The 72,089-nt window shown below is 37.9% G+C and overlaps 4 protein-coding genes across 4 annotated transcripts; 1 reads left to right on the top strand and 3 right to left on the bottom strand.

Moving 5' to 3' along the window:
• Nucleotides 1-3,878: 3,878 nt before the first annotated feature.
• On the bottom strand, nt 3,879-22,057 carry WBP11 (WW domain binding protein 11). Its single transcript, XM_007967743.3, has 12 exons — nt 21,864-22,057; nt 19,870-19,978; nt 19,304-19,335; nt 18,178-18,271; nt 15,141-15,337; nt 13,354-13,487; nt 12,925-13,124; nt 12,134-12,325; nt 8,940-9,041; nt 8,225-8,518; nt 6,348-6,530; nt 3,879-4,901 (listed from the first exon to the last, which is right to left on the bottom strand). Exons 2-12 carry the CDS (start codon nt 19,931-19,933, stop codon nt 4,468-4,470), a joined length of 1,926 nt encoding a protein of 641 aa, XP_007965934.1. The 5' UTR covers nt 19,934-19,978; nt 21,864-22,057; the 3' UTR covers nt 3,879-4,467.
• Nucleotides 22,058-24,171: 2,114 nt separating this feature from the next.
• SMCO3 (single-pass membrane protein with coiled-coil domains 3) lies at nt 24,172-32,097 on the bottom strand. Its single transcript, XM_007967752.3, has 2 exons — nt 31,997-32,097; nt 24,172-25,211 (listed from the first exon to the last, which is right to left on the bottom strand). Exon 2 carries the CDS (start codon nt 25,193-25,195, stop codon nt 24,518-24,520), a length of 678 nt encoding a protein of 225 aa, XP_007965943.1. The 5' UTR covers nt 25,196-25,211; nt 31,997-32,097; the 3' UTR covers nt 24,172-24,517.
• An 8,597-nt stretch (nt 32,098-40,694) lies between these two features.
• C11H12orf60 (chromosome 11 C12orf60 homolog) lies at nt 40,695-44,877 on the top strand. Its single transcript, XM_007967749.3, has one exon. The coding sequence runs from the start codon at nt 41,015-41,017 to the stop codon at nt 41,747-41,749; it is 735 nt and encodes a 244-aa protein (XP_007965940.2). The 5' UTR covers nt 40,695-41,014; the 3' UTR covers nt 41,750-44,877.
• A 104-nt stretch (nt 44,878-44,981) lies between these two features.
• On the bottom strand, nt 44,982-59,348 carry ART4 (ADP-ribosyltransferase 4 (inactive) (Dombrock blood group)). The gene is made up of 3 exons (XM_007967753.3): nt 58,360-59,348; nt 55,837-56,548; nt 44,982-45,131 (listed from the first exon to the last, which is right to left on the bottom strand). Exons 1-3 carry the CDS (start codon nt 58,546-58,548, stop codon nt 45,040-45,042), a joined length of 993 nt encoding a protein of 330 aa, XP_007965944.3. The 5' UTR covers nt 58,549-59,348; the 3' UTR covers nt 44,982-45,039.
• Nucleotides 59,349-72,089: the final 12,741 nt, after the last annotated feature.

Here is a 72,089-nt window from a genome sequence, read left to right on the forward strand (position 1 = left end):
GATCCCTGTTCCAGTCTATCTGTGGAAACAAAAATGCAAACTACGAAGCTCCCCAAACCACAAAGCATCTATTGAAATAACTGATGTTGTTCTGCTAGCTTTTTATGGAGAAAAACTAGCAGAACAACATCAGTTATTTCAAATAGATACTTTTTAAGGTTAACCCTGAAGTTTTAAAACGATCTGTCTTAAAATTATTTTGTCAAATACAAGGTGTTTTTTTTTTTTTTTTTTTTTTTCCCCATGAATACATATTTTATAAATGAACTTTGAGGGTACAAGTGTGGATTTAAAAATACCTCCTCCTTTGGTCTGGGTTATTATGCAGTAAGAACAGTCTTAGGGGGAGATGTTGAATTTGTACTTGGCCTGGGTTTTACTTCCCTTTTCAATCAAGAAAGCCATCAAACATTCTTTGAAGGTAAGGTTTTCTTTGCAGTGAGTTGCTGAAGCCCTTTTTCGCTTTTACAAAGAAGTTCAGCCTTCATAAAAATAATATGGCTTTTTCATTTGTGGGTGGTATGTTTTATAAAATCAGACAGGATTTCAGAGATGTATGTTTCCCCCTCTTCCTGCCTAAACTTTGGCTGTCATCTTCCTTTTTTCTTTGCCTCACTCCCCATTTTATTGGGATCAATCAAGATTGCTGGGTATAGACAGTAATAATGAACAGTCCAGTTCATTCTGTCTTCCTTGGACTATAAATTTTTCTAGAGATTCTATGGCTAGAAACGCTATTCTTTCTTCACAAAATACTGTTACAAAAGCCATTATTTTACATTTCTTACAGCATTTTTAGAGTGTTAATTCTGCATATATTTATCTCCTACAAAAGTGGTGTAACTCTTACTAAAAATGGACTTATCGTGGTATTTTACAATTTTAAAAAACAGCTTATTTTTAAGCTTAATATGCCTGGAGGGGAAATACTCTGTGACTGGAATAACATGTCAAGGAAAAATGTGTTTGGGGACCCATGGTCTTCTCTTGCAGACTTTCGATTTTAAAAAACATACTTTCTCTATTTGGTTGCAGCACCATTAGACCCACAGTGTATATTTAATATTTCTAAACTTACAGAGAAAATATTCAATTAAAAAAAAACTTTAAAACAGTTAACTTACAAAATTATAAACGTAAAATGACTATGTCTTCACTGGCACATGGCATATATAGCTGATTTTCTCCCCAAATTGTTGTTAAAAAAAGATGCTTTAAAAATTTAGCATTAGTAAGTATTGTACTCAAGGTTTGAGACAGATAAAGACAATGAAGTTTATTCCCTGAATTTCCCTAAGGTCCATGAGGGTAGGGACCTTACTTGATTTAGCTCACCACTGTATTCCCAGCACCTAGCTCAGTTGTTGGACAGTAACTGTCTATAGAATAAGTAAACTTCATACTCTCATGTCCCCAAATCCTCAAGTATGTCATTCCATCAATTACCCCATCATTCTCCACCCTCTCCCTATTGGCTATCGCCCCTCAGCAAAACGTCTGCCAATTAAAATCCCTCCGTTCACCCAGAGCATAGCCACCTGCCTTCTGTCCTCTTTCCTTCATAAACTACAAGGCTTTCTTAGAGAAAAAAGTTGGGAGACAGTTCTTTTGGCTTCACAGAAGTTCTAGTTCCGACTTTTGCCAAAAGCTCTTATTTCTAAAAATGTAAAAATATGTTTTCCAGCAACTCATTAGTACCTTCCTGGATCTAGGATCTGTATATGAAGAAAGTATGTGTAGCTCTGCTTGATGACAGCTTTGAGCCCCAGTAGTTCTGAAATAACGCTGGTCTTCCAAACTGGCTGAGGAACATTTTCAGATGTTAGACCTGGTGTAGTTTGAGTTAGGGATAAAACTGTTCAGTTCTATAGGCGTAGTGACTGTCCCATCTTCTCGGCCTGAAGAATTACCTGAATGCAATAAAAATGATTTTTAAAATACTTATAACCCTCCCCAGCTATACATGAGGTATTTTACCAAAGAGCACAAATGAGAATATAGAAAATGATAACTGAAACAGAATTTTGGATAGCATCTGGGCTGCATGCTGATTCCATGACATGGCAGAGTATTATTGTGGTGATCCTTAATTTAAAGGGGCAATTGCTGTCCCTAAAGTGACACTTTGCTAAGGAAATAGTAACAAGTCTATCTATATACATGATTAAAGATTTTTATCATTTACATTTCATAGCTGTGATCTAACCATTTTTATGAAAATATTATGTAAATTATGATCAAAACAAGTGTACCCAGAATCAGAACTAATTAATTCCCCTTTCCTGTGGATGCAGCTGATGTATTGTGTCACATCTTACCACTGATTTTCAGAAAATTATACTAGCAATATTAGGAAATGCCTTTATGATCAACTGTCAACAGCTTTCTTACATTAACATGAATCAGACATCTCCGAGTCAAGGCTGAGATGGCAACATCACTTGAGGTTAGGAGACCAGACTGGGCAACATAGCAAGACCTCGTCTCTAAAAAATAAATTAGCTGGTTGTGGTGGCACATATCTGTAGTTCCAACTACTTGGGAGGCTGAGGCCAGAGGATCACTTGAACCCAGGAGTTTGAGGCTACAGTGAGCTATGATCACATCACTGCACTGCAGCCTGGGCAACAGAGCAGGCACTTGTCTCTAAGGAAAAATGATAAAAAAAAATCGCTCCCAGAAAGAATATATGTTTCAAGTAAGATTATTAAAAATATTTCAGATCAAGTATTAGGGAGCAATTCTGTTTATGCTGAAACTATAACTACAATATTGATACCATATGGTTTGATCCTTGATATCCATAAGGTTATCAAGGACAGTGTCAAGGATTGATAACATAAGGTTCAATCCTTACATCTAAACAATCAGACTCAATTCACCTGCTGACCTATATTAATATTACACTAAAAAACCAACCCAAAACGGTCTATTCAGTGCTTTGGCAGGATTTGCTTTAATATTAAAGAATAAATCAGTATCTTCCAAGCAAAGTCAAAACAAACAAAAGATCTTAAATAAAAGTCTAAAAATCCATCAAATAAATCAACTCTAAGAAAATAAATGCCTTGTTGTATTATTGCACTACATTTTAGGTTATCACCAATTTTTGATAGTATGGGATTTACATGAAAGGCATTTGAGATACTGTGGAAAGTAACGTATGACTAAACAATGCACACACTGTGTGTATGTGTTTATGAAATACACACTTTGGATCACTGGATAAATCACGAGTCCTTTTTAAGTTTCAATACTCTCTAGTGTAAAATGGGGAAAATACCCAGAAAAGTCATCTATTAGGGTTACTTGGTAGATCAGTTAGTCATGAAATTAACATTAAACTTAATAGACTAAGAGTTAGTCAACATTGGTACATGAGTTTACATTAAAGCACTTTGTAAAGAAAATGGTATAAATGCAAATTAATGTTATATATATTAAAATATGAATAATATAAAAGCACACAAAACCCATCAATTCAGAAAGGAAAAAAAGCTAACCTTTTCTGATTCTTTAATAGCTTAAAAATGGTTTAAAATGACTTTTGCCATTCAACTCGTATCAGTTCATGAAGCTCTAGAATAAGTAACCACTGAAGGTAAGCTATCTTTTAAACAATAAAAGCCAAACTATACTATTCCTAACACCTTTCAGTTTCTCTAAAGCCAGTATGACAACCTCACAGGAAAATAATTACTCCTCTTTTTTATCCCTTAAAATTTAAAACGTAATTTCTACCATGTTTTCAGTAAGATTCTCATTCTGTACCAGAAAGGCAGTTCCTTGAAAACCCAGGTTTTAAATACTTAACCTTTTTTTTTCTGTCCATAAACTAGGTATTATGTTTACACATTATCAGTAACACAGAGTCAGTATCTTGGTGTAGAACATTTATTTATTTTTCCCACGAATCACTGAAAGTTTAGGTCAGTGGGAAATAATTTTAATCAAATAATTGTACATTTTCTTCCCACATATCCTGCCTTGTATTAGGAAATGACATTGTGATCCATTTCATTACAAGTAAAATATTACAAAATATTTACAGGAAAATATTAAAAATAACTCAAACACAAAAGGCAAGATGAAATAAACTGTTTTTTTCAAAAATTTCTACTCCAGTGCCCACAGCACACAAGAGAGTCAAAACAAATAAGCAACTAAGATCCCCCTGTGATCACAAATTTCCAAAGAACTGGAGGAGGGGAAGAAACAGGATGAAAATGGTGGTGTGAAAGGGAATGGATGCTAGCAGCACTGCTTCAATAACTGATCTATTCTGGATGAAATACCCTCTTTTATGTGCAGTAAATTCTGAACAAGGCTAAATTTTAGGATATTCCTTGAAATGAAATTAGAAAATACCCTGACAATGGAAGCAGCTCTTTCATCTAAGTTTAATAAGAGCTTCTTTCTCCATGGGCCACTGTTGTGAACAGAAGCCTGTTCTGGCATCAAAAGCTGTCACAGTAGCCCTTCCATCTCTTTCATGAAAGCCTCATAGACATCATCCTTAGTTTGTACTGAGACAGGAACAGAAGGACCAGATTTGGGTGCTGCTTTGGCAAGAGGCACAGCAGAATCATCCTCTGACTTTCTCTGGGGAGCAGCAGTAGCCCCTTTATTCTCCCGACGTACTCTCAGTGCAGTGGGCACAAATCGAGTAATCTCTGCCTTGGGATTAGTGATCTGTGGCTTGGCACTGATGGTTGCTGTGGCTTTCTTCTCAATGGTGGCTGCACTCGTATCATCCGCCTTGGGTCGCTGAATCAAGTTGGGTGGGGCACTTAAAACCCCAGGGTTCGGCAAGGGAGCTGGTGGGAAAAGCCCAGGGGGGGCAGGTCCAAGGGGAGGCACCAAAGGTGGGCGCATCATGCCAGGACGAGGTGGAGGAATACCTAAATGAATAAAATAGGCAGGATGAATACTGTAAGAACTAATACAATTTAACTACTATTAAGGACATTTAAATATTGGTTACCAATTTTTAAAAAAATGGATAACAACTTACAGAAAATAAGCTGCACTCATACTGGTTGCAATTTGAAACTCAGGAATATTTTATTATAAAACAGTATTTACCTTCAGCCTATATTCCTGCACTTACAGTAATATGTTCTCTTCTCTAAATAATGTTCTACTTTAAAATATAAAGTGACATCAACTGGTTTCAAATTACTATCTCAAATCTCACATCCCAAGATTCTATTCCAGCTGCATAGTGCAGATATTAGTAAGGACAAGGTCAGGAGACCAATGCCCATGCATTATATTTCCATTACCATTTCCCCTGCACAAAAAGGTAACAATGTGCAAGAAATAAAATTTTAACCCTAGTCATTAAATACACATGTAGGTCAAGCATGGTGGCTCACATTTGTAATCCCAGCACTTTGGGAGGCCAAGGCGTGTGGATCATTTAAGGTCAGGAGCTCAAGACCAGCCTGACCAACATGATGAAACCGTGTCTCTACTAAAAATACAAAATTAGCTGGGCGTGATTGTGCACGCCTATAATCCCAGCTACTTGGGAGGCTGAGGCAGGAGAATTGCTTGAACCCAGGAGGCGGAGGTTGCAGTGAGCTGAGATCGCACCATTGCACTCCAGCCTGGGCAACAAGAGCGAAACTCCGTCTCAAAGGAAAAAAAGTGCACATGGAGTAAGAGAATGCAACTAATCACAATCTGTCATCATTACTGGAAAAGAACTCATGTCCTATGGACAGTCAGACATACACAATATTCATATACCAAGAACTGCAGATTTCAGTTCTTCAAATGCTACTTTTAAAGTACCATATTTTATCAAATCTAAGATCCTATTGATTACATAAACTCATAATTATTCTGTGTACCACTAAGACAGAGAGAAAGAAAAAAAAAGCCCCAGATGGGGCACTTAAAAGCAGATCTTCACATGAAAGTGGGACATTTCAGTGTTGTAAACTAGAAATATACCTGCCACATAAAACAAGCCCACAAGAAAATCTGCATGTCTAACCTTGACACTAGGTAGAGGAAAGGAAAAAAAACACTCTCTGTAATTTTAAACTTTAAGTTGGTACTCATGCGGATGCATGGAACGGCTTCATAACTACAACTAAAACCAAAAAATTATCAAATAGAGAATTTCATCCCATGTTCTCTGGCTAGAAGTCCCTCAAGTGAACCAAGTGCAAATACCCACTGGAAGAACTCTACTTCAAACCAGGTCAACAACTTAAAAACCACCACCGACTGTAAGATTATCTCAGATTTCAGAATACTGAAAAGTGACCATATATCTTAGAGCAAATTAAATAAACAGTAGGCAAAGTTTTTATTATAGAAATTGAAAGCGTCACCTGGAGGTGCAGGGGGAGGTAGCCTTGGTGGGGGTCCCCGAGGAGGGGGACCAGGAGGCAGACCTGGAGGTGGACCTGGGGGAGGGCCAGGGGGTCGGCCTGGTGGTGGTCCTGGAGGTAAAAGTCGGGGTAAGGGCCCTCGGAGTCCTGGCATTCCAGGTGGTCTCAGGAATGGAGGAGCTCCTGAAAAGGGAGAAATGATAAATTAATGTCACACAAATACACATTAAGTAATAATTATGGCTTAAAAGTAACTCAAATATGGTTTGACTTTAACCTGAAATCAGATTAACTTCAAAAACTTAATGAAACATACATGGAAACAGAATTCACTCAATAAATATCTCAGTACAGCCGGGCATAGTACAGCCACCTCACGCCTGTAATCCCAGCATTTTGGGAGGCTGAGGCGGGTGGATCACGAGGTCATGAGTTTAAGACCAGCCTGGCCAAGATGGTGAAACCCTGTCTCTACTAAAAATACAAAAAAATTAGCTGGGCATGGTGGCGGGCACCTATAATCCCTGCTACTCGGGAGGCTGAGGCAGAAGGATTGCTTGAACCCGGGAGGCGGAGGTTGCAGTGAGCCGAGATCACACCACCGCACTCCAGCATGGGCGATAGAGTGAGACTGTCTAAAAAAAAAATATCTGAGCACCAGAAAAATGGTACTGGATTTGTTGTGGATCTTTTCACTTTATTTCCCAACACTGACAAAAAGCATACTCAATCACAGCTCTGCAATGCTGGAAATATAAAAAGGTGATAAGAATTCTTAAATGGTTCCAGTATAAACTGAAAATGGAATATAAAACACAATGCTTTGTCCCTACAAAGGACATGAACTCATCCCTTTTTATGGCTGCATAGTATTCCATGGTGTATATGTGCCACATTTTCTTAATACAGTCTATCACTGATGAACATCTGGGTTGGTTTCAAGTCTTTGCTATTGTGAATAGTGCCGCAATAAACATACGTGTGCATATGTCTTTACAGCAGCATGATTTAGGGGGGAGGGACAGCATTAGGAGAAATACCTAATATAAATGAGGAGTTGATGGGTGCAGCACACCAACATGGCACATGTATACATATGTAACAAACCTGCATGTTATGCACATGTACCCTAGAACTTAAAATATAATGATAAAAAAAAGGCAAGCAAAAAAACCCCAGAAAAAAACAAAACCCAATGCTTTAAGGACCCCTTGAAACTCATGAATATATAGATAAAGACCACTAAGAATGACATAAAATATGTAACTTTCCTTTGCACCAATCGGAAAATGATTAGCTTAACTGAAGAAAACTTAGTAGGCTGACAATAGGATGAAGGACTAAAATCACAAAGAGCCGAAAAGTTCTCTGTTGTTTCATTTTACAATCTTTTTATACTTTCGAGCTGAACACTTAATAAACAGAGTAATCACCTTTGCCTCTAAAAAAGAACTACAACTAAAAAACTATGCAGATTATACTGACATTCAACATTCTTAACCTAAGAACACAAGACAGTATTAACTGTGTCTTACTCCCACCTGCTGCCAATTTAGAGCTAGGTCAACCTATCATATTAAAAAGCAATACTAAAGAAAGCCTCCATTACATGTTCAAGTTTCTGTCTGTTGTAATCAGAAAAACTTTGAAAACAAGAGTGCTTTGGAGAAAAACAGGTGGCTGTCAGTAGAACTATGAGTTGCAAACAATGGTTTAGGAATAAACAAGCTTTACTTGTCCTTTGAGAATCTTTCACATCTTAGAGAATCCCATTAGGAGGAAACAAAAAAACATGAACGCTAATAACACATACTGTTTTTTGGAATGACTTCACTCTAACCCCATTTAAACTTTAGTCACATGATGTAAGTGTCTACCTGGAGGCGGACCAGGAGGGAGGCCTGTAGGTGGCCCAGGAGGCCGTAATGGTGGAGCAGGTGGTGGTCCAAGAGGTGGTGGTCCTGGCATGGGAGGTGCTTGTATCTGAGAAGGAGGAACAGACTGCGGCGGAGCCTGCTGTTGTGAAGAAGCAGTGGATGCGCCATCAGAATGGGATTCCTCTTTATGCTGTTTTTGTGATTGCTTTTCTGCTTCAGAGTCATCAGAATCATCTTCATCATCGTCCTCTGAAAATTCCTCTACTTCCCGTCCCTCCTCAGGGATTTCTTGACCTGAAAGAAATTTTAAACTCAGTAAATGGAGTTGATTCACTTTTTTACAGTTTGGAGAACAGCAATGACTGAATACACATGGTTAATACATGTGTTCTTAAAATTAAAAACCAAATAGTCTTCTTCAATAAAATACTTAGATGTGAAAGAAATACTATTCTATACTCATCTGTATTAGTGTAGCATAGTGGAATAAACTCAGGCTTTAAAACAAGACAGACCAATATTTAAATGCCAGCCCAACCATTTACTTGCTATGTAACTTTAGGCAGCCTATATAATGGTTCCAAATCCTATTTTTGTAAAACAAGGACTTACTACTTACTTGAAGGTTGCTGAGATACTAAATGGAAAAATGTATGTAAAGCAATTAGCGTGAGGATACACCAAAAGGTGATTCACTATTTTTTCCCTGCCTTACCTGCCATACGAAGCATCATGGCTTGAAGAGGAGTCAGTTCCTTCATGTTCTTCTTTTTCTTCCTTGATTTTCCAGGCATATCTGCAAACCGTACACTCAGACCTAAGGGGTCAAAGGAGGGAGTGGAGTAGATTGGGATCAACAAAATTCAGTAAATGTTTACTATGTAACAGTATGAAGTACTAGATATGACTGCTACCCACTACTTGGCAGAGGTGCAGGATGAGACAGCTATATTAATGATATGAACACCCAGATAAAAATAATGTTCTAGAAAATATAAATTATTAAAGTTGGTCAAAGAGGTGATAAGCCCAGAATATACAAAACTTAAATGGTAGTTGAAGATCTACTCCTTAAAGGCTACAAATAATTTTAGGAGGAAATTCAGCCAAACATTAAGTTACAGAAATTTCCTGATAAAGAGCATAGGAAAAGATGAAATGTTACCCAACTCATGAAGTTAGCTTAAACCTGATACCAAAACTCATCTATTGGCCAACATAAAATATAAGCAAGTTATACATGTTTATAGCAGCACAATTTGCAATTGCAAAAATATGAAACCAATCTAAATGTCATCAACCAACCAATGGTTAAAGAAAATGTGGTATATATCCACCATGGAATACTACTCAGTCATAAAATGGAACAAAATAATGGCCTTTATAGCAACTTGGATGGAGTTGGAGGCCATTACTCTAAGTGAAGTAACTCAGGAATGAAAAACCAAATACTGTATGCTCTCACTTATAAGTGGGAGCTAAGATACAATGATGCAAAAGCATAAGAATGATACCATGGACTTTGGGGACTCAGTGGGGAAGGGTGGGAGGGGAGTGAGGGAAAGAAGACTACAAACTGGGTACAGTGTATATACTACTTGGGTGAGGGATGCATCAAAATCTCAGAAATCACCATTAAAGAACTTATCCATGTAACCAAACACAACCTGTTCCCCCAAAACTATCAAAATTAAAATTTACAAAAAGGAAAAAAATATATAAGCAAGTTGAATCCAAGTGTTCTAAAAGCCAGCAATGTAGTTCACAACAATAAAGAACTTACAAAGAACAAAAAAAAAGTTACATCCCAACAGATATATAAAAAATACTTATGATTAAAAAAAAAAAACTCTTAGCAAGCTAAGAATAGAAAGAACTTTTTTTTTTTTTTTTGAGACGGAGTTTTGCTCTTGTTGCCCAGGCTTGTGTGATCTCAGCTCACCGCAAACTCTGCCTCCCAGGTTCAAGCGATTATCCTGCCTCAGCCTCCCGAGTAGCTGGGATTACAGGCACGTGCACCCACGTCCCGCTAATTTTGTATTTTCAGTAGAGACGGGGTTTCTCCATGTTGGTCAGGCTGTCTCGAACTTCTGACCTCAGGTGATCCACCCACCTCAGCCTCCCAAAGTGCTGGGATTACAGGCATGAGCCACCGTGCCCGGCCTAAAAAGAACTTCTTAACTGACTAAGGCTATCCACTGGACGCTGGATAGGAGTATTTTTAGTTAGTAAACATTTTAGGAGGAGAATAGTTCCATGTGAACAGGACTTTAGTTTTGTTTACCCTGTATCCTTAGTGCCTAGAAAAAATGCCGTGTGTATAGTAAAAACTCAATAAATATTAGCTGAGTGAGTATCAACTCAGAGTTGGGATGGCCATTTTCAGAACATGTGTATTGATGAGAATATATAAGAAAAATGTGGTTGGGTGCTGTGGCTCATGCCTCTATTCCCAGCACTTTGGGAGGCCGAGGCGGGCAGATCACCTGTGGTCAGGAGTTCGAAACCAGCCTGGTCAACATGGTCAAACCCCGTCTCTACTAAAAATACAAAAATTAGCCGTGCATGGTGGTGGGTGCCTGTATAATCCCAGCTACCTGGGAGACTGAGGCAGGAGAATCGCTTGACCCCCGCAAGATGAGGTTGCAGTGAGTTGATATTGTGCTACTGCACTCCAACCTGGGTGACAAGAGTGAGATCGTCTCAAAAAAAAAGATAAAAGAAAAAAGAAAAAAAAAAATCTGTCGGCAGAATAAAAGGAAAAGAAGGCAAGAGACCACATAGACCCAGAAAAAAGTGGAGCTGCCGTGGCTCTAATGGCTTTCTACTTTCCAGTACTAGTTCCTACCTAACAGTCCTCTATAATAATCTTTCATTACCAGCTCTATTATTTTTAACTAGCTTTTTTTGTGTTTGCAGCCACAATTCTTAAGACACAGCAGGAGAAAAATTTGTCATTATATTAACATTAGTATTACATAATATTATATAAATATGCTGTTGTAGGCTACAAAAACAATCCCAAAAGAAGCTCCAAAACTGCTGAGGTTTGATAGAAGTGACGTGCATTTTGCACTGTCAGTACCTATTAACGATGCTTAAAATTTTCTTGACAAATGTCCTATTTGAATTTTTTTTTTTTTGACACGGAGTCTCACTCTGTTGCCCAGGTTGGAGTGTAGTGGCACGATCTCGGTTTACTGCAAGCTCCATCTCCTGGGTTCAAGCCATTCTCCTGCCTCAGCCTCCCAAGTAGCTGGGACTACAGGTGCCCGCCACCACGCCTGGCTAATTTTTTGTATTTTTAGTACAGACGGGGTTTCACCCTGTTAGCCAGGATGGTCTCAATCGCCTGACCTCGTGATCTGTCTGCTGCGGCCTCCCAAAGTGCTGGGATTACAGGCGTGAGCCACTGCGCCCAGCCTGAATTTTTTAATAATAAACATACACATTATAGATAAAATATGTTTCATGATTCCACTCTTGAGTGTACCTGGGTTATAAATATTATCCTGGTTCATGTAAGATACTATAAAAGGGCTTCAAAGGTAGATATTTAAACAGACTTATAAAATACAACATCAATGTTTTTCTTAATATGGCTAATCTCCTTTCCTATAACATACCCATAAAAATACATGTTTATGCTGTTGAATAGTTATACCTTTTACCCCGAAGTGAACTTTTGCATAGACATTTTTATTACACACACTTTGTTTTTCCTCATAAACATCCACTGAGTACTTACTGTGTCAAAAACTTTCAAAATTTTAGTATATAAAGATGAATATAGCTATGATCCCTACTTCCAAAGATTTCAGAGTACTCTCACAGATTCACTGATAAATTAGGACCTTCGGCTTGTCTTCTCTTTATTGATCGATACCATGAATCTTCATCTGCACATACCTGACTTCTTTTCTTCATTGTTGTCTCTCTCACCATCATCACGGTGCACAAATTCATCCCCGTCACTTTCTCCATCTGATTTGTCGGTGTCACTGTCATCAGTACTGTCATCATGCTTATCTTGATCCATGTCCTCAGGATAGCCATCATCTTCACTGGTGCTAGAAATATCATCATCATGACCTCGCTGGGCTGAAAAGTGGGAAAGGAACATGGAGAAGTAATATGATTGGACCCTCCATGACATGGTACCCAGAAATACAGAAAATTATCCTATTTAACTCACATTGTAACAACTTAATGCTTATAAAAAAACATTCCTATATAAAGCTATTCATACAGTCTAACAATATTTTCATTTGCCAATAATTTTAAACACTTCTTTTTGGTAATTTAAGATTTTTTTTAAAAGAGGTTCTACTTTGAAAACCCGTTTCCTCCTTTAGCAACAATCATGCCTGTATACACACACAGTCAGTGAATGTATACAACAATGCTCTAGTCTGATGACAATAAAGCTAAAAGGGAACCAGATATACAAGTCTTAAGGGATTAGTAGCAAGAGTGACATCTCCAAGGAAAGCCTGACTTAAAACACAATAAACATGTCTATACTTATGTATGATGCTTTTACTTGAGTAGATCCTATGATTTATCCAACTGTATGTATATTAGTACATACATGGTATCCTCTCATTTACGTCCTAAGTTCTGAGGGTGGTGAACAATATGTTAAACAGGCCTAACACAAAAAATGATAGTTATAACAGCAAAGAACAGTCACTTCTCACCAAGTTCAGGACTATATAACATGTCTTCATCTCGCCTACGAGGGGGAAGATCTAGGGCAAAACCCACTTTACGGCCATACATCTGCACGACTTGAGGAGGAGGTGGACCAGGGGGAGGGCCAGGAGGTTTTCTGCCAGGGGGCAAACGTGGAACACCATGTCCAAGAAGAGGAAGGATAGAAACTGCCCGAGTTGGAGGTCTGTTAACAAAAAAACAAAAACAAAAAAATCCCCACAGTAATCACTTAACAGTAATGAGATATTTATTTTCTCTTCTAAACAATTTTCAAGGGATTTATTTTACATTTAATCAAATGTCACACTGTTTACATCCACATTGTCTTTATTTCCCCCTGCATTAATTTTGGCACTGGACAGGCAATTTGTGTCTTTACTAAATGCTCTCTGATTGTGACACTGCTTCCTTACCCATAGGCCGAGGTTTTCTTTAGTATAGAGGGTGGCTGGGCACCAGGAAGTGGAATGTCCTGGATCAAAATGTTGGAAGGAGCATGTGGCATATCCGGCAAAGGAATACTCTCCACCTCCACATGCTGAGCATTCTGAAAGAGAGCCATTCAATAGTATGATAAAAAAGTCATCCACTAACTAAACACTAAAAATGACAAGTCAGCTGTTTCGTAACTTGGACACGCTTTCCAACTAACATAAATATCACTAAAAACCCCCACAAAAATAATCTCACATCAATACTTAACAGATTGTCAAAGAATTGAAAGAAATCTTCCCTTTTAAAAATGCTAAAACCCAGCAGCTTTTTTCTCCTCTTATCAGGTAATTCTTTTTGGATATGATTCGAAATAGCTGTTGTTTAGAGAAACCCAACTGTTACAAGTATCTAGCATCAGACCTACCCTATTTAATATGCAGGGTGACAGAAAAATACATGTCGGGCTGGGCGTGGTGGCTCACGCCTGTAATCCCAGCACTTTGGGAGGCTGAGGCAGGTGGAGCACGAGGACAGGAGTTTGAGCCCAGCCTGGCCAAGATGGTGAAACCCCGTCTCTACTAAAAATACAAAAATTAGCCAGTTGTGGTGGCGTGCGCCTGTAGTCCCAGCTACTCAGGAGGCTGAGGGAGGAGAATTGTTTGAACCTGGGAGGCAGAAGTTGCAGTGAGCCTGGGCAACACAGTGAGACTCGGTCTCAAAAACAAAAAACAAACAAACAAAAATAAAAATAATACATGTCAACTAACAAATAGTATATATCCAGTGGTGGAGGTTGGGTTCATTAGCTTGCCTATGTTGAATTTCTGTTGTGTATTAGCTTAACTAAGCAAGTTAACTTGTGCCTTCATCTGTAAAATGGGAGACATATTACCTCCTTTACAGAAATTATAGCATTTGATTTTTTCCCATCTTTATTTTGAGGTAAACAAAATGTACAAATTCAGTAAGTTCTGACAAATGCATATACCTCATAATCCTTCCCAATCCATCTCTAATATCATCCCCAAAGGCAACCACGGCTAAATCTTTTTTTTCCTGCACAGATTAGCTGTGACTATTCTAGAATTTCATAAAAATGAAATCATAACAATGAAATAAACTTAGCATGTTTTTGAGATTTATTCATAATTTTTCTTTTTTTATTCCATGCTGTTTTGAGTATTAGATTATTCCTTTTATTGCTGAATAGTATCTGATTGTATAAATATGCTACAGTTTAATTATCCATTATCCTATCAGTGAACACAGAGGCTGATCCTAGTTTTTGAATTAATTTCTTCTGTTTAAATAAAAAGGATTAGATTTGCTGGTTCACACGGTAGGTATATGTTTAGTTTTAGAAGAAACTGCTATGAGGAAGAGGTTCAACATGACTAATTCTTCCATTAACTTTTTAAATCTAAGTACAGGTTGAGCATCCCTAATCTGAAAATCTGAAATGCTCCAAGATCCTAAACTTTTTGACTCCCACATGATGCCATGGTGGAAAAATCCACACCTGACCTAATGTGATGGGTCGTAGTTTTGTTTCATGCACAGAATTTATAACATTATCTTCAGGCTATGTTAATTTCATGCTTAGACTAGGGTGCCATCCCCCAAATATATACAAATATATGCAAAAACAAAACAAAATAAAAAACAACACTAAATCCGAAACACTTCTGGTCCCAAGCACTTTGCATAAGGGATACTCAATCTGTGTAATATTTTAGTTTATCTCTAAAAAGAAAACCTTGATTACCTTGACAGCATCAAAATATTGGCTAAGTTGAGCCCTCTTCTGTTCATATTCTACTTCTAGCTTTCTCAATTCTTTGTAAATATCTGGATTCTCTTTTTCATAGAGTCGTAGAATACGTTCGAAGGTTTCACGCAGTTTTTTACGCTTGTCTTTCAGTACTTTCTCATTTAATTGTGGCTGTTGCACTGGGTTAAACTCTAAGAGAAAAAGTAGATTATGGAATTAAATATAAGAGGCCACTTCAATTAGGTATCAATAGGTTACATAATAAAAACCTCCATATATGCTAAAATTTTTTTAAGAGATCTAGATACCCAGACATACTCTTTTCAATTTTATTCAAGGAACTACAATATTTATTAAAATCCCCACCCTTTTTAGATGGCCACTAATTTTACCTTTCTCAGAAATGCCACCTAATTGATTTTCATCTTCATTGTAATAAAAATCAATTTTCACTGCTCTGTGCTGAAAACCTGGTGAAGATTCTGTCAGATTTGTGTTTACATACGATATTAGTCCTGTCAAATTTTGAGATCTATTAGCTGGGCGTGGTGGTGCATACCTGTAGTCCCAGCTATTTGGGAGGCTGAGGCAGAAGAATCGCTTGCATCTGGGAGGCGGAGGTTGCAGTGAGCCGAGATCGCACCACTGCACTCCAGCCTGGGCAACAAGAGCAAAACCTCGTCTCAAAAAAAAAATTTTTTTTTGAGATCTTAGGCATTTTACTTGAACTCTCAAGTAAAATTTTTTGCTTCCTCATCTAAAAAATGGAGACATTAACCACTTTGTAATAAAGCTATGATGATACAATGGGGATTACGAATAAAATATCTGGTGGTGTCTGACTCACCACTTAACTATAATCTTTATAACAGATCTGTATTCCTGGCCTAGCTACCATACGATCCTTTTTCTCCCCAACTAATCATGTGTCAACATGGGGCTTAACTGCAAGTCCTCTATCCCAAGAATAAGACCTCCAGGCCTGTCTGGTCAATCATATCTCCCATCTTCCTTTTTAGTGAATGACTCAGAGATCAATGAGCACATGATCCAAACTAGGGCCAGAACCTTCCCTGAGATTTTAAATGTAGATGTGAGAGACAGAAACTCTCAAGATTTTCTTTCTGGATGTGTTATGTAGAGATAAAACAAATCTAGAGCTGCCTGTGGCCTTGTCTCCCAATCATCACTAATTACACACATATATTCCACCTTCCATCCCAAGGAGAAGTTCATCAGTAGTAAGCTGAATGAGGCTAACAGAGATCAGACTAGACAGATGGACAGTACTGATGATGAGATTGGATTTTGAGGTTAGTTTCAGGGATTTCTCTTTTTTTATGTTCAGACTTCTTAATTAAGAGAGCCAATGCATGCTTTTTCCTGCCTTAACTAGTCTGTATTGAGTTTTATAAATTGTAACTAGACTCCTGATGAATAGTATTCTCTTCACCCCTTTCCTTTTTCTTAAAAGAATAACAAATTTATCTTCTTCCTTAAATCCTATTAACTATTATTAATCTTGGTAATTTATTCAAATCTAGAGGGTGTATTCTTACACTATACTATTCCTAGTGTGATTAGTAAAAGCATTGAATGCCTGAGCTTTAATCTCAGCTTTGCCACTACATAGCAGTGTGATCTTGAGAAAGCTATGTAATCTTTCTGTGCCTGAGTTTCCTTACCTGTAAAATAGGGACAGTGCAACTACTCTAAAAAATTGTGAGGATTAGAAAACTAGTGGGAAAAAACTGGTGCACAGGTGTGTAGCAAGATAACTACTCAAGAAACCTCAGTTATTACTATTAGCTCCTTTTAAAACAACACATAACATTTGGGGTCATTTAATGAAGGATTCTCTGATTCCCCAAGGAAAGTAATTATCCCTGCTGATATTTAGACCAGATGCAAGAAGTGAAATCAGTTACAGCTGAACTGGGAAAGATCTGGGATACTGAAGCCTGACCCAGAACTCTTACACAGGCTAGCTGCACAGATTCTTCCACATTATTTCAGAAACCTTGTAATAGCATAATGCCATGACTGAATTTTTTCTTGTACTGCATTTAATGTATCATTGAGGAGTTTCATTGCATCTCTTTTACTTACTACTCTGTTTTTGGGCAAACCATGGAACTTGTACTCTGTTTTTGGGCAAACCATGGAACTTGTAACGATCACTTTAAAATGCTATTTTACAAAAGTGGCAAAGGGTAGAAGACAAAGTGGCAAAAACTTGACAGGTGAAAAGCACATGGAAGTTAACTAGACTGTTTTATTTTCTGCATGTCTGAAAACTTCTATTAAAAAAAACAAAATATTCTACATGTTCTAGTATTAAACAGAAAGGATATTTGTGGGTTAGGATAAAATTTCCAGTGGCAACATCAACGATTTTCAAACTTAGATGCAAAAAAAGATAACATGCAGCTATTTCATGTGATTCCAGTTATAACAAAGCAGCGATACTTACAAGGCATATGAAGAGTGAATAAAATTATTCTATAAAATGTGAAAAAGGCAGAGAATCCTGGTATAGTATTTTATATATTTGGTTTTAGGTATTTGATGATTTTTTTTCTATATCCTTACTAAACAGTCAAGTATCTTTTTGGATCTTCTGACTGGAAAAATTGGAAACTGCCTTATATTGACAGGGGTCTAATACATAGATTTACATGGTAGTTGCCAACATTAAATAAAAGACGACAAACAAAAAACCCAAGGTTATTTCATAAACCAGATTTAAGTCTTCTCCTGAAAAGCAAGCTGGCCAAACTGCTTCTGTTATCTCATAATAACAATTAGCCGAAAGCCAAATAATCACTTCTCTCTTATTCTGGTATATGGGGTCTCCAGTTTGCAACAGCCCTCTAGCACTCCATTTTGTCTCCCCCGAAACTAACATTAAATCCAAGCATCAAATGTCCTCATGCTGTTCTGTTTTACTTATGCCTATGCTGCTTCACTTATTACCTGCCTGCCTCTGTATGTGTCAGACTGTTATAGCTGCCTGTTTGTAAATTCTTACCCATTTCATCTAGTTTCTCCATGTCTCGGATTATCTGTTTTGGATCCTTCATCTTTAAAACTGCAGCTCGAACCATCATGCGCTGTTTTTTGTTCTTAGAAAAACAAAAGAAGGCCAGATGTCAAGACGTCAGGCACTCATGAGTTTTACTTCAACTTGCTTTAAGAATCTGAACAAAATAACTTCTTGGCTTCTGATCACTTGTTTCGACCACCAGAAACAGCTATGTAATTTTTTGCCTTAAAAACGTTTACACTTGTCAAAAAGATAAAGAATTGCTATTTTTAAGATGTGTTTTCTTAGTAAAGTATTTCTTTGAGCTCTGTGAGGTCTTTAGCAGTTACTTAAACACACACGCTTTAAATTTCTTTTTTTAAACCTCTTATGTTCTTGAAGACCTTGGGTGATTGTTCCTGCCCCTTGTTCTAAAACCTCTGCTAGCTGAAGTCCAAAGTTTGTTGTTGTTTTTTTTTTTTCCCCAAAAAAAAAAAAAAAGGAAAGGTTGAAGCTAAATTCTAAAATTAAAGAATATTTTAAAATTTTGCAGAATCCTAAACATGAAAACACAACTGAACATTATTTAAAATCTGTGTTGCTTCAATGTATTAAAGCACAATACTATAAAGCAAATCCTTTCTTATTCTGTTGAAGTACTTTGCCACAAATTCAACAGCTAAGAGGAAAATGCTAATCAGGAAAAGAAAGGTAATATATTTATAAATATTATAAGCCAATATATATATTTAAGCTAATGTAATATACATAATAGTTAATCAGGAAAATGGATAAAGTGATCTAGCATCATGTTTATTTCCATCCTCATTGGTAGATTTTAAAAGTTATGTTTTAATAAATAACAAAAAAGAATTATTTTCCAAAGTATTTTTTAACTCACTGGAAAAGTAATCAAAAATGGCATTATAACTTGTAGTGAGCTTCTCTGCAAAGTTACTTCAGTTCCTAAATATAGTAAAGTTTGGCTTAGTATATCTTACAGTTTTTATAAAAAGCATAAAGCATCTTTTCTAGAAAATATTAGAAATGTTATTCTGAAACCTACTAATCCCAAACCACAAGATGTGCCAAATAGTACTTAAAGTTTTATCAGATGCCTCTGAAATCATACCTTCTTTAATTCTCTCTTCCGGGCTTCCTTTCCTTTAAAAGGAGAGAGGGAGATATAATAAAATTTTTGAATCTTGAACATTAGCATTTCCTCCAATTTCATACAGGTAATTCTTTATTGTGGGAAGTTACAGTATGCACTGTAAAACAGCAGCATCTTTGGCCTCTATCCACTACATGCCAAGAGCATCCCTCTAATTATGACAACCAAAAATGTCAAGACATTTTTGTTTAATGTTTCATAAAAAACAAATGAATCTGGAAGAAAAAGATAACATAAAATGCGAAACAAGGGCTCGCAAAACTAATTTGCTCAAAATTTCAAATACAAAAAGAAAACTTTCAGCCAATTCTACTTTGCAAATCAATCAAATTTGAAAACTAAAATATGGGCACTAATTTCTTTGCATGTTTAAAGTCTTAATGTTCCCATCCAAACACTGAATATACAATTTATTCCTCCTATCACTGCTGGTCTTGTAATTAAGCCACAGAGAAATAAATTCCCTAATATTTGCAATTTTTAACACTCTCCTACTTCATCATTTCACACTAATGGACACTTACGGGCTTGGTCTGTGGGGTTCATAAATTTTCCACTCTTGGTGGATGATGTAGATCTCCGTCCCATGTTGACAATTTGTATGGTTTACTTGTTCATTAAAAAAAGAAAAACCTGTGAAGGTGAAGACAAAGAAATAGCTTATATCTCCTAATTTATTTCTTCCTTTTTCTAGTCCCTACCAATCTCTGAAAAAAAAAAAAATTCCTTTAATTAGAAATTCTGTGAGACTGTTCTTTCCTTAGTTTTGACTTTAATGTCCAAGAAAGATGGCATTAACTTTCTTGACCATGAAAATTTAGATCTCTATCATTCTTTGGAAATGTGATGAGTGTGAAGACCACTTTGAATATCCTCAAGTCATTACTTTATCTTTTTTCTTACGGATCACAGCATTGACTTTGTCAACTGATAAAAAACAACTAGAAAATGCTTTAACGATATGGCACAAACCACGAACATCAGAATTCATTAGTCCTTCTTCTATAACCTCCCTTTATTAACACGTAATTGTAAAAGAAGAATACGAACGGAATGGGGGTAATGGATCTAGGCTCAAAACAAACACCTCACCCTTGCCTCGCTCCATGGTTTTTCTTGGCATGTATGCTGTACATTCTCAACACTTCTAAGACACTAAAAACTCATTCATTTAAGCATATTTAATTCAGAAATAATGCTTGACTCTCAAGAGTTCAAAACGCAACTAAACATGCAAGTATTTGAAATTAGTGCTATACTGAGAGCTCCCCAAAATTTAAATATTAAGACACATATTTTTCTAATACCTGACTCCCAATATATATTTCTTAAGGTAACTAAAGGGAATACTTATTCTTGTTTGAGGAAAAAATATTCTGTAAGCTAAAACTTTTATTAACACAGTACCCTATTACATGACTTCTTCCTCTTATTCCAAAAGAACGGGGCTTAATTTTTTGAAGCATTCTTTCCAGTAACAAAGGTGGACAAATTTGTTTCTTTTTGCAAGTAGACACTTTTTAAAGGGAAGAAAGGGAAGATTTTCAGACCAGTTTGTTACAGTTAATGTGTCTTTCGCCAAGTGTCCAATTGCCCCGAAAGCCAGATGTTTCATAGCTGTTCTGGTGGCAATTACTTCAAGACGGCGGTGTCAAAGGCTCTGATTTTTAGCTTCCTCATCTAAAAAATGGGGACATCAATTACTCTATAACAAAGCTCTGATGATACAACGGGATTACAAATAAAATATCTTGTGATGTTTGACTCACTATTTAACTATAATCTTTATAATGGATCCATATTCCTGCCCTAGCTACCATACACCCTGTCAAGTGGTTTCCTTCTCAGAAAAACTGGGGGGTGGGGGTGTGGGTGGGAGAGCAGCAGGAAGTAGGAGGTAGGGAAGGAGGAAAACATGCAACATTCGTACAAATACAAGCTCTCCCATCTTTGATTGCCTGCGTTTTTCGTGCTTTCCTTTCTCAAGTGTCCTCAGGCTCATGTTCTGAATCTCCTCCCCGACAAATGAAACACAACGGATACGAATTACAGAGAATTTTACGGAAGATACCGGAGCTTAAGTCTGCAAAGATTAGTTTTTCGTCTACAAGCGGGGGCGACTGGAAAAATCAAGCCAAATAACAGTTGGGGAACTGTAAATAGCCAAAGAAGCTTCAATGGGATAGGGTCCAGGTCCACCAAAGGAGGCAACACCAGCAACTGCCGAAACCATAGTGACGGTTGACCGACCATGACTCGAGGTACAAGACGTCAAACCTAAGGCTACCAATCAACGTGCATAGGAAGCGGCCCCAACCGCCCCGGGTGATGCCAACCGCGTAACCACTGGTCGCCGCGCCACCCCAGGCCCTGGAATACCCCAGTCGGCAACCGGGAGACCCCAGCCGGGGAGAGGACGAGCGGGGCAAAGGGGCTGGGTGTCCCCCAAGCCACTGCGCGGGCCGTGGAAGGGACGAAAGAGATGAGGAAAAGAAGTAGAGCAACTCCATACACTCACACTTCTGCTGTGCTCCCAGGACTACGAGAAGCGGGCAGGGGGCGATTCCTGGCCTCTTTCACTTCGTAAGGGCCTTCAACTCGGCCTCTCGGTCTACCCCTCAGCTACCGCCATCTTGAAACCTCGCGCCCCTCCGCAATCCTTACGTCATTTCCCATTCCTCTGTCCCGCTGTCTCTTAGCGCAGCTCGGCCCTAGAACCATAGAGAATACTCAGGAATTCCAGGACCAGAGTCTCTTCCGGTCCCGTACAATACTCCATTGGTTGGTCGTAGGCTAAGAGCCCGCCTCATTGCACTCATCTAGTACAATAGGAATTGAAAGAAGATAGCTGCTATCTGATTGGCTGACGGTCCTGTCTCTCAAGTTGGAGGCATTCTGACTTAGTTGCTGGGGGCGTAATGCGTTGACCTATCCGAGAACGGTACATTCTGCAGATGCAGAAGCGTTCCGCGTTTTGTGTCTCTTGGAATTACGTTAGTTTTTGGATTTTTATGTTTCTTATGACGCAAGCAGGTGCGATCCTTTAGGGGTGTCTCCGTTTGTAAACGAATACCCAGATAACATTTGCTACTGAGTTTAATCCGCTTTGTAAGCATCAGGTTATCCCATGTGGGCGCCTGGTACGTGTGGAAATTTAATAGACGCGCAGAACAGAACATTTGTAGACCACCTGAACAAATAAATCAGCACCCGTATTAGAGTCGCAAATTGCTTATACGGGCGGTGACTTATTATTTATTAGTAGTGTTCTGAAGAAGAAATACGGGGATACATATGCAGTCGGTTTTAAGTTTATGAGTGGCAAGGTCGATATATGTTGGCTGTATTCCCTACTGGTCTATTCACCAGCCAAAAGTCCTCTATGATGTCACTCTACGTAGGGGATTATTCACTTAACTCTAGCCTTTGCCCTTTCCTTACCTTCTATCCCCTCTTTCCCTAAGTCAGCCCCCACTTATTTCCCTTAAAGGTAAGTTTAAACATTTAAAAAACTATCTTAGAGGATACGCTTGGTTATTTCTAATCTTAACCTTGTAGGAAGGCTATTCTTACCACCAGTTATAAATATTTCAAAATACTGTTGGAGATACATATTAATTTTTGGCAGAATCTTTAAACTGCCCTTGAAGGTAATATGATCGGTCCTATACCTAAACTTACCTTTGTGTTAGGAAATTCTTGATTTGATTTTAGACTGAATTTGAGTGTCGGAAAGCAATGACAAGATCTGGTAGGTTAAAGCTGATAAACCAGGTAACACATAAAAAAGCAAATAATCTTGAATTTTGAAGATGAACTAAGTTGTAATATTTTGCAACTTGTTTTTTTTTTTCTTCTTAACACCATATTAGTGGTCATAGTTTTGCAACTTGTTTTGAAAAACAATGTGAGAAGAGAAAGAGAAAACAAACTGTTTGTTGGAAATATTAAAGTCTTTCATGTAGCTAAAATTTTTCCTGTAGCTAATATTATTAAGATAGGCTGAGCAGTTTTTATTTCAATACATTTCTTGTACTTGGATGGGAGAATCAACTATAACAAATGCAGTCTGGCATCAACAGCATATTAATAATTTTGTCAGTATAGACTAAAAGAGTCCTCATGGGAATTACTTACTGGCAAAGGATTTAGAAAACAAACACATCTGCAGAGATTCAGCTGAACCATTAATAGGCCTCTATAGCCTTTGGCGTTTTCTAAAATCAGGTAATTAGTGAAATGGCCCACCTAATGCCTCGTGTAGCAAAGGCAGCTGCCTCCTTTTTGCTAGTGTTGCAAATGAAATTATATTAATTTTTCTGAAAACATAATAAAGTATGACTTTCCTTTAAATGACAAATGCTTTGAGAGTAGTGACCTTCTATTCTGCATCCTAAATGCATTTTATTCATGTGTAGCTGTGTTTTGCTTGCTTGTCTTTTAAATGTTTCAGTGTTTGAACATTCACTTGAGCGATATTTAATCATCACAATTGGTCAGGGTTGATTGCAGTTACAGAAACAGGACTTTGATGTTTTTAGTTTTGATTTTTACCATTTTCAAATCCATCCACTTTACATTGTGTAATTAGTAGACTTTTACAGATCTGCTTCCTGTCCTAATTGAAGCAAATTGTTACAAATCATTTTTCAGTCTCTTCTAGTTTACGAAAAACAGATTTACTCTGATGGACAAAAATATGATAGTATTTCTGTCTCATTTGAAGGCCTAGGGTTTGTGTCTAGGCAGAAGTTACTAAGTATGTCCCCTTATAACTAAATGATGTTTGAAGCTGGTGGTAGAAATGAAAGTCTCTGCAGTCGATGTAAAATTTAAGAATTTTAATGAAATTAGAAAAGGAAAAAGTAACCTCTATACTTGCTACTCTATGACAGCATTTACCCCAATGTTGATCTGGTAGAGCAGGGTGTGAAAACATCCAGTGGGATAATTTTTTTTTTTACCTCATAGCGTCTAACACCAACTCATCCAGGCATTGGCTCTAAACTCATCTAGTCATCTAGTCTTGGCATCCCCAGTTTCCCTCTCCAAATTGTTTATCCTATTTAAGTCCATATTGGAAGCCTATAGAAGATGAACCTAATCAAGGAAGCAAACACTGTTACTGAAAAGGAAGCAGAAAAACACTTCAGTGGCAAATAAGATGGCTGTTCATTTCATTTGGTGTTTCACTAGATTGGTGACCTCAGTAATGGCATGATTATATTTTTCTGAGGCTGACTTGAATTCCACCAGATGCTTCTCATAACTTTTGATGGCTGCTTGAAGCTGTGTTTTTTCCACTGCTCCCAGGATGGCACGGACAATCATATCTATGCCAAGGCCAAGAACAGCAACTCCAATACTACCAAGGAGAGAAGCACCAATTTGAGCTAACACAGTGACCAACTTGTTAATTATGCCAGTTGTGATATTTGAGCCCACGAGTTTAACAGCGACTGCACTGGCTGCAGATGTAGCTTCTCCCAGGATGACCGAAATAACCTTTTGCACTATTGCAATTTTCTCTGTTTCCTTTTCCTTAATATCCTGAAGTTTTCTATAGAGGGTTGGCTCTAGCTTGTCTTTTAGTGCTTCATCAACCTTTTGCAATTCCTTTTGGATTTTCATAATGGCTTGGATGATGATATCACAGTTTTCTTTGATGGTCCCGTCTCTTTTCATCTCAATGAAGGCCAGCCTGCACCCCAAGTGCGTATTTAGAACCTCAGTCAGCTTATTGGTGACATCGAAGCTGTCAGATAAGCAATCAAGGAGCTGTTGGTGAAGACGATTTACTTCTTGCCGCCTCTTTGGGTTCTCTGGGTAGAGGAAGTCACTTTGGGCCATATTTCCAATATGATCGCTGAAAAATAAAATGGCAAATTTTTACTGAAAGTCTTAAAAAACGTCTGCTAACTGCGTAGAAGGGACTAGGAAATCTTTTTCTTCGTGCGTAGCAAAGAAGCAAGATGCTGTGTAAGGAGAATTCCTCAGAACACTCAAGTTTTTTTTTTTTTTAGAAATAGAGTCTCACTCTGTTACCCAGGCTGGAGTGCAGTGGCGTGATTTTAGCTCACTGCAACTTCTGCCTCCCAGGTTCTAGCAATTCTCCTGCCTCAGCCTCCTGAGTAGCTGGGATTACAGGCACACACCACCATGCCCAGCTAGTTTTTTGTATTTTAGTAGAGACGGGGTTTCACCGTGTTGCCCAGGCTGGTCTCCAACTCCTGAGCTCAGGCAGTCCACCCCCTCAGCCTCTCGAAGTGCTAAGATTACAGGCATGAGTCACTGTGCCCAGCCTCAGCAGGTTCTTTAAAACAGTTATTGTTACAAAATTTGGAGTCAGTGTATGGAAAATGTAGGCAACAGAATACAACCCTTTGATGGATAAATTAAGGTAGTAGATTTTGTGGTGGTGGGAAATATTCATGTTTATCAGGCATCTTTATTAATAAGCATGATTATTTCTAGGTAATATTTAATAACTTTTATTTGAAACAGACCCCAATTTGAAATGCTTAGCTCTTGATTACTAGTGCTCCTTAGTTTCTCCAACCCCTAGTCATCACATTGACCACACCTACTGACTGATTTCTCTGAATTTACAGGGCTGTTTTTTGTGTTTCAATACTTGGTTATTTTCACTTAAAATATTCAAATTACTTTATATTTCTCTATAGGCAAGTTATTTGTTTTCTAAACCTAAGGGATATCCAAAGGCAACATATATATCATGCTAGAATCTTTAAATAATTTTTTTCTTGTGATAAGAGTATATATTCAAGACTCTTTGGATTAAAATTTCATGTGAGGAGAAGGTAGGAACTATAAATACAAAAATTAGTCGGGCGTGGTGGTGCATGCCTGTAATCTCAGCTACTCTGGAGACTGAGGCAGGAGAATCACTTGAACCAGAGGTGGAGGTTGCAGGGAGCCAAGATGGTGCCACTGCACTCCAGCCTGGGCAACACAGCGAGACTGTCTCAAAAAAAAAAAAGTAGTGAGAGTACATCATAGAATGAATAAAATAACTTGACAGGAGACTTCAGCATTTGTTCTTTTGGCCCACGGTACCATGTAGAGAAAACAGTCATGTTCTTCTGTGTTTATTTGGGTGAAAAATCTAAATTTGAGCCAGTAAGAGCATGATGCTACTCAATATGCATACTTTCAGTAGCCTTTCTATGTGGCTGGCACTTTTTTTTAAAAATTAAACTCGAGAGAAAAGAGAGAAAAAATGGAGTTCTCTATCCATATCCATGTGGAATCTGGCACAGTCTCTTTTTAAGTAAACAACATCGTAATTAACTTGGACCCTATGTCTTCTAGCCCCACAGTTCTTATTCTGCTTAAGGGGAACCTCAGAAGCATAGAATGAAGGAATGAAGATTTTTTTCTTTCAAGAAAGTAAACCTGAAAATAACATATTCTCCAAATCATATGGATATAATTTGGAAACGGAAAAGGGAAAATTTTTCTGAAATTGTTTAGAAACATAAATAACCATGTATGTTGTTAGATTTAGAAAAATGCACTGGAACCTCCTGGCAAAATAAAATACCATGGTCAGAAATTCATTTTTATCCTTGATTCAAATCCAGCACACATGCACATATATACAGGCAGGCACACGTGTAACAGACACACATTTCCACAAAACAATACTTAGAAAATCTCTAATCCAATTCCCTTTAAAGAAATTGCTTGTTGAGGATCCAGTAAATATTCTCTAAACACACAATGGGTTGCAAACTGTAATTTGATAAGCACAGATTTGGACTTTGAATTTTATTTTTTCTTCTAGTAATTTTCCATTAAATGTTTGTCTTTTTTGACTCCTGGTTTTCAGATCTCATTATGAAGTGAAAACTCTAGTTTCTGACTGACAGAAGGAAAATTAGCTATATTCCTCTTCAGACAGGCGAGAGGAGTTTTCTTATCCCGAAAAAGTTGAAAATATCTCTAGCAGCTATCATATGCCATTATATGAAGGCATAGTTTCCAGAAAAGGTGGGTGGTTTTATCTACCTCAAGATAAACAAATGGAGAAATGAACATTCCTCCTGGATGGGAGGCAGAGTGCTTCCGAGTGGTCGGCTCCTTTTCAGTTAACTCATTGTTTTAGCACAACTTCACAAATTAATCGTAGAATGTTTCTGAAAGACTGAACAGGTGAGCCTTATTTTTTTCCGGAAAAAAGAATAGAACTCTTCTCCCCCCAGTATTAAAACACCATAAAAACAAAATAGTAAACAGTATGGTACAGGAACAAGAGTCAGTGAATTAATGGAACAAATTAGTCCCCAAAGCAGACTCTTCTATCCATTTAATAATAATAAATTGTAGACTCTCAAATCAATAATAATCAAAATTATTACTCCATAAATGGTCCTGAGTCATGGGCTAGACTTTGGAGTTAAAAATTAATAACAAAGTTGGTAGTGTCATAATGTAGAAAATTAAATAATAGCTAGAAGAAAATGGATAATTTTCAAATATCTGTATAGAGGAGGACTTTATAAGCCTAAAACCAATGAAAAAAAAATCACATGCAAAAATTTGACTAATAAAGATGGCCAATGTAAAAAGAACTGAAAACAAGCTGGGGAAAATGCAAAAAAAGTACTGTTACTATTTTTAAAAAGCAGTGACAATCTAATATATAAATGAGCAAACAACCCTGAACAGAGTACAAAAAAATAGTGTCTAATAAAATGATGGGAGAAGTTCAGTCTTATTAGAAATCAAAGTGTAAGACACTATGTTTTCAACTACTAATGTGTTTCCTCCTTTTAAGTAGTCACGCTCTTGCACTTGCACTCTTACACTTTTCTTCGTAGGATCTAGATATCAGTTCATGACTTTGTTCCAATAACGAGTTTGGCTAAGAAACGTTATGATGTGCTAAGAATTATGTTTCCCTTATAATGAAAAAGGACTTTTATTGTGAGTCAGACTTACCTTCCTAGCTTTTTTCCTAAGGGTAGGAAGTGGGGAGGGTTTTCTTGTGCTAACATATCTTCAGCAGGCCTGCCACCACACCTGCTCAGGTATGTCTGAACTCCAGCTCTGAATACAGCTCCAGGTTATTTCTACACCCCAAATGAGATAAGGAGCACTGGGCAATTAGGAAGAGGAGAGGTGGAGGTTGAAGGTGAAACCATTGAATTGTGTTTTGGATAGGTGAAGTTTGAAGAGCTTAGTGAAGAAGGCAATTATTTATTCATTAACAATTCATCTAATAGGTTAGCACTTACCACGTGTAAGGTCATATGCCAGCACCACTCTGCAAACCATGCAAAGATGAAAAAGACATGGTCCTTGCTTTTTTGGAATTTCTAATCTAGTTAGGAAGTTAAGACAGATTTATCACTATAATGTCAAGTTGAAAGTAATATGTCATACAAAATTAAAGGTATCGTTGGTATTTGACTTGTGCAAATTTGTTTTAAACAACCCATACTTTAATATATAGTATATTGGCACTGTGGCCATATGGAGACATTTAGTCATCTAGTAAGGTTAACAATTTGTAACCTTTCAAGTAGATATTCTTAAATATGTGCTTGACAGTTGAGGAGAGGTTGGGCACCACATGAGAACCATAGTTGGCAGGGTGCAGTATTTTCATTACTGCCCTTAACAATTTGGTTCTGACTCCCAAAGCGATAACTCCACTCAGCAAAACAAAAGCCTTGCAATTATTTGGAGTCACCCTTCTTAAAGGTCAGAGTTGTTACTCATGCAAGCTTCAAGTGATATTTTACAAACAACCCATAATATTGTGCCCAAGAAGAGTTCTGTGCCATATACTTTCTCCATCTTATTCCATTTTCAGTGACGACCTGTCACTTTCAAAGATTGTGGCACCAGCAGCAAGTGGTATATTTAATCCAGCTCTGGTCACACCCATTGTATGGTAAGTTTGAACTTTTACATAATTTGAATTATCACATGATGGTGCTTCCTGTCAGTGAAAAATTCCACTTGAGGAATTACCATCCACTTTTGTACAGAGTTTATGCTATTATTTGAATATTTTATTGTAGTTATCCATGAAATGGGCTCTGTAGTGCCCTGGAGCAACTGCTGGGGAACTGCTAGCCAGCAGGTGGAGCTCTTGGTCTCTGGGACTCCCGTTTTTCACCTGGGCCTTTGCTGGACTGGAGCAGCTGTGCTTTCTCTTGCTTTTGCTCTACACATTTGGGATCTGGGTGGGTAAAATTTTATTTGATGAGAGAGTTCTGTTGCTAAAACAAAGCCTGGAAACTTTGACTTGTTATTTTATTAAAAAATGACAAAAACATCTGAAAGTGCTGATGCCATTGATCAGCACACCTTAGGAAATGAAAATGGAGACAAAGGTTAGCTTGAGATGGATGCTTACTGCAGCTAACCTTGTCACTTTTTTTGAATTGAGAAGTCAACATTTAAGATTAAAGAGCATATAAGATATGGTAGAAATATACTGATAATTGTATCTAAAAGTTAAGGTTTATTTAATGACACCATACAGTTGTTTTAGTTTTTCAGAAAAGGAGCCACCTTACAAAATGAAAATGTATTGATCGTCATATGTTCAAATAAAACTTTTTAGGATACTTCGTGAATAACAGTAGTGCGTTGACTGTCAAGTGCTAGTGAACTTAGAAATTAATATCAAGATGATTAGAGAAAGCTTCATGGATAATGCAATATATGATTTGTGCTTTGACAGATGGTATATTATGGAGAAATTAAAAGTGAATGGTTTGGTAAAACAAATAATTTTTAAATATATACTTATTACCAGTAATATATAAACTTTTTTAAATAGAGGAGAAAAAAACACCCATAAACCTACCATTTTATTTTTGATTTTTGTTATTCCTTTTCAAAATTTGTTTATATGCATAAATACCTTTACAAAGTTATAATAGTATAAGTAAAATTCATCTTATATTAATTCACTTAATACTTTACCCTATTTATAGTTTTAAAAATATTTTATTGGTTGCATATACTATTCCCTATCTTTATCGTAGTTTAATAAATCCAAAATTGTTTCACTATCACAAATAATATTCTAATGAGCATTGTGATACCCACAGATTTTTTTTTTCCTCCTTTATCTGGATTATTTCCTCAGCATAAATACCTAGAAGAATTACATAATTAGTGGCATAAGTAATGGGAATTAAATTTTTATTACTTTTGATCTGTATCGTAAACTGCATTCCAAAAGCTTTTACCGTGCTACCCCAAATAAATTTTTATAGCAGGATACTGGGTATCCTGCTATAAAATTTTTACAATTTTTATTTTAGATTCAGGAGGTTCATATGCAAGTTTGTTGCCTGACTATACTGTGTGTTGCGGAGGTTTAGAGTGTGAATGATCCCATCATCCAGACACTAAGCATAGTGCTGGTATCTTTCCAAGCCGAAGATAGTCCTGCTTAAATATTGTTGATTTGCGAAGTGTAAGGTTAAATTTCAAAAAGAGAAGTTCTTGCTGGTTTGGAAATACAAACTGAAAATGTTTACGATGAAATGAAATGGTCTCTGAGATTTGCTCACAAATCATCTGGAAAGAATAGTGGGGTAGGGTTACAGAGGAAAAAAGATTGGCCTTGTTTTGATAATTTTTAAAGCTGAGTTATGGGTACATGGGAGTTTATTATATTATTGTCTCCACCTCTGTGTATGTTTGAACTTTTCTCATAATAACAATTAAAAAAGAAAGAAAGGAAAATATGACCCCGTCTAAACCTCTGATGTTTAGTCATTAGTGCTCTCTGAGGTTTTACGTTTCTTCTTGCTGTCACTTTTCTTCACTGTCCAAATGGGGTTTTGCCATCATGCACAGTTCCCTTATTTGGGAGTGTGGAAATAGGGTATAGGTAAAATCAGGAGCTTTTCAGGAGAAAATAACAACTTCTAACTAGTTCTGAGTCTCCTTTAATTCAAATAAAAACTGTGGTCTTTAATTAAAACAAAAATTGCCCATGATGTGATGATATACTTTCTGATATAAATTCTTTTAAAAAATGTTTCTGACCAGAAAGAAGAATATTAAAGTCATTCATCAGCATTTATCAAGTGTTCACTGGTGAAACCTCTACTGTATCCCTTGAGGCATTTGAAAAAGACAGTGTTCCTTGCCCTCAAGATGGTAACGGCCTGTTTGGAGACACACAGCAAATGCTCAGAGATATTTAGATATAACGTAATTTATGAAAGAGTATAAGTACTATACATTAACCAGTATTGGATTCCACATTCATTCTTTTGCAGATAGGTACTGAGTGCCTATATTAATGGCATAGAAGGAAATGGTACTATCCATATAAACTTCACACGTTCACACAGATATCATTTTATCCTTAATCCTTCTTAAAATTGATGTCTTTACTGCTTGTCTTCAACTCTGACTTAGTCAGTCCTAGAAATTGTTAATTTTCTTCCTTCTCTGCTGTCTTCAGAGAAGGCACCAGGGAAGGTTCCTTCCAAATCACAAGGAACATGTCATGGCATCCTCTTATAACAAAGCTGCTTTTTTTACTTTATTTTATTTATGGTTAGGATTCAAGACTGACGGGCTGTTTCAAATTCCTCCTCCTATTGAGAAACAGAGCATTATATCAATAGAAATATCCACGTTGCTTACCTTGCTGTGTTTCTGAGTTCCGCGGTCCCAGCAGTTGTTGAGGAGTATTGTTAACGTGCTTTTTCATCTGGTTTCATCTGGGTATTTCTGGTGGAATGTGATGACTTACAGACTTTGCTGGTCTCTGCTGGGTCCCTCTGCCTGTCTGGTTTATAGGCTATTTCTACGTGGCTTGGACCTCAGGATTCTTTTATCTCCTATTGATAAAAACTTAGTCTATAGTATTAAGTTATATAAATTGAAAGACTAATAGTGTGTAAAACTTGTTTTTAAATTTCTGTTCTTTAATGGACTTTTTATTTTTGAGAAGCACTATATAACTGAGCTAATTCAATTCAGTAGAGAAGATGGTTCTTTGATTGCACCTCTCAGATTTTGGGGTTTTATCTTGTCAACTGTTCCAAGATATTAAGTTTCTGTTAGCTTCTGTTGCATTTGTACCTCTAACTGTTGCTGATTATTTAAATTCTCAAGAGATATAAATGCAGTTACTTGCATCCAATTTTTTTTTTCTTTTCTTTCCAGCTAGGAGTTCTCCTCTTTATCACTCTTTCTCTTCCTATGTTGGTGAATTGTCTTGACAATATAAAAACCTTAAAGTCCAACTCGAGTCTTTTCTCCGAAAGCTCATATCGAAGTTTTCCCTGCTGCTTCTTCCGGCTTCTGTCTTCAGATCTGTTAATTCCTCCGCAGCAAAGACACCTGAGTCACAGGGAAATCACCCAGCCCCAGTGTAACTTAGTGAAAGACAGCAGGCTTTACCCTCAGACAGTCCTGGTTTTGTGTATCCCAAGTACCACTTACTGGTCATGTAATCCTAAGAAAGTCACTTAGCCTCTCTAAGCTTTCCCATTGATGTAATATGAGTATTAGTTAATAATTTATGGATTTTCAGAAGGTTTAAATGGGATAATGTTTATAAAGTAATTGCCATAGTGGCTGATATGTGGCAAAATCTTATCAAATGGTAGCTATTCATATATTAACAACAATATCTCCTGGTGGAGGGGAGAGGAGAATGGGTGGGTACAGGATACAGAATCAAAATGCCAGACAGGCAGACAGGAGACCTTAAAATCTAAAGATGCTGCCCTGTGATCCTAAAGAAGAGCTAAGTGGGGTCACTTTTCTACTTTTGTCCCAGTGGATCATCTTGCCTTGATGTGTCCAGGGCCCCACCATGTACGGACGTGTGGCCAGTGTATCTGAACTAGGTATGTATGTTAAGTAGGATTTTAACAGATGTTTGGGGAGGTGGTGGTATAGAGGAGATAATACAGATGGAGGGAACACTGAGAGCAAAATTGTAGAACATTTTCAGGGAACAAAATCCGTCATGCTGGTGATACAGGGTGTAAGTGGGAGCAGTTAAGGGAACGTAAGTCATGGAAAATTGAAAACAGTTTGTAGATAGCCTTAAATGTCATGCTAGGAAATTGTATTTCATTCTGTAGGTAATAGTGAACCATTAAAAAAATTCTTTTTATTATGGGGCAATATTTGGAGGTTTGGATTTCAGGAAGGGTACGTTATGTAAACTTGATTAGTAAGTATGGACAATAAAGCATGAGTCACCAATCCCATTACCTACAGTATCTAGAAAAAATATGTCTGTCTCTTACCCCGTCTTAAAACAGTTGCATTTTGTTTCTGAGGAGGCTATTGTTGAAGAGTACCATTTAACCCACTTGTTCCTAAGGTGTTTGTTTCTCTCCTATTTCTACCCTTCTTAACATTTATTGCCTATTTATCCACTCCTTTCTCTCCTACCACATAGTAGCCTAAGTGGAGTTGCCAAAATTGAGGATAAGCAGTAACAATGCAAAATAATTATCAGAGAAAAACTAGAAGCAATATTGACTTCATACAGAGCCCCCTAATCAACTTGAACAACTTTTTTCTGCAATCAGTTTCTCAGGTTGAAAACTTGAACTTCTTAAATCTTTCTTGACTACTAAAGCCAGTATTGCCATCAAATCAATAGTCAGAACTGAACTGTAGGAAGGAGGCAAATTTTCTTAGTGTAGATCTTGGAGTCAGGGTGGTTTTAGGGAATCAGGAAGGCTGATTTGACAAGTTTCACTGCTGGATTGACAGTGGTGGGAAATGAGAGTGAAAGCAATAATATCTCCAAAGTTATCTGCATGTAGCTCTCACTTGATAGTTTCTTTTATTTAGAATGCTTTATTTTCCCCTTTATCCTAAAGCTCATCCCCTTCTTTTCCTAAAAAAACTCTACTCAAAAACCATGTATTCCATGACCCTGAATAACCTGCCTGATTCAATTATGATTGTTTCAACAATTCGCCAGCACTTATGAATGTTGCTCTTAAAAAAAAAATCAAGCAAACCTAAAAATAATCACCTTTTTGACCCAATAGCCTCCTTTATCTCTCTTTTCACAGTTAGAGTTCCCAATTGGGTAATGTACATGCATTACCTCTACTTCATTTTCTCCATAAATTTTCCAGTATTTATAATCTAGCTTCTGCATATATTCCTGCCTCTTGCAAAATTGCTTTTCTAGCATTGCCAATAATATTGTAATGAGTAAACATAATAATTTACAGTGTTTATCATACTTGTGGCATTTGAAATTGCTGATCAGGTCTTTACATTTTCTTTTTCTTTTCTTTTCTTTTTTCTTCAGCCTCCCAAGTAGCTGGGATTACAGACGTGTGCCACACCCAGCTGATTTTTGTATTTTTTAGTAGAGACAGAGTTTTGCCATGTTGGGCAGGCTGGTCTCCAACTCCTGGCCTTAAGTGATCTACCTGCCTTGGTCTCCCAAAGTGTTTGGATTACACTAAAATAAAATACTTAAATATAAATCTAACAATATATGAGCCACCATACCCGGCCAATTTATCATTTTTTCTTTAATGGATATGCTTTTGGTATCATACATATCAAAGGACTAATCAGCTAACCAAAACTTACAAGATTTTCTTCTGTTTTATGGTTTTATGTTTTTATATTCATGTCCCATTTTGAGTTAATTTATGTATGTATATGGTATGACATAAAATCAAGGTTTATGTCTTTGCATATGGGTATCAGGCTTTTCCAGCACCATTCGTCGAAAAACCCTAAACTTTCTTTTTTTGTTGTTATTTCTTTTGTGTGTGTGTGTTTTTAGTTCTTCTAAAAAATAAAAAAAGGATACATGTGCAGAACGTGCAGGTTTGTTACATAGGTATACATGTGCCATGGTGGTTTGCTGTACCTATTGACCCATCCTTTAAGTTCCCTCCCCTCGCCCCCAACTCCCCAACTGGCCCTGGTGTGTGTTGTTTCCCTGTCTGTGTTCATGTGTTCTCATTGCTCAACTCGCACTTATGAGTGAGAACACGTGGTGTTTGGTTTTCTGTTCCTGTGTTAGTTTGCTGAGGATGATGGCTTCTAGCTTCATCCATGTCCCTGCAAATGACGTGATCTCATTCCTTTTTATGGCTGCATAGTATTCCATGGTGTATATGTGCCACATTTTCTTTATCCAGTCTATCATTGATAGGCATTTGGGTTGGTTCCAAGTCTTTGCTATTATAAATACTGCTGCAATAAATATACATGTGCATGTGTCTTTATAGTAGTGTGATTTATAATCCTTTGGGTATATACCCAATAATGGGATTGATGGGTCAAATAGTATTTCTGGTTCTGTATCCTTGAGGAATTGCCATACTGTCTTCCACAGTAGTTGAACTAATTTACATTCCCACTAAGAGGGTAAAAGCATTCCTATTTCTCCACACCCTTGCCAGCATCTATTGTTGACTTTTTAATAATCTCCATTCTGACTGGCATGAGATGGTATCTCACTGGTATTTCTCTGATGATCAGTGATGTTGAGCTTTTTTTTTTTCATACATTTGTTGGTCGTGTAGAGGTCTTCTTTTGAGAAGTGTCTGTTCATATCCTTTGCTCACTTTTTGATGGGGTTGTAAATTTGTTTAAGTTCCCTGTAAATTATGGATATTAGACCTTTATCAGGTAGGTAGATTGCAAAAAATTTCTCCCATTCTGTAAGTTGCCTGTTCACTCTGATGATAATTTCTGTTGCTGTGCAGAAGCTCTTTAGTTTAATTAGATCCCATTTGTCAATTTTGGCTTTTGTTTCAATTGTTTTTGGCATTTTTGTTGTGAAGTCTTTGCCCATACCTATATTCTAAATGGTACTGCCTACGTTTTCTTCTAGGGTGAAAACACCTAAATGTTCTATATTAAATTGCCTTTGTATCTTCGTTAAAAATCAACTGACCGGCCAGGCATGGTGGCTTATGCCTGTAATCCCAGCACTTTGGGAGGCCAAGGTGGGCAGATCACGAGGTCAGGAGATCGAGACCATTCTGGCCAACATGGTGAAACCCTGTCTCTACTAAAATACAAAAAAATTAGCCAGGTGTGGTGGTGCGTACCTGTAGTCCCAGCTACTTGGGAGGCTGAGGCAGGGGAATCGCTTGAATCTGGAGGGGCGGGGGTGGAGGTTGCAGTGAGCTGAGATCGTGCCACTGCACTCCAGCCTGGTGACAGAGCAAGACTCCATCTCAAAAAAAAAAAAAAAAAAAAAAATCAATTGACCACATTTGTGGGTCTTTTTCTAGACTTTCTATTCTGTTAGGTTCATCTACATATCACCAATACCATACTGTCTCAATTACTGTAGTATATCTTAATATTAGATTGTGTGAGTCTTCTAACTGTTCCTTTAGAAAAATCTTTGTCTATTCTTTTTCCTTTACATTTACATATATATTCTAGAATTCACTGTTCTATATCTATAAAGAATCTTGATGGCATTTTTATTGTGATTGCATTAATTCTGTGGAGCAATTTGGGAAAAATTGACATCTTAACTACATAAGTCTTCCAATCCATGGACAGAGTTTGAGTTGACATCTTTGCTTTATAGGGTCTTTCAATTCATGGACAGAGTTTGTCTCTCCATTTATTTATATTTTCTTTGATTTTTTTTTTACTTCAGAATTTTTTTTAAATCTTAGTGCACAGACTATGCACATATATTCTTAGGTTTATATATAAGATTTTATTGAGAGAGTATTATAAATGATACTTATAAAAATGATTGGTTCCCTGTTGTTCATTCCTAGTGAATAGAAAAACATGGATATTTGAATGCTGACCTTGCATCTGCTAAAATTACTAATAGCTCTAAGAACTTCTGTGTAGATTCCTTGGGATTTTATATGTAGATATCATGTTGTCTACAAACAGAGGTAGTTTTATTTCTTCCTTCTCAATTTGAATATTTTCTTTTTCTTGTCCTACATCACTTTCTAAGATTTCCAGTATGATATTAAATAGAACTGGTGAAAGTGGACATACCTGACTAATTCCCTGTTCTGAGGGGTAACAATTAGTCTCTTATTATGTTAGCTCTGGTTCTTTGTAAGAGTCCTCTATGATTAAGGAAGTTTTCTTATATTCCTAGTTTGCTAAGAATTTTAATTATTAATGGATATTGAATATTTAAAAATGCCTTTTCTGAATCTACTAATGTGATCATGTGGTTTTTCTTGTTTAGTTTGATTTTTTAATGTTGAACCAACCTTACATTTTTGGGATACACCTTAAATTGGGTGCGATGTATTATTCTTTTTATACATTTTTGGATTGGATTTGATAATATTTTGTTGAGGATTTTTATGTGTATGTTCTTAAGGAATATTGGTCTAGAGTTTTCTTATTTTTCTACAATGGTAGCCTTATAAAATGAGATGAGAAATATTCTCTTGTGGACTTTGGGAGGCTGAGGTGGCTGGATCACGAGGTCAGGAGATTGAGACCATCCTGGCTAACACAGTGAAACCCTGTCTCTACTGAAAATACAAAAATAAATTAGCCAGGCATGGTGGCGGGTGCCTATAGTCCCAGCTACTTGGGAGGATGAGGCAGGAGAATGGCATGAATCTGGGAGGTGGAGCTTGCAGTGAGCCGAGATCAGGCCACTGCACTCCAGCCTGGGGGACAGAGCGAGACTCCATCTCAAAAAAAACCCAAAATAAATTAGTCTCCCTTTCTGTTTTCTGGAGGATATTGTGTAGAATTGTTATTCTTTTTTAAATGATTGTTTGAATTCACCACTGAAACCATCTGTGTCTTGAATTTTCTCTTCTAGAAAGTGTTTAACTACAGATGCAATTTCTTTAAGAAAAATAGGTTTATTCAGGTTTTCTGGTTCTATTTGGGTGAGTTTTCGTAGCTTATGTCTTTGAAGGAATGGGTCTATTTCATTTAGATTGTTGAATTTGTGAACACGGAGTTGTTTATAGTGTTCTCTCATTATCCTTTTTATGTCTGTAGGGTCAGTAGTGACATCTCATTCTTTATGTTGGTAATTTGTGTTCTCTCTCCTTTTTTGGGTCAATCTGGCTTAAAGTTTAACAATTTTATTGGTTTTTCTTTTCAAAGAAACACCTTTTAGTTTTGTTGGATTTTGTCTATTTTTTCTGTTTTGAATTTCGCTGATTTCTATTCTTTATCATTTTTTCCTTTTGCTTATTTTGAATGTTTGCTCCTTCTTTTCTAACTTTAGAAGTTAAAATTGTTCATTTTATATCTTCATTTCTAATATGAACATTTAATCTACAGATTTCTCTCTAAGCACTGCTTTAGTTTCATCCCACAGATTTTGATATATTTTCATTTTCATTCAGTTCAAAATATTTTCTTTATTTTTGTGACTTTTTTGATTATTTAAGGGTGTGTTAATTTATAATATTTTATAGTTTTTCGTGTATCTTCTTTGTTGACTTCTATTTTAATTCTATTAAGAGAACATTTGTTGTCTTTTATATATATCAGAAAAGCTGCTGGAATTTTTTATTGGAATTGTGTTGTTTTTATAAATTAATTTGATGAATACTGATATCTTAGCAATATTGAGTGTTTTGGTCCATTAACAATATATATCTTTCTATTTATTTAGATCTTCCTTAATTTTTCTCAGCAATATTTTACAGTTCTAAGTGTAGAGATATTTCATCTCTCTTGTCAGATTTATCTATAAATATTTCATATTTTTAATGATATTGTAAAGGTCATTGTTTTAATTTTAATTTCTGATTTTTATTTTATTGCTAATATATGGAAATACAATTGATTTTGTACATTTGATCTTGTATTTTTCAACCTTGTGAAACTTAGTTATTAGTTCTAGAAATGCATATTTAATGTAACTATTGATATGCTTAGATTAAGTGTAACGTTTATTATTAGTTTTCTGTTTTTCTGTTGTTTTTAAAATTTCTCTGTTTTCCTTTTCAAGGAATATAAGTAGTTACTTAAATAATTGTGAAGTTTCATTTTAATTTGCCTATTGACCAAAATCTGTATTAGTATCTTAGGGCTGCTGTCACAAATTACCACAAACTTAGTGATTTTAAACAACAGAAATGTACCGTCTCAGAGTTCTCAAGGCTGGAAGACTGAAGTCAAGTAGGCCCTCACTCCCTCTGGGAGCTCTGAGGGAGAATCCATGCCTTGCCTCTTCCAGCTCTGGTGGCCATCATCAGCCCTGAATATGGGGCCACATCACCCCCATCTCTGCTTCCATGGCCCCATTGTTTCCTGCTCTGTTTTTAGTGGTTACTCTAGAGATTACAATATACTTCCACACTTCACACAATCTGCTTAGAATTAATATTTTATCACTTCAAGTGAAATCAAGAAGTCTTTCAGTTACATAAGTCTCCTTACCCTCTCTCCTTTATGATGTAATTGTCATATACATTGAGTCTACATGCATTGAAAATCCCAACAGTGCTGTTTTTTGATTATAATTTTTGCTTCTTTCTGTGGTCTGCCACCCACTGTTTGATTCCCAGGGGTCGCCTTTCCTGGTGTTCTGGTTGGAAAACAGTTTCAGCTCTTCCCACTGCAACTGGTTCTCATCTTGGGGCAAAGCAGTGAGAGAAAGGAGCCTGCAAGATCACTACCACCATCCCTGCATGACAGTTGCTTCTGCTCAGGGTAGAGTGGGAAGAGTGAAAAGGGGTCCACCCCATAAGGACAGCCTTTTCACTGCCAGTTGGCAGGGTTGGGGGCAAAGGACTGACTGACCTCTGCTGTGCTTGTGAGATGTGTGGGGGGGTGGGGTGGGGAGTAGGGAATGGGGGTGGGTGGCACTGCTGTTACTTCCTAGCGCTTGAAGTCAGAAGTGTTTGGGGCTGCCTCCTGCTCATGACTAGTTGAAGGCAGACAGAGGGCTAGGTCGGTGGGTTGGTGCGGGGGGAGGCGCTACCATTTTGTTGCCGGCAACTAGATCAAAAGGGATCTACCCAGCAGAGGCCCCTGCTCCTGATTTGCTAGGCAGAGTAGGTTTTTTCTGGAGCTCTCCCTGTTTGGGCATGTTCACAGTTCTAATTCCAGGCGGGCCTAGAGCCCAAGGTGGGATATATAGGAAGGAGGAAAAGACAACAACAACGAGAACAAAACACCCACCGTCAAACAAAAAGTCAGAGAGCTTCATTGCTTTTTTGTCCTTTCAATGCCGTACTCCCTACTTCCTTGGCCTTTTGTCATTTAGCTTTCAGCTTATCTGATAGGGATTTTATATATTCAGTTCAGATTTTTAGTTGTAATCAGTAGGAAAGATTGGTTGGAGTGTGCTTAGTCTACCTTAACTGGAACCAGAGACCCTCTATGTAATTTGTAATGCTTTATCCAATATTTTTCACTACACTGAATAGTTTTCAAGGGTAACGTCCTTGAGTGTAATGTAATTTAGTATATGAATCTATCCATATATTTGGGATCCAGCATACAGTATTTGATATGTGGTATAAATTCAGTGATACAACCCTATTCTACTCTGTTTTAATTATTTTTGTTATTTTTTTATTGAAGCAAAGTATCATTTTTGTTTTAATGTTTGTATAGCTTTCCTGCCTCATATTTAGACTATACTTTCAGTTTTTTATGGTTGCCAAATCGACTTTTAGTTTTCATTTGGATTACTGCTTTGCTTTGCAGTGCTGAAACTTCTTTGTTGAAGAAATGTCTTCAGAGTCAGAAAAGGATAAAGAGAGACTGATTCAAGCTGCCAAAATGTTCTTCTTTCATGTACAAGATTTTGCTTCTGTCACAAACACGCTGACTGAGTTGTTTAACCGCAGTATGAATACTCAAATCCTTTTGATGGCTGTGAAAAACAATAGTAACATCAAGGATTTTTTTGAGCAAATGCTCAAAATTTTTAAGGAGATGCAATCTGTAGTGGATGCAAAACATGACAAAATTCAAAAGGAGTCTTTAGGTTCCAAGGTTGCAATGGCCATGTGCTCTGTGGTTCAGAAGGGTACCAATGTAGAGGAGTTGCATCAGTCAGCTAAAGAAGTGTTCAAAAGTGCCCATACACCAGTCATCATCTCTGCGCTAAACAGCAGTAACATCCTTGGGAGTTTGGAATCTTCTCTTTCACACTTGATGAAATTCCCCATCATGAATCTTCAATTAAGTGACTTCTATACAGAAGACACCAAAGAGCAATCAGATGTCACCACATCGGAGAGAACCAGGAGTCCAGATTCTTCCAAAGCCACTATGATAGACATCTTGAAAAAACTGCAGGATGCACTAAAAACTGAGGATTCCAAAAATCCCATAGAGTCAGCAGCAGATTTGTTGGAACAAATTGTCAAGGCTATGGGACCAATCTTAGAGATTCTCCGAAAAGCCATAAAGACTATGGAAATGAATATTTCTGTGTTTAAGAAAGCCAGTGACAAGTAGGGATACAACAGAACTGTTCATTTCTGTCAGAAAACTAATTCAAATCTTATGGTTTTTCATAACAGTTTCTAAGATCTTTTGGTGCCAAACATGGTATGTTAGAACATAGTACACGAAAGTCATCTGGCAAAACATTTTCCTGTAGTTTTGCTTTATTAAAATAAAGATAAATAATTCAGAAAGCCTGTTTGAAATGTCAGTCACTAAGAAGAATATAAACAAAGTGATATTACGTTTGAGGATGTTTCTAAATATTATGTTTCATCTTAAAGCATAATTAAAACAACCCTAAGGATCATAATCATGTAAGTCACAGTGTTCTCAAATGTTGGTGTTTAGCAGAATCATCTAGAAGACTTATTAAAACAGACTGTTCAATTTCTGATTCTGTAGTCTGGGATCAGGCTCTAAAATTCACATTTCTAACGACTTCTTAAAGGATGCTGTTGCTGCTTGTGCCTGGAGAGTCAATGCTTTAGGAGAATTGTCTTACTCAGAAAATTATGACTTCTCATGGAAATCAAATGCTTTTGGCTGACTTTTTAGCTTCACTGAGTGGCTTCCAATTGCCTGTCCAGTCCACATTACCCCTCACTCTCTGCCAGACCTGTCTGCTCCCTGACCTTATGCTGTACATACATCGATCATTCCGTATCTGCTTCTATTTTCTACTTTCCTCTAAATAAAACCTCATCTCTGATAGAAAGCTTTATCTAACCATAGGCCAGAGGAATCACATTTCTGTCTCAGCTTCAAGCATTTAATATTTAATATTTGGCCTTGTTTTGGGCACTACACACTTGGCACATACTCTTTCTTGTTTTTTTCTCCTTCCGCTCACCCCTTCTCTCAGGCTAGAGCTCTAAGGGCTGGTTCAAATGCAGCCTCTTACTTAAAGCCTTCCAGCTGTCTCTTCTTGCCTAGGTTGGAAGAAATCTTTCTTTTGAATTGTTTTGAACAGAAAACTTGATTTTCACCTTTTTTTTTTTTTGGCCTTTCACTTGTGGCTTGCTTATGTTCTTAATTTCTCCCAAGAGATTGTAAACTCATGAGAGATCTGGCCTAGTGTTCTCAACTTTTAATCCCCAAAGTGCTTTGTACATAGTATGGCTCAATACATGCATTTCTATGGCACAGGAAAAATGTACTTAAGATGTCGGTTGGCTTTTCCCAACATAGCATGTCATTACTGATTCGTCGATGCTCACTGGAAAAGCTTGCTCCCAAAGCCATGCCCCCAGGACTCTCTACTAGGTAGCCACCAAACTGCCAAATACCCTATCCTATGCAAGTCACATAAATTGTCTGTTTGTAGAAATGCTTTCTTTTTTTTGTTTTTTTGAGATCAAGTCTCACTCTGTTGCCCAGGCTGGAGTGCAGTGGTGTGAACTTGGCTCACTGCACTACCTCCACCTCCTAGGTTCAAGCAATTTTCCTGCCTCAGCCTCCCAAGTAGCTGGGATTTCAGGCGCACACCACCATGCCTGGCTAATTTTTGTATTTTTAGTAGAGACGGGGTTTCGCCATGCTGGCCAGGCTGGTCTTGAACTCCTGACCTTGTGTCCATCCTCCTTGGCCTCCCAAACTGCTGGGATTACAGGGGTGAGCCACCATGCCTGGCAGAAATTCTTTCCTTTATTGACTGTAGAGGCTACTGCAACTAGGTGACAGAGGTGATTTGGCCCTGTTAGTTTCAAATCCCAATGTAAAGAAGGATAGTACAGAGATGCCTGAACTCCCTGCCAGGTAATTTTATGTAGCTTATTCCCCATTCTGTTTCTTTGATCATGACACAGGCCATTCAGGAAGTCCTATGGAGAGTAAATAGATAGACCGATTTTCAGTTTTGCTGCTTCTTATCCAAATCTCAGAAGGGATAAGGAGCATGGACTTTCAAAATCCAAAATTACAGAGTTAGCCCACATCTTTACTCCATTTAGCCTGATCCCAGAATCTTTAGTGATCATGATCAGGTTAAATAATCCCTTATGTCCCTACCTAAATTACTACCTGAGGGAAGCGTTAGAGAACATTTCCAGCTATGCAATTCAACAATTTATACTTCTCTGCATCTGCTAGTTTACATGTAATGAGACCTCACTATATCACTGATATTTGTTTGTAATCAGTGTTTTTTTCCTCTCATAATCTGTTAACCTTCACACATACCCTTATGTTTTCCTAATATTTAAATTTGCTATGAAGACTTAAATTTGCCATCAAGTTCTCTATAAATTAACATATGAGTTTAAATTTTAACTTTTGTAATGTCTTAGGAACATGCATGAACACCCATTAGTGCTGGTGAATGAGATTTCACTAACATCTTTCATTAACTTTCCCTTTTATTTCTCAAGTTTCCATGTGTCTTCTCATCTGAGACCATACTAGCTTGATCTTGAATGCTTATAAAAATATCTGAAGAAAATTTACACTTTGGTTAATCTCTGGGGTTCAAAGCTTTTCTGTTTGGTGAAGAATTTGTCCTTTGCTTTCTAACTTGATCTTCTTTGATTTGTTCCTATTTGGAATAACTAAATTTAAAAAAATAGGAAGAGTCCTTGTATTCATTGGAACTCCTTCAACTGCTTGATGCTTGACATAGAAAATCTAATTCAAATTATGCAGGCAAAACCATAAATTATTGATTTATATAATGAAAAATCTTGGAGTATTCAGGTTTAGGCAAAGTTGGATCCAGAGGCTTATACACTCTCATCAGGTCTCAATTTCTTTTCATTTATCAGCTCTTCCTTTGTTGTGTTAGGTCCTTTCTCAAGGAGGTAGGGTCTCCTCTCCTGGTGGCAGGATCTCTACTGGCAGCTATAAGCTCCTACCCTGCTTTCATTAATATCCATTCAGAAAAGAAGCTCCCATTCTATTTCCAATTGCATTTCCAAAAAAGTACCCTGATTGTATCTCACAGGCTCTGATTGGATCATTTTCTATTCCAGCATGAATCTTTGTGTCCATGAAGAAGAAATACACTGATTGGCTAAGGCCTGAGTTACAGGCCAATCACAGTCAGTAGGCTGAGCCAGCTCTGCATCAGTTGCTAGATGGGCAGAGTGATTTCCCCAAGAGTACTTAGGGTGCTCAGATTGAAATAAGGTAAAGGGGTGCAAGGAAAGGCATAAGAGAATTAACAAAGAGGAGGCCATGTACTGGTTTCAGCAGAAGTATGATGGGATCATCCTTCCTGGAAAACAAATTTCCATTTCTAGCCAAAAGGCCAATAAAAAAGATTTTATTTAAAAATTTTTTTAAATAAAAGGAGTCACAAGATTCCTTTATACTCGGCTTTTGGAAAAGATGATGACACTGGCCAAAAAGGAGAGAGATGCAATAGCTATGGGATCAGGGATGCATTTCTTGCTGGAAGCTGTAAGAAAACAAAACAAAAGTTAGAGATATTTTAGGTGGCAGTTTTTTTTTTTTTAAAACACCTCATTTCTCCATTGATCCACTTTCTTAACTTAGAAAATTCCTAATAAAAACATTTGAAGTTAGCTACTTTAAAACACATTCTTTTAGATTTTTCGAACATAACTTGCTTATTTTGTAGATGATGAAACAGACACCAAGAGGTTAAAAGATGTACTCCCAGGTAACCCAGCCAGCTGGTGGTAGAGATCTGATTTTCCATCTTTATCATCACCAGCAGCATAATCACTGTTATCATTATCTCCATCTTAATTATCATCTTCTTCACCATTATGAAAGTTAACGCAAACTGAATGCTGATTTTTGTGCTAGTATCTATTTTGAGCCCTTGCTATATATTAACTTACTTAAGCCTCACAACAAACCTATGAGATTTTTATTGTCATTATCCTTGGTTTTTAGTTGATGAGATTGTGACACAGAGATGTGAAAAAACTTGCCGGTGTCACACATCTCGTAAGTAGTGTAGGCACCATTCAAATTTGGCCAGTTTATCTCAATTCTGCATTCTTAACCACTAAACTGTTTGTCTGTGTATTACATGTCCATCCATAGAATTTTTCATTACAAGGTGAGCAAGAAATATTCACACAGTCCTGTTTCGTGTGTGTGTGTGTGTGTGTGTATGTGTGTGTGTGTACTAACTACACATATACACCTTTCACAGGAAATGTGGGACAGGTTAGCAGTCAGTTCGGTGTGGAAGCAAAACTGGAAAATAAATAAAAATTGTCAGATATAACTAATAATTGACCATACAATGGGATGGGGACTGAAATGAGATGGGAGATGGAAATCTTGTAAAGAATAGTCTAAATAAAGACTGGAATCTCTTTTCAGCCAGTCTTCACTGATTGTTTCAGGTAGAAAAGATGTTTCTGGGAGGAAGAGATTCAACTCTAATTGCCTCAATATTTGCTCATATTGTTTGATAGGATAACCAGATGAGGGAGAAATGCATTTCAACTATTTTCATACTATATATATATATTTGAGTTTTTTGGAATTTCTGTATAGGAATATGTGTGTGTGTGTGTGTGTATACAAGTAGAAATTCAAGACAGAAAAGACAGAAATTTACTGTGTGTGTGTGTGTGTGTGTGTGTGTATACACACACACAGTAATTTCTCTTATTTTTTTGAGATAGAGGTCTCACTCTGTCACCCAGGCTGGAGTAGATACAGTAATTTTCAAGACCTCAATTATCACCAATAAGAGTTGGCAAGGAAAATTAAGAGCATACATCTTTCTAAACTTTTGTCAAAGTTTGTGTTAAAATCAAATTATGTGAATCCCTACAGAGACCTAGGAAGCATTAATACTGCTTTAGCAGGTCAGTCATTAGAATGGTTCTCAAACAATTTTATTTCCTCTTCACTGAGGCTAAAGATCAGAAGGATTTCCAGTCCCACCCTTTCCCAGTATTTAGAGAGCTTAAGGGTCTCTCTTAGGCCACACAGTAAGCGACAGAGCCAGTATTTAACCTAGAGAGTCTGATTCAAGAGATTATATGTTGAGCTTCCTGGAATGTAAATGTCAATTCTCAGTCCTCACTGTATTTGACCTATCAACCATATTTATGATAGTGAATCACTCCATCTTCCTTGATACTTACTCTTCACTTTGTTCTTAGGACACCAACTCTATCGGTTTTCTCCTCCCTCACTGGCCATTCCTTCTCCATCTTTTTTTTTGAGATGGGTCTTGCTCTGTCGCCCAGGCTAGAGTATAGCAGTGCAATCTCTGCTAACTGCAACATCGGCATCCCTGGCTCAAGTGATTCTTCCACCTCAGGCTCCCAAGTAGCTGGGACTATAGGCGCACACCACCATGCCTGGCTATTTTTTTGTATTTTTGGTAGAGACAGGGTTTTACCATCTTGCCCAGGCTGGTCTCGAACTCCTGAGTTCAAGCAATCTACCTGCCTCAGCCTCCCAGAGTGCTGGGATTACAGGTGTGAGCCAACACACCCAGCCTCTCCATCTTCTTTGTACTTGGCCTTTTAAAATGGGAGTGTCCTGAGGTTTGGTCCTTGGACATTTTGTCTCCTTTATTTACACACTTTTGTGGGGAGATCATCCGGTCTCATGGCTTTAAATAGCACCGATCACTCACTGACCTCAAATTTATCTTTCCATCCTGGGTCACTCCTCGGAATTCTACACTATGCATCCAACTATCCACTCAACACTTCTGCTTGGGTTACTATTGCACAGCTCAGATATAACGTGTCAAATACCAAACTCCTGCTCTTAAATCTACTCCATCCCCAGGCTTCTCCGTCTCAGTGAGTGCCACCTGCATCTTTTCAGTTACTCTAGCCAAACCTTGGAGTCATCCCTCATTCTTCTTTTTCCCTCACTCTTCACTTCCAGTGTGTCAGGACCTCCTCTTGGCTCTGAATCTGGTCAAACCTTATTGCCTCCACTCTAACACCTTCATCTGTCATCTGAATGATCGAAATAGCCCCCTACTTGGTTTCTCTGCTGACCTCATTACAGTTTATTCTCTACTGGGCTGCTAGATCAGTTCTGACACAATCTTCTATGTTCTCTGCCCAAAACCTCTCAGTGGTATCCTGTCTAAGAGGAAAAGTCAAAGTCCTTACAATTGCCTTCAAGGTCCTATGTGATCAAATCTACATCATCTTCTGTCTTCACTTTCTACTACTTTTCTCTCATTCATTCCCATACACTGGCGTCCTTGGTGTTGCTTCTAACTTGGGGCATTTGCACTTGCTGTGATCTCTTCCTGGAATGATCTTTCCTCAGATATTCATGGGACTGGCTCTCTCATCTCCTTTCAACCTTGGCTCAAATGTCACCCTCTCAGTGACGTTTTCCCTGATCACCCAGTTTAATATTACCACTCCCTCCCATGGTGTTCCCTATCTCCTTACTCTGCTTTATTTTTCACCTTAGTACCTAACACCTACCGGCTACGACATAATTTACTTCTTTATTTTGTTTATTTCTGCCTCATATCAATAGAATGTAAATCCCCAAGGGCAGAGATTTTCACCTATTTCCTTCCCTACACCTAGGATAGTGCCTAGAACATAGCCAGTGCCCAATAAATAATGATTTGTTGAATGAATGAATGATAGCTGCTATTATGAAGATGCCCAAATAAGAGACAAACATAGAGACACTACTGTCTTGTAATCATACTCATTCTTCAACAAAATTCATAAGCCCTCTTTGTAATAGGATGTTAAAAATAGCTTCCTTTTAATTTTATGTCAGGTTAAAGTAACTAACTCTGTTGATACTTTTTCTTTATCTCTTGTATGGCCATTATCATTTCTACCTGGCATTATTATCATTATTGTTGTTACATGGACCATATATTTAGGAAAATAAATGAAAGACAGCTGTGCATTAAATTAATTACAAACTGAAAAGTGTTTTATTTGAGGATACCTCACATTTTTTTTTTTACTTTTGTAGTTGTCTTTAGTTTTCTATTTGACTATCTCTTCAAAGTTTTTAATTTTCTCTTTACCTTTTTACAGTATTTTTTTAAAATTGGAGAATGTGATCCATTGACGGGTTGTGACATCAGCTTAGGAGGTCATAGTCATCGTTGTTTAATAATGTAATAAAATAGGTTAGAATGGAAAACACTAGCATTACACTGCCTGTGAAAAGGATAACTGTTATATTTTATGAATATGTGTGTATTTGCATATTTATGTGTGTGTGAACTGACTCATAATGTAAATAGTCATAGTCAAGAAGCTTAAAACTAATGGCAGTTTCTCAGTTATATTTGCTGAAGAATGAATGAATTCCCTGAAACCAGTCTGTGGAGAATACTGTCCTGGAATTCTTATTAGAAAACATGGGGAAGGATCCTATTTTTGTCATTTGTAAACTGTGAATAATTTTACGCAAATCACTTAAGCTCTGTGAATCTCAGCATTCACATCAGTACAGCGGAGTCAATAACCTGACTTACAGGGTGGTTGTAAAACCTAAACAGATAACGGGTGTCAAAGCATTTTGTAAACTAAACTGCTAAACAAATATCATTTTATCAGTGTATTATAATCTGATTTTGGTCATCATGCCTTAGGGTGTAAAGTCTGGAAGAAATACATAATGATTATAACTTCTATTTCATGGAATCTGAATCTGAATTTTATCAGACTGTTCAGAAGTAAATAGTCTCTTAAAAAACAGAAAAAGGCAAAACTGATGTGCACTATATCAAGTTAATCTAGTGTTTGAGGCAAATGCTATCTATAGCCTCTTTCTGTCAAAATGCAAGGAGCATGACTGTTAATATTTTAGAATATTACCTAGCAAAAACTTAGCACCCGAAAATGAAAAGCATTATTCCTTCTGCCTCTTCCTTTGTTTCTCTTCTTACTATCAATTTCACTGAAGCACATGTTTGTGCCATAAGCCATTATCCCACTTCCATGTGCAAAGTACTTTCCCAGAGTTTCTCAGTTGTGTTTGAGAGGATGCAGAGACACCAATGCTATCACAGCATTCCCACAAGGTGAGTATCACTTCCATTTTATAAATGAAGAAACAGGCTCAGAGGTTAAGTCATTTGCACAAGGCCTCCTAGCTGCTAACATATGCCCAAATCTTTCTGGCTCCAAAGTTTATTCACTTTCTACCATGCCATGTGGTCTCCCAGATTCATTCAATGACTCATTCTTTCATCCATTTATCTGAGACAGGCACTCTACTTCAAGGTCATTGTGATGCCACAAATAGGGTAAACTAATTTTAGATAATTGAAGCCCAGAGTAAAAGAAAACGGGAAGAAATAGAAATCTAATAAAATAAATAATAATAATGGTAATAGTAATAGTATCTCAAAAGTTTTGAGTACTTACATTTGTCAGATACTGTTCTAAGAGATTTTACATGCATTCATTCATTTTCTTCCCACCAGAATCATACAGGTTTTTAAAAAGTGAAGTTTACATGTAAAACCAGGCTGACTGCAAACAATTGCCTGTATTTTTCTAGAAACATGGTAAGAATTTTGATTATGTGAAACATTTTAACAAATAAATCCCTGTGCTTTGTGAATCCAATGATATAGAACAGAGCATGTATTTGTGTGTCTACAGATTTTTGGCGTAGGTTATTTTGCTGAAGGAAGCAAGATTAAGGGCAAATAACTAACATTCTGTTAACATATTTTGAGTCTTCCAATGGTCATGAAAACACCTGTTTCTATGGCAACGAGTATAGGTCATGTGAGAGGTGATAGAATAATTAGAGGGGAAAGCGAAAGCTGTGAGTTTAGAATGACAATTTTTTCCTTTGCAAATTTACTTCCTTAAATAGTATAATGCTATTAATTTGATCTCTTGTCTCTCTAAAAGCAACAGATTCCTGGAAACTCTTAAAGCTTGAGTCACGAGTTAACAGGACCGATTTTAGCATAAATTGAAGGACTGGGGAAGCTATGCTCTTTAATATACTGTCTCTTCTTTGGGAGAATTACGGTATGCTGGCTGGGTAATTTTAAAGGTCTTCTTGTGGTCTTTCCAGTATCATGTCTGTCAGATCTAGAGGGAGCAGGAGAGAAAACATAATTCACTTGGCTTATAGGGACTTCTGGGGACACAGAAATAGCTTGTGGCTCCTGCTCATGAAACAAAACAACGCTGAAAGAATGAGAAACAGTGTCCAGAGAAGATTTCAGTTTCGTGAGGAGTTGGGTATCAGTGCTCCAGAACACCATCTGTGAATTCCCTAGGCTGGGATTAGTGGAGCAGTGAAATGGGAAACAGCAGCTATCTAGAAAGTCGGGTTTGGGGAGAGTCCGCTGATCTTATTTCTTCCCTGTTAAGGACCCCAGATAAGAAGACACACTACTTCCTTCCTCTTATTGTTCATGTATGGATCAGTCCGATACTGCTCCAGAATGTTGGGGTAAGTACTACTTATCAAGAAATGACTTTCTAATGTTCCTTAGCTTATGGATTGAGAGAAAAACAAACAAACAAACAACAACCAACACTGTAGCGAATCACTGAAAACATTCTGAAGGCAATCAAATTTTTTTTTTGAGACAGAGCCTCGCTCTGTTGCCCAGGCTGGAGTGCAGTGGCGCAATCTCGGCTCACTGCAACCTCTGCCTCCTGGGTTCAATTGATTCTCCTGCCTCAGCCTCCCAAGTAGCTGGGATTACAGGTGCGTGCCACCACACCTGGCTAATTTTTGTATTTTTAGTAGAGATGGGGTTTCACTATGTTGGTCAGGCTAGTCTCGATCTCCTAACCTTGTGATCCACCTGCCTCGGCCTCCCAAAGTGCTGAGATTATAGGCTTGAGCCACTGCACCTGGCCAGCAATCAAATATTTTTTAAATCAGAAGAGGTAGATATTGTGTACCGTCCAAGACCATATTCAGTAGTGCCCCCTTATCCTTAGTGGATACATTCCAAGACATCCAGTGGATGCCTGAAACTACAGGTAGTACTGAACCCTATGTTATTTTCCTGTATATATACCACCAATGATAAAGTTTGAAGTGCGGCAGCAAAACTAGCATGAATTTCTTTTTCCTTCTTCACAATTCCACAGGTAGAAGATTCATTTTTACTGTAGATCTTAGCAACCTCAGCATACAATTTTTTCTTTCTTTCTATTAAGTCGAGAACTTTAAACTTTTCATTCAAAGGAGGCACTTTCTCTTGGGCATATCTGAATCGCCAAGATCACTATTCTTGCACTTTGGGGCCATTATGAAATAAAATGAGGGTCACTTGAAAACAGACACTGCAATACTGAAACAGCAGATCTTATAACCAAGAAGGCTACTAAGTGACTCACAGTGTAGGCTGTGGATCCCCCAAACAAAGGGATGATTCACATCGCGAGAGGGAAGGCACAAGATTTCATCACACCGCTCAGAATGGCATACAATTTAAAACTTAGGAATTATTTATCTTTGGAATTGTCCATTTAATATGTTCTATGGGTAACTGAAACCACAGAAAGCAAAACCATAGGTAAGGGGGCACTACTGCAATTTTTTGCCCTCAACTAAATGACTGTGATGCCAACTAGCCAATGGCAGATGAGGCTTAAGTAGGTCAGGTGGAACCAGAGGATGGAGCAGCCTTCTCTGCAACCCTTAGTCAGAGTCTGGGGTCAAAGGAAGAAAGGCATCCCTGCAATGTGAGCTTATTCCTTTCCCTCTTTTACCTTCTCAGATAGTTTCATAGCTGTGGAGGGTGAGAAGATGCTCCAATTCCAGCTCTTGGCAGATTATATGATGCCTCTGACCTATCTCTTCCCTCTTCACTTCAATTTATAAAGAAAATATTATCCTCCATGACCAGTGGTATTTTTTATTCTGCCATTTACAAGCTTTGCCACATGGCCACACAAGCTTCTAATTGATAAAATTTCTGAGAAAAATTTAGTTTTGGTAACTCACAGTGCAAGTGACCATGTCGATCATTTACATTGTGACAACAGCTTACTTTTGACTAGCGGTTGAAGCTTCTAGAATATTTTCCCTTCTTCAAATATTGGAACTGTTTTTAATTAATTGTGTTATATGGTAATGTGGTCTAAGGCTTAGATTGCTTAGAGATGTAAAAGGGAATGCTTCATTCATTCACCATTCAACAAAATAGGCTGGGCACTTCTATGTGCCAGAGGACTGAAGTTAGTAATAGCTAACACTAATTTACTATTACTATATGCTATATAATATATAAATAATTTTATTTATTTATTTTTATTTTAAGATGGAGTCTCTCTCTATCACCCAGGCTGGAGTGCAGTGGCATGATCTCAGCTCACTGAAACCTCTGCCTCCTGGGGTCAAGTGATTCTACTACCTCAGCCTCCCTAGTAGCTGGGACTACAGGTGTGCACCATGATATCCAGCTACGTTTTGCATCTTTTTTGTAGAGATGAGGTTTCACCATGTTGGCCAGACTTGTCTCAAACTCCTGGCCTCAATTGATCCACCCGCCTCGGCCTCCCAAAATGCTGGGATTATGGGTGTGAGCCACTGCACTTGGCCAATAATTTTACATTTTTTTTCATTTTCACAAAAGTCTTCTGAGGTTCTGTTATGATGATTATTAGGTAGATGAAAAAACTTGGGAGTTTAAGCAACTGGACCAAGAACACATAGCTATTAAGTGGTACAGTGGGATATAAATTCAAACAGAGTGGGTCTGGGCTCAAACTGCCTGCCTGCCTAGCTCTCAGATACTCTGTGGTCAAGTTCCTGACCACAGGGAGCTTACAGAGCAATACAAGATTATTGATTCCCTTAAGTGTGATTTGTGATTCCAAATATTTCATTAAGACCAACCCAACTTTCAGAATTTAGTGATATATGTGGCTATCCCAGCTAAACCTTAACTCAAAACTAAGTTAAAGTTGCATTTGAGTAGTTTTGCCATAGGAAAGCAAAGATTGATTTGGGTGGGGGTGTCCTGAAATATTTTTCTTTGAGGTTTATAGAGTGGCAGAATGTGAGTAATAGTTTATATTATATTCTCCTTTCCCACAGTTTCCCACTCAATGCTTGATATAAGTCTTCTGTAATTTTTCTTTGAATATATTTTACTGTGCTTACTATCCTAGTGAAGAATTATATGCCCCAAATTCATGATGAGAATGAAGTAATCATATCCTAGTCAGGTGTAGTTCTAAAGAATCCTGGAACCTGGCTATGAATGTTTTGGTTTATTATCAAAATCTCACTGTTTTCTTCATATTCTACTATAGTTTTTCATCCTCTACAAACACTAATCTCCTGTGTCTATGGGGCAGATACTCATTTCACTCGTTTTGCTGCCATGCTTCCAAGGAGAAATGTGAGGAGATGACAGTATTAATAGGTCTCCTCTCCCTGTTCTGTATTTATAGCTGGGACAGAGTAAGCAGATTCTGGACCTCAGTCTAGATGCCAGTTTGAACACCTTTGCAACACTACCACTCCGAAATGTTGAGAAATGCTGAGAGCCTGAATTATAAATCATAGCAATAATGATAAAGCGAAGACAAATTTGGGGATATATCGAAGGTAGACCCTGCAACTGGGTTGCAGCTAACTGTGAGTGTGAATACATTTATATATTAATAAAGACAGTCTTTTTTTTTTTTTTTTCTGAATCTAACAGAGCACAGGATTTGCTACACAACTACCCCTCCATGAAATGACTAGGTGGCAACATAAAATTCGATCAGCCATGTTTTTCTTAAAAAAAGTTTAACTTTTTTTTTGTTTTTTGATATTTCTAATGTTTCCTGCTTCAGTTCATTTTTCACAATATCATCAGAGCCCTTTCTAAGATGCTAATCAAATTGATTTCTACTCCTTAAAACTTCTAATAACTTCTTATTACCTACAGCATAAAATTAAAAGGTCCTTAGCACGAAATACAAGACCTTTTATAATAAGGCCCTGTCAGAATTCTCCCACCTGGATAAATCCCCACTCCCTTCCTACTCCTATTCTTTTCCCCTATCCTACACATCCTACATACCAGCCACCCAGAATTTCAGAAGACACCAGGCTGTTTGAAATCCTTGTGATTAACATATGCTGTGTCTTAGTCTGTTTTCTGTTGCAATAACAGACTATCACAGACTGGGTAATCTGTAAAGAAAATAAATGTACTTCTCACAGTTCTGGAGGATGGGAAGTCCAAGAGCATGGCTCCAGCATCTGGTGAGGGCCTTTGTGCTATACCATAACATGGTGGAAGAGAAGGGGGCACACAAGACAGACAGAGGCACCAGTGATCAGACTGTCTTTACAACAACATACTCTCACAATAACTAACCTGCTCACATGATAACAACACTAATCCATTTATCCAATCATCTCTTATTAGGAAAGATCCAATCATCTCTTATTAGAGCCCATTTCATGACGCTGTTGCATTGGAGATTAAGCTTCCAACACAGGAACTTATTGGGAGACACATTCAAACCACAGCAAGCTATTCTCTGCTTAAAATGACTTTTCTTTCATTGAAAACTGCCATTCTCATGACAAGTCTCCTGTGGCTCTCTATTATGAAGCCTTCCTCACTGTTCCTGGAGAGAATAAGTAACTCTGACTGAGCAGTCTGCACTGAGCAGCCACAGCTATTGCTTAAATATTTGGTATATCACTTAGTACTTCTGAGTGTATACATTTGTTCATATTTCCATTTCTCATTAGACTAAAAATCCTCCTAGGTTATTATTTTGCTTTATTCATTCTGTATTTCCAGGGCCCCCATCACAATAGAAGATGGTGAATGAATGGAAAATTAATGAATAAATACCTTGCCTCTTGCTTTACTTTTAGAACTCCTATCCATGTAATGACGATGACAAAAACAATGAGTTTGAGGGAGAAGTTAAAAGTGCTATCTTTATGCCACCTTCCAGTCAAGCTTTACTCTGTCTGCAATTTTCTACACAATAATTTCATTGCAAAACTTATTGTCCTAGAGGTAATGCAGCACAGGAAGAAAAGAGAAGAAGCCAATAAAGTGGCTTTTCTCTAATCTGTCAGTTCCATCATTACTGAAGGCCAGTTTTCATGTTTTTGGTCTTTCCCCTCAAGCCCACTGAGAAAAAATAACTTTTATAAAAGAGCAGTGGTCTGTGACCCCAAATGGCCTCAATTTAGATAAAGAATACCTTTTAGCAGTTGACAGTTATACGTGCTCAGGTTCCCAGTTGACCTCAACTGCAACCAGTTTCCTCTTGGGTGGGAGCTCATATTTATAACTTTAAACAACTCATAGGGAGGGATCAAGACTTCCTTCTTGAGGGAGAAGTATTGTACAGGTGCACCCAGGCAGGTGAATATAGTAAATAGTGTCTGGTTCCCAAACTCCTGTGCCTCTTCTTTTAGGAGGGATGTGGAGAGGAATTGGCCAAATCGAATGGTGGCACCTGTGTAGGCGCTGAAGTGAACATCCTTCGTCCTATAATGCACCTCATAGCACAGAGGAGTGCCATTCTTCGTGACGCTGTCTTTCCTCAGCAGCTGGATTGCTGTGGTGAGGTAGTAGTGTAAATATTTGAATTGGAATGAACGTTCATACTGCTGTGGAGCCCTGGCAACATAGGCCACGGCTCTAGTAAAGTTAGAACGAACATTGCTGTTCAATGTATAAAACAAAATAGCCACAGCATGTGTGGTAGTCATGTTCTGGGGTAGAACTTTTCCTTGGTTAAGCCAGGTTAAGTGAGCTTTTTGCCACATCCCAAAGTAATTCTTCTGGGCTTCTATGTCTTTTGTGAAATAATCCCCTTGAGTTAGTTTCTCCATAACCTCTTTGCTACAGCCTTGGTACTGATCATCAAAGGAACCTGGTGCGAAGTCAAAGTCGAGTTTCATCGCAAACTATAAAAAAAGAAAAATCTTGAGTTTAATTTTTCAAATCAGATGGTGAATGTGGTTGCAGATTTGCTGTACTCTATAAGGCCAAGTCTTCTCCTGGAAACCAATATTTGCTGAAGTAAGTTTCACTGAAAATCATTACACTGTTCCAATACTTCCTGTGTCAATGACCTGTGCTAGAGATTGAATTTGGTTTGATAAATAAATTACTGAAAACTTGAAAAACTCATCTCCCCAGAGAGGGAGTAACTCTTTTAACATCAATAAAATCACAGCATGTTTGCATATTAAGTACTTTGAAGAAAAATTTCATAATCTTATAGTTTAATTATACTTTCTGTTTCCTCTGCTTTCCCCCCTTTCTATTCTCTCAGTAGTGTTTTCAAAAATATCACTTTTATGAATGCCCAAAACCTATATTAAATCCTTAAACTTTATCCTTAAGCTATGAATAGTACTGGGGGGGCTCTCGTAAATAACAACCTTCTTGTCTACCCAGGTTCTGAAAACATTGATAATAAAAATAGCAAAAGACAAAAGCCAAAATATCTGTTTTCTTACTGAATAAGGGCACGCTACAGCAGTCACATCGTTAGGTCTGATGGCAAGTGGCTTGTTAAGAGCAAATTCCAGAATGGGACTGACTCATTTGCAGGCAGTACTGAACTGGGACCTGCCCAGGTAAGATTCTCGTCAAGGGGAAACAGAGAACTGATGCCCTTTGCCATGAGGCTAACTCCCAGGAGGAGGAAGAGCAGAGCCAAACTCAGCACACCCAGTTGTTTTTTCCCATGCTGCCAGTGGAGTACATTTGTCCACCTCGGGGAGAGCAGAGTGAGTCAAGGGTTGGACAGTGGCCAGGAATGTGCCCAGGAAAGTCCCTCCCCTTCTGGAAAAGGACATTCCTTTCTAATGGGTGGCCAACAGAATGTTATTTATTGACATCTGGTGCATGTTAAACTGAAGTGACAGATTTGAATAGAAGTCCACAGAATATCATCGGTCTATCATTTGGAGCCATATATAAATTATATAAATTCTAAAACGTTTCTTTCTTGAAAAAGAAATGGTGTTTTCCTAATAAACAGTGCTCATTAAGGGACATGTTAAAGGATCACATTCCATCCAGTCAATATTAAGGATGCTGGAACTGGAACTTAAAGAACATCCCATTTGGTATTTTTACTGTGTTATTTATGAAGAGACATCAGCTAGTTTGTAAACTAGAACACATTTTTAAGACTGATTAAACGATTTTAACCAATAACTCTTCACAACAGGTATTAAAATAGGTCTACGGTATCTGTTTAAGCCAAGCCGAGCCAAACCATACCAAACCAATAACATAATGTTCTGTCAACTGTCATGAGGAACTCTGAAACTTTGTTAATATGTTACTAGATCTCAAATATGCACTCTGTCATCTCTTAACATTAGGTTGTTTTTGTTACACAGATCTTTATTAGAATACTTAAAACTTAAGTCAATCTGTATGATAGAGTTTAAAGCCAAATAGACTTGGTTTATTTTGCATTGTTTGTACTATGGAAGCAATATTTTACTTAATTTTTACAGTGGATCAAGAAAATAATTTTATGCCACTAGCATCCATAATGTCACATGTACAAACAATGAAGGATTCTACAATTTTAATAATTGTTTTCAACACTCTTTACTAACATGATTTGTTAAAATGTCGGAATGAAACTAGAAACTGAATGCCTAAGGTCTGGGCCATTTAAAGGCTGTGGCCAGGTGAATGTTCTGTTGGAGCACTGATCATAAGGAGATCACCTCCTCAATTGTCCCCCTACCTCAGAACCGTCTGTGGGTCTCTGCAGGCCAGAGAGGAGCAGCAGGAATGGCAGCAGGCCTCCAAGGAGCCAGATTCTTATCACTGTAGGAGCTGCAGTAGTTGGGAGAAGAATCTTCTTGCATCTGTTCATCAATGGACCCCATTTGCTTGTGTCACAAGTACTTCTCCTTTGCCCTTGCATCTTCATCCTGAGATGAATTCTCAGCGTTCTCTTTTGAGGTTTTCGTTCGGTCTCAGCAGGAACCTTTTTTGCTCTTGTCTATGCTGAGCAACTTCTGTTGCCCACCAACAACTAATAGCTTGTCCGAGGGAGGAAATCAACTCCAACTTCTTTGCAAAACTGAAATCTCTGTGAAATAGCCAGATGTGCGCACCAAATAAGGGTTTCTAAAGAGAACCCAAGTTGCTTTTCAATAAAAAAAAAAAATCTCTGATCTAGTCTGTTTTCAGGGGAATGCCGAGGTCCTGTTAAGTGTCAGACTCAGCAGTTCAGCCTTCCCTTTCCCAGCCAAACAGGAAAAAGCATGCTCTGTCCAGCGTCTGGGGCCAAGTAGCATTATCTGGAGCCCCAGGCTTCCATCAAAGCTGATAAGATTGGTATGCGCAGGGCAGCTGGGAACGCGCCACCTCAAGGTGGGTGTCTATAGGCTCATCTGGCACTGCTGATAGGCCCTGCCCAGGACGGGCTGTCACAGAGCTAACTGTGTTTTAGGGTTATTGTCAAAAAGAAGGCTCTTTGTACTGCTTTTCCCTGGCACCTTTGAAATTCTCCAATCCAGAGATTGTACCTCTGGGTTCAAAGCTCTTCCCCCATTTTCACTTCTGAAGATATCAGGCCGTCTGTCCACACAATCCCAGTCTCCAGCGAATCCTAATGATGACTGTCAGGAGACTGTTTATGTAGAGCTGACATAAGTCAAAATAGGGTCCACTGTGCAAACTTAATCCAGCAGAGTTCTATTAAGCACTCTCTTTTAGGTACTACCCTTTCTAGTCTGAACATCCTTCTTCTCTTCCCAACCCTTGATAAAATTATATTTTCTTGCAGATATTTTGTATTTATACTCTGGATTCATTATTTAAGAAACTAAAAGTTAGCAATCCTTGAAAATTGTTTTTCTTGCAAATATTTACTTCTGGATTCAATTTTTAACTTTTAAGGTAAACTAAATGCTGTTCTTAAGTATTCTAGTATTTTTTGGCAACCTAAATCTTTTTTAATCTAAATTTTCTGATGATCATAGCAGTTCTGCCTCATTAACAAATATTCAGAATATTTAGAAAGCACAAAGGAGAAAAAATTACACATAACTCATCACTTGGAGAAAGCCACTAATTAGGTCTGGGTTTTGATTTATACACCCTTAGACATACACACACACACGTTTCTAGAACTAATATAGTATGCAGTTTTGCATACTGTTTATTCCCCTTAATATTTTATTGTAAGCATGTCCCTATATAATTTAATACCCATTGCAACATATTTTTCAAAAAAGGTTCACTATATTCCATTATATAGGTGCTGCCACATAATGGAATAGCATGGGTGGATCCACGGACTGTACAGTCTCAGAAAAAGATTGATAAGTGACTAGAACATGGACTCTTGAATAAGACATCTCAGTTCAATTCCTGGTACTCCCTCTTCCTAAATATATGATCTTGGACAAGCTACTTAACCTCTCTGTCTCTCTGTTTCCTCATGTGTTGAATGGAGATAGTATCAACTTCATTTTAGTGTTGATATATTCTTAACCCTTAGAACAGCATCTGGCATCTAGAACTTTTCCAATAAATAAAACCAATTGTTATTATTTGCACCAAAGTTTATTTAATAAATATCTTATATTTAGCTTGTTTTCAACTACATAAATCTTTGTGTGTTTCTCACAATTTTTAAGATGTAGCTCTAGAGGTGTGACTACTGATCAATGGAATGCATGTTTTTCAGATTTAATGGTAACCACTAGCAGTGTGTGAAAATATCCCTTTAAGACTTTAAAAATTCTTAAGATTCCTTATTAGCAATTGTTACTTTGGAATATTGAGATGTCATGACGAGAACTAGAATTAGAATATGAAAATTTGAATTATAGGTCTAGTTCTACCCACAGTGTTGGCTGAAGTAACTTTAAAAAACAAGTAATTTATGCTTAGCGTCAGTTTCCTTAACCTTATATAAAGTTATCAGGCTTAAATAAGGTAAAACTTTTCTTTAATTGAGCAAGTACTGTACTTCAAAACCTTTTTGCATGTTATCTCAACCCACGGGACAACCATGAGGAGATATTTTAACTTTTCCTTTATAAATGTGGTTGTTGAGGCCCTGTGAAGTTAAAAAACTTTTCAGTAATCACAGGTGCTGTCCCCTGAAGCCCACGATCTTAAAACACTAAAAGAGTATAAGTGTCATTTTATTATTATCTTCTATAAAGGTTTTGCTATTTTTCCTATCGTGACTGCCACTTCCAGGATAAGACCACTGGAGGGCAGCAGAAAACTTTGTAACTCTTTATACCACTCAGTCTAAAAGAGGGAGAAAAGAAAAGGGAATGGGACAGGGAGCAGGGAGGGGGAGAGAAAGAGAGAGGGAGAAAGATGGGGGTGGGGGAGTGAGGGAGGGACAGAGGGAGGGAGAGAGAGCAGCGGGAGAGAGAGATAGAGAGATTGAGAGAGACAGAAAGAGAGAGAGAGAGAACCATCAGTGAAAACAACTGGCGTAGGGAAAAGCCCAAGGTCTGGTGTATATGTGAACATATTTGAATTAAAATGAAAAGAAAAGTTTTCTGACAATGTTTGGAGTCAATAAAAAGTTATCTTTTGTCTTAAGGGCTGTCTTATTAAGATTCTCATGTAATAATTTAATATTAGTTAATTTAGAGTTTGGGGTGCATTCAGTTATCATTTAATGATACTTGATTCTTCAAAACGCAGTCTATTTGTGCTGTCTTGATGGGTTGGGTTTTGAAGTAGCACAGACCTTGTGTTGGAATTTTACTTCCATCACTTCCTACCTTTGTGAGTTGGAACGAATTACACTAATTCTCAAGTTGCATTTTCTTCATATGTAAAAGTAGAGACTGTAACACCAGTCTTCCAGGCCTCTGTTGACAATGAAATGAAAGACCAACAACTCATAGGGTGTCCAACACACTGAAAGTTAATTTTAATTTTTTTAAAGCAACTGTTTAAGAAGAGGTTCTGCTAATTTTCCAGATCCGTTTTCTGGAATAAATTCTAGACATTCTAGCCTGGTTTTCTAAACCTTCTATCAGAGAATGGGTTGCAGTGCTCGCTAGACGGCCTTGCCCAGGGAAGAAACTTACCTTCTGCTACCAGCCTTAAGGTTTGACAATGACCTTTAGTAGTTCCTGTTTGGATCTTGTTGAACTCTTTCAGGTCTGTGTCTAAATTTAATAGGAGTGTTTTATTGTCAGAAGTACTTGTTATTCACAGGACAGTTGTTTGATAGTGACCCCATAATTTGGTAGGCAGAATGGGTTTGAGTTATCTACGTTTTAACTTATCAGTCCTTCCTTAACTCTTAACACTCTTACAGAAGTGAGCAAAGCTCCCTGAGTGATTTCACACTTTTATAACTTTTTGTTTAGATAACATTTCATGCTTACACAAAAGGTGCAAGATTAGAAGGAATTCTGATACACCATCCAAATTAATCAGTTGTTAATATTTTACCCCAATTGCTCTATCATTCTCTCTTTATCTAAACAACTTGAGAATCAGTTGCAGACATCATGCTCTTTTACCCTTAAATACTTCAGCATTTATTTCATAAAAGAAGGACATTCTCCTATATAACCACAGTTAATTACAAATATCATTTATATAATATTGTTGTCTAATCCTTAGTTCATAGTCAAATTTATTAACTGTTCCTATAACGTCCTTTATGGCTCTTCCCAGGATCACAATTTGCACTTAGCTGTTGAGTCTCTGTAGTCTCTTTAAGCGGCAATACTTCCTCAGTGTTTATTTTGCCTTTTGACCTTGGCAGATTTGAAAAACATTGGTCAGTTATTTTGTGGAATGTCTGCTAATTGGGGCTTGCACATTATTTCCTGGTAATTAGATTCAGATTATGCAGTTCTGGTAGGGAAATCACAGGGAGATGTTTTACCATTCTCAGGAGACATTTGCATCTATTGTTTTCATACATTTTGCAATAATAATTATGAAAGCAGTTGCTTTATGATAGTATCTGGTTGCTTCGTTTTATATTGATCATCAGATCATGTTATTTACCCTTCCTTTTTCTCACTTTTTTCTTTAAAAGCACAGGATCTTAGCGTCAAGAAAGAGCTTTGTTTTCCTTATAGTCCCCCCCACCACTCCTCTGTGAATCTCCTCCTCAACATTGTTGACAGAGCAACTTCTGCTGCATGTGCCCTCACAACAGCTAGCATTCTGTAAGTGTTTGTTGAATGAATGAGTGAATGGATAAATGCTTCCAAATTTCAGTAGCTTGGGTACCATCGCCAAGAAAGCCATTTATTCTGGGAGAGATACAGCAGAATTTCTAGTGGTGCATAAGAGGTTCTGAGGCCCAGGCTCACAGAAAAGACATTTGCCCAAGGACTATGCCTGAGTCTGTTCAAATCCTGGGGACACAATGGGCAGCAGAAGATCTTACTTAACTCAGGGACCGTCTCAGCACTTGGGTAGAGCAGAGTGATTGGGAATACAAGGCAAGGGAGTAGCCATCCTTTCATGCATTTGAAAACAATGTATTTGCTGAGCATGAGCTGTGCATGAGGCTCTGGGGATTCAGCCATAACCAACCAGATATGGTCCCAGCTCTCTAGGAACTTAGATCTGTGCAATTTTGAAGGTCAGCTCATGGTAACAGGGGCCTAGCAGTTAGGAGGAGATTCTGGCAAAAAAGCTCCATTTCCCAAAGGGAATTTAAAAAAAGAGAGTACTAGGCACATTAATTTGCTGGAGAATGGGGATTAGAAATGGGGTCTTAATTTCCAAATCATCCATTTTTCATGGAGAGTAGAAGCTCTAAAATCTTCGAGGCATAGTCAGGACTAAGAGAACTGGAAGTTACTTACATTTCTAGGGAGGAGCTGTGATCCCAGATAAGTCTGGGATCACATTCCTCAATGAAAAGAGCAGTGACTGAGAGGACCCAGCATCCAATGCCCAGGCACTGGGCCCAGCTCCTGCTGAAGCTTGAGGGCATGTGAGGCTGCATGTGAGGCCGTCTGCACACAGGGCAGGACTGAGCTTTTAGAGGTGGAATGAGTGGGTCCATCTTTGGGAAACAAGATGGCAGAAACGGGAGATTAAGCAAGGGAAGAGCAGCATGATGACATGAACACCCCTGCAATCTCCTTCTGGTTAACTTTCCTACATTTCTATTTTTTCAAAAAAAAATTTTGTGTGTGTGTGGGTGTGTGCGTGCACACGTATGTGTGACAATATAGTCTTTGGGGGACAAGTATTGCTTCAAAATCTGGAGTTTCTATTGCATTGTGTTTTTCTATTTTCAGCATCTCCTCCACTTTGGCATTCGTTTTGGTGGAATCCTTGGTTGTTTCTCATGTATGTTGAGCTTGCTGAGCAGACCAAGGTTTTCCACCAGCAGCAGCAGCAGCAGCAGCAGCAGCAGCAGCAGCAGCAGCAGCAGCAGCAATTCTCTGTGTTCCATGGATTAGTGGTTGTAAATTTACTTCTACACTTATGTTAGCGCCCAGACTTAATTAGAAATTAAGCTACCTCTCTTCGGGTATAATGGCTTTATATTAAATAATCCTTTGTTTATACATTTCTATTTTGTTCACTAAGAGGCAATGAACTGAAGGCCTTTTTTGCCAGGTTTTTTATCTGCACCCTGTGTAGTCAAACCCCTTCTTTTATTTCCATGTGTCTCTACCATACTGGACAGAGGGGCACAATTCAGCGAGGATGGACCTCGCTTTTCTCTGGATAGATCATGGTGAGTAAATGCTTCGTGTGGCTCAGAAGTCTGCCTTTTGAAGGTTTTCTGACTTATTATCCCGCCAAACTTAATAGCTCTTGCCCCATTCCCTATTTTCCTGGGATCACAAGCTACTCCCTAGAAATAAAGTTAATTTTTAGCATCTTTGTCCTGACTGTATCTTGAACAATTTGTAGCTTCTGTTCACTACTAGAAATTGATGGCTTTTCTCTTCCACTCAGCTATAGCTTCTTTGTGAAGGAAGACACAGCGTGGCTTCAATGTCTGTTACTGTTCCTGGGGAGGTGGGAAAAGTGAGCTACCTTTTTATGGATACAGTGGGTTCTAAATTTGTACTATAGCTGTTTTCCTCTTAGGTTCCATGAGTATCTGAAGTTAAATCCATTCTACCAGTTTAAAGATTGATTTTCTTTAAAAAACTCTTGTCTACTTGAGAAATTAATATTACATTCATAAACATAAAATTGATCACATTCTTATAAAATTCATAACCCTGGCTTCCTGCTAACAGAGATTTTGCTCCTACCTTGCTCTGAGACATGTCACAATCTTCTTGCATTCACTAATAATGAATGGTACAAACATAAATCACATTTCTCTAATCACTACTTTTTTGTTTTCACTGACTGGAGGGGAAAATGTTTCAGTCCACCTTACCCCAAAAGTAATAACATATCAAATAACACTTACTACATCAGTTTCATTGAATCCAAATTCATTCACTGTTATTTAGAATGTTTCTGGTCTGCGGGGGCCAAGTCTCTCTCATTGCTCTTTTCTAACGTTTGAAGATGCTATTCTGTTCTTCCAAGTTTTCCCTTTCCAGACTCAACATTCTGACTCAGCTTTTCCTCAGAGGGCACAGTTTCCAGACTATCATCCTGGCCATCTTTCTCTTTCTGAATTCCAGTAAGCCAATGACCCTTGTAAAATACAGCAACAAGACACTCCACATGTGTCTCATCTGTGGGACTAAAGGCTTCCTTTGTTCTGAACACTTTGCTTCCACTGATGTTATTATAACCTAAGGCAGAGCAGCTTATTTGGGGGCAATTATGTCATCATTTGACTCACTAAATTTACACCTGATAAAAATCATCAGTCATTACCATATGAACTTCTGTTAGTAAGTCAGCTCTCACCAATTCTATGCACCTGTAAATTTGAAGTAGATTTGTTAAGCCCAATTTTAGAACCTTACATTTATGCATATTAAGTCTCTTTATTTTAACCTGTCAAGCACCTCATGAATCTTAATATGAAGTATATTAGCAATAACTCTTGGTTTAGTTTCATGAAAGAAAACCAGAATACTCTTCTTTTTATATCTTCATTCCAAACCTTAAATATTAAAATCAGCACAGGACTAAGTAGAGATTTCTGGCCATGACAATAAGAATTTCCTTTTAGGTCGAAAATGATGCATTTTCAAGCTCTTTTTAGTTATCCATCAACCAGTTCTGCTTAACCAGGTTTGAACACATAATTCTGCTAATGTCTTAATTAGGAAATTCAACTTGTCAGTTGAATTCTAAAGACATTTTTGGTTTAGCATGCATAATTTTAAAAATATTTGTATGCCCTCAGATAGTCAAGCATTCTTCATTTACTCATAATTCACACCTTTCACCCTTAGACTAGTTTGATCACGTATATTCTCCACCTGAACTTTGTAGGCATTTGAGTTTGCCAGCGCTATCCGAATTATTCCATTTAGGATATAGAAACCTTTAAAGCATGTCACCCCTAGCCTAAAAATGAGAGGAAAAGCTATATAACTTATAAAATCACAAATTTTCTTGAATCTATGAAAAAGCTGAGGTCACAAGACAACAAGGTTAACTGAATTTCAAAGGACAACAGGCCCTCTGAGGAGAGATGGGGCACATGAATTGCTACATCTTTGTGGAAGTAGAGAAAGAGGCAGCTGTCTGAAGAGTGGGTAAAAAATAAGCAGCTACAATTTTAACAAATTCTTAAAGGTCCAGTGTTAGGCTAGTGAGACAGTTCAGAATCCTCTAGAGATCTAGACTCAAGAAGAATAGACACTCATTCTCAAATCCTTTTCCATAAGGCTCCATGGGGAATTCACAAGAAAGACTGCAGACAGGCAGGAGACCTGAGAAATTCGTTTTCTGAGATGAAAGCAGGTACAAAGCCTTCACTATTCTCTGTCTCTGCTGTTAGTTGAAGCAAAAGCCATGTGCTCTGGGGGAGGGCCAAGGGCACTTGTCTGGTTCAGCAACATGCAATCAAACAAAGCAGAGAGGTCAGCTGCCACCAGGGCAGAGCAGAAACTCTCCATGCAAGACCTTTCTTAGACACAAGGCGGAGTTTGCTGTGGGGATGAGAAGGGAAGATGGAGAAGGGGGAGGAGTACTGAGAAAGCCCCAGGCCATGGCCCAGGCACAAGAGACCTTCCTGAGTTTGAGGCTATACCAGGGAAACCCCTTGCCCTGTCTAACAACGAGCCTGGCAGCAAGTAACAAGCAGGCAACACTAGACTACTGCAGAGGGACGCGTATGCCCATGGAGTGGCATGCTGGGCCTGCTGCAAGCTGAACACAGAACCGAAACAGAGGAAAGCCCTCAGGTGTCTCAGACTCCACAATAGACACAAGGTAAAAGCAACCCGCAGCTGGAGGAGTTTGAAGCTGTGGTGCACTGAAGGCAACTAGAGCCAAACAAAACCGAAACCCAGCCCAACTACTGACTAGATTGACTCCACTCCCATACTAATTGCCTGAAAGAAGAAGATATGTGTCTGTTTCAGGGTATAGATACAACTTACCTCAGTCTTTATTGTTTTTCTACCCACAGCATGCAACATTTAATAATGAATTATGGGCCGGGAGTTATAGCTCATGCCTATAATCCCAGCACTTTTGAAGGCTGAGACAGGAGGATGGCTTGAGGTCAGGAGTCTGAGATCAGCTTGAATAACATAGTGAGATTCCATCTTTGCAATAAAATTAAAAATTATTCAGGCTTGGTGGCATACACCTGTGGTCCCGGCTACTTGAGAGGCCAAGGCAGGAGGATCCCTTGAGCTCAAGAAGTCAAGGCTGCAGTGAGCTATGATCACACCACTGCAGTCCAACCTGAGTGACAGAGTAAGACCCTATCTCAAAAAAAGAAAAAAATATGACACTTATACAAAAACGAGACAAACAATCCATTGTCAAGAGATAAAGCAATCCACAGAACCATACTCAGAGACTGTCCAGACTGGAGACGTTAGACAGGGACTTTAAAATGACTATGATTGCTGGGTTAAAGTCATCATGAAAGTTTGTCAAACGCTTTCCTAAAATCTAGACTTAACATATCCTAATTTTCCTAAAGCAGTTGACATTTTAAGAATCGGTATCTGTAGTTCTGGCCATTTTTTTTTTTAACTTCTTGGAGTCTACTTCATTAGAAACTGGTCTATAATATCTATGAACTTAAATTTCTTCATGCTAAATCATCATGTTTGCTTAATTCTCCAGGTAACACAAAGCAAACAAAAGATTCAGACCAGGTCTTCTCCCCTTCTCCTTCTCCTTCTCCTTCTCCTTCTCCCACTCCCCCTCCCCCTCCCCCTCCCCTACATATTTGCCCTCCACTTGCCCCACACACTCCCTCTCCCCCTGCGCCCTCCCCCCTCCCTCTCCTCCTCCTCCTTCTTCTTCTTTTTGAGATAGGGTCTTGTTTTGTCACCCAGGCTGGAGTACAAAGATGTGCTCACAGCTCACTGCAGCCTCGAACTCTGGGGCTCAAGTAATCCCCTCACCTCAGCCTCCCAAGTAGCTAGGACTACAGGCACGTGTCACTATGCCCAGCTGATTTTTAATTTTTTTGTAGAGGCGGAGTCTCACTCTGTTGTCCAGCCTGGTCTTGAGCTCCTGGGCTCAAGTGATCCTCCCACCTCAGCCTCCCGAACTTCTGGGATTACAGGGGTGAGCCACTGCATCAGGCCCAGACCGGGTCTTCTGACTGCAGTCAATGATTATTTGCATGAAACTACACTATAGTTAGCTGTAGGTGATTCTCTAGAACAATACTAACTGCAGCTAATATTTACTGCTATTGATATTTACGTCAGATATTGTGCTAAATACTGCACGTTTTATCTCATTCAATTCCCCAACCACCCTTTTTTAAATAGTATAATCAATACTCTAACTGCTGATGAACTGAGGATTAATGCAACTGAAATAACTTTCAGCCTTCTTACCCTGTCTCTGTTGTCTCTTGTTTTCCACATCCTTTGTTGGTGTGAGGTGAGTGGGGAGCTGTTTGTCGCTTTTGTCCTCACTCCCCTGACCTGCACTGATGAGCCCACATGCTCTGAAATTTATTTTCCGGAAGTGGTGGTACAGGCTTGTTTCCTTTCTAGCTGGCTGACTTTTCTGTGTTTGGTTCTTTTTCACATGAACTGTAGGACCTAGTGGCTCTTTTCTGATTAAGTTTACTTTTCTGAATTCGATAGCTCAAGTTATAGACCTTCATGTGCATGTTTATGATTCTCTACTCCAGTCTAGATGAATTCCAGACATGGTTTTAGCATCTCTTGGTGAGCCCTATAGTCTTGATCCTCAATAAAATTATATTTTTCAAGTCCCTGCGTGATCAAAGGACACGGTTGTTTAGGAGATGGGCAGATTCAGGCTTCAATCCTGATTCTACTTTTTCTAGTCCAACTACTTTGAGCATATTATTTAATATCTCTAAGTCTCAGCTTACACTTTGGAAAATGGAGATGACATTATCTGTCTCAAATGGTCATTAGAACGGAATGAATAAAGTTTGTAAAGTGTTTAGGACAGTGTCTATTACTACCTAGGGAGTGCTCACTAAATATGGCAGTTATTATTATTGTTTTTAATACTATGATTATTATTCTTTAGAAGGAGGTTGGCTAGACCCAAATGGATACATTCAGTGTTCTTAGCCTTGTAGTCCAGTAAGTTAATCAAATCAGTCACAATCATCTAAATGCACAAGAGTTTCTTGACAAAGGCACCTCACTTTTCATAGATCCATGTTTTCGGTTGAATTTAATTAGTTGAGTGGCTGCCTAGCAAAGACTTTGGGGAGTGGGTAGATGGGAGAGAGATTTAAGTATCAGATAAGAGGCCTTTAGGATTTTTTTTTTTTCAAATTTAAATAAAGATCCTTTTTTAAAAAAAATTTTAAATTATGTAATTCTTTTTAGTTGCAACAGCTCGTGTTTTGGATTTGTTTGTTTGTTTGTTTGTTTGTTTGTGTTTAGAGACAGGGTCTCTGTTGCCCAGGCTTTAGTGTAGCAGCATGATTGTAGCTAACTGCAGCCCCGAATTCTCAAGACATCTTCCCTCCTCAGCTGCCAAAGTAACTGGGACAACAGGCACACATTAGCCCAGCTAATTTTTCCATTATCTTGCAAAGATGGGGTCTTGCTGTGTTGCCTCAGCCTCCCAAAGTGCTGTGATTACAGGCATGAGCCCTGTACTGGGCTGCTTACCATTTTTTATGTTCATTTTTCCTCTTTTAGGCAAGCACGGATATTGTTAAGAATTAATTTTTTTTAATAGAAGAAAATACCTATAAGAGCTTTTGTATGTTTCTCAAGTTGATGGTTTGTAAATTCAATGGATGTTTAACATATTTAATGATAAAAATGTTAGTTGAAAGGCAACATGTTATTGTCCAAATGTAGAGAAGAGTTAGGAGGATATTTTAGCTGAAATATAATGTAAGTTTTCTGGACTTGGTGTAGGGTTCTACTGCATCATTTATATCTTTTTTTTCCTTAATTAAAAAAGTATGCCTTCAGATGTTGTTTCAGACTGGGAGATCTTTGGGTAAAACTTTAATTGCTGTCAAGGAAAACATAATTTGCTGGCCAACTTAATATAACCACATGGTTCTACATTCGTGTGAGTTGTGTACAAAAGCAGAACTGTACTGTAATATTGAGAAAGGAAAATTTTGGTCAAGCTGCTGCTTCTGGATCTTGACCATAGTTACATAAACATTGACATTTTGTGACTAATGGCCAGGAAAACAGCATTGTTTACATATTGGCCTAGCGGAACAGTTTACTATAGTTCTGTCAATAATTTGAATTGCAAGTTTCCAGAGCCAGTAGGGGCAGAAGAGCTGGGCAGCTAAGCACATGATCTTCTCTACTTGCTCACTCATGCCTGATGTCCCCTAAACCAAACAGGGGCTAGGCTTTCAGGGTATAGCTAGAGAGGAATCTTACAAAGCAATTATCTATGGAAAAAATCATACATGGACTTTCATGTATCAGGGTACACATGACTGCAGATTACTCCTGAAGGAGATTTTTTACTGGGGTATAAGTCAAAGGGGCTGACACAAGGTTACTTTATACCTGCAAGTAATGGATGGTGGTGAAAGGAAGAGCAAAGAAAAGGGAAATGAGAGACACTAGGAAAACAAACGTATTTTAGTATTTTACCTTAAATTACTTATTTGTATAATGAAAAGTTTCCCATTCTCACATTTAGTTTAAAAGTGTTGAATTTTTAGAAAATATGGAGATACAGAAATTAATACATTTTTCACATTTCTGTGTATTACATATAAGGAACTTCTATTTTAAAGACTGGTGTTAGAAGTTAAAACAACAAAAAAAGGAAATGATTTATATTCTGCTAACAAGTGGTGGATGTGTACATTTTTATAAGTTCTATAACAAGAAGTATGTAATAGTGTAGATAAAAATATCTAACCTAGCTCCTTTATATACATATTTTCTTTTTTCGTATATTAAATATACACTTCGCAGTTTAAAAATTCTCGTTTTTCAATTTAATCTTCATAGTAACCTAAAAAGTAGTTAGAATAGACAGTATTTGCTCTATTTTCCAGGTAAGGAAATTGAGGGCAAATAGGCTAAGTGACCTTGTTTTGTTTTTGTTTTTGTTTGAGGCAGGGTCTCTCTCCGTCACCTAGGATGGAGAGCAATGGCATGATCATAGCTCACTGCACCCTCCTCCCAGGCTCAAGCAATCCCTCCACCTCAGCTTCCTGAGTAGCTGGGACTACAGGCGTGTGCCACTATGTCCAGCTATTTTTTATTTTTTGTAGAGTTGGGATTTCACCATGTTGCCCAGACAGGTCTCAAACTCCTGGGCTCAAGCAATCCTCCTGCCTTGGCCTCCCAAAGTCCTGGGATTACAGGCGTGAGCTGTGCCTGGCCAGCTAAGTGACTTTGTTAAGAAACACATGACTAGTATGTGTTAGGACTATGTGTAAGACTTACATCTACTGTCTAGTGTCTTTAAGCCCAGTTTCTTTCTTTCTTTCTTTCTTTCTTTTTTTTTTAATTTCCAACTTTTGTTTTAAGTTCAGGGGTACCTGTGCAGGATGTGCAGGTTTATTACATAGGTAAACATGTGCCATGGTGGTCTGTGGTACAGATCATCCCATCTTAATACCTGGGCTTAACACCCAGCTATTAAGTCCAGCATCTATTAGCTATTCTTCCTGATCCTCTCCCTTCTTCCATCCCCTGCCCTTCGACAGGCTCTATTGTGTGTTGTTCCTTCCATGTGTCCACATGTTCTCATTATTTGGCTCCCACTTATAAGCGAGAACATGCAGTGTTTGGTTTTCTGTTCCTGTGTTAGTTTGCTAAGGATAAAGGCCTCTAACTCCATCCAGGACATCCAAAACGATGTCATTCCTTTTTATGGCTGCATAGTATTCCATGGTGTATGCGTACCACATTTTCTTTATCCAGTCTATTATTGATGAGCATTTAA

Source organism: Chlorocebus sabaeus, chromosome 11 (assembly GCF_047675955.1).
Source record: "Chlorocebus sabaeus isolate Y175 chromosome 11, mChlSab1.0.hap1, whole genome shotgun sequence".
NCBI classification, from domain to species: Eukaryota; Metazoa; Chordata; class Mammalia; order Primates; family Cercopithecidae; genus Chlorocebus; species Chlorocebus sabaeus.

Coding starts and splice junctions, on each gene's coding strand:
- WBP11 (XM_007967743.3), bottom strand. CDS start 19,933: ATGGGACGGAGATCTACATCATCCACCAAGAGTGGAAAATTTATGAAC. Junction 8,519..8,939: donor CATGATGCTTCGTATGGCAG/GTAAGGCAGGGA, acceptor AATTTCTTTCAG/GTCAAGAAATCCCTGAGGAG. Junction 4,902..6,347: donor ACCTCCCCCTGCACCTCCAG/GTGACGCTTTCA, acceptor TTATTCATTTAG/GTATTCCTCCACCTCGTCCT.
- SMCO3 (XM_007967752.3), bottom strand. CDS start 25,195: ATGGCCCAAAGTGACTTCCTCTACCCAGAGAACCCAAAGAGGCGGCAA.
- C11H12orf60 (XM_007967749.3), top strand. CDS start 41,015: ATGTCTTCAGAGTCAGAAAAGGATAAAGAGAGACTGATTCAAGCTGCC.
- ART4 (XM_007967753.3), bottom strand. CDS start 58,548: ATGAAGATGCAAGGGCAAAGGAGAAGTACTTGTGACACAAGCAAATGG. Junction 56,549..58,359: donor GACCCACAGACGGTTCTGAG/GTAGGGGGACAA, acceptor CTTTTTTTATAG/TTTGCGATGAAACTCGACTT. Junction 45,132..55,836: donor TAACTGTCAACTGCTAAAAG/GTATTCTTTATC, acceptor GTTTTCTTACAG/CTTCCAGCAAGAAATGCATC.